At 33.4% G+C, this 62,028-nt stretch overlaps 1 protein-coding gene across 1 annotated transcript; it reads left to right on the top strand.

The window, feature by feature from the left end:
* The first annotated feature begins 26,123 nt into the window (after positions 1 to 26,123).
* Positions 26,124 to 33,191, top strand: LOC148939541 (uncharacterized). Its single transcript, XM_089107145.1, has 2 exons — positions 26,124 to 26,259; positions 32,917 to 33,191. The coding sequence occupies exons 1-2, from the start codon at positions 26,226 to 26,228 to the stop codon at positions 33,117 to 33,119; spliced, it is 237 nt and encodes a 78-aa protein (XP_088963271.1). The 5' UTR covers positions 26,124 to 26,225; the 3' UTR covers positions 33,120 to 33,191.
* The last annotated feature ends 28,837 nt before the right edge of the window (positions 33,192 to 62,028 follow it).

The raw sequence follows: 62,028 nt of genomic DNA, 5'->3' as shown, positions 1-62,028 counted from the left end.
TCTCGCACAACCACCTACATAAGAGTTGAATTTTTTCGCTATTCCAAAGAAATTGAATTCCTTACTGTCATGACAATGCATGCATATATTTCCAATAGTGCTACCACTTGTACTTGTTTCATAGTTTAAATACTTCTCCTTGTCGGCATTCAATTCTACAATAACCTTGTTATGTGAACACACTTTATTAAAATGCTCCATCTTCACTTTTTTTTAGATATGACTTATGTGTTTATCTTTCCACTGCGTAAAAAATACTGATTTAATACATGCAATAGACTAGGTAGTGTCAATAACCGGACATAGAATGCCAATGGGAAAGCCACATCATATCTCTGACCAATCATAGAGTAGAATTGTTAGAGCGTAGGCATATTTTGTCATTTTAAGATACGTACAAAAAATATGATAAAAAATAAATGAAGTTAAATAATTTCGAAGTTTAAAAAAATAGTCTGTTCTTATGGAAAAAATATTGAATTAGAATCATCAGTCCTCATCATTATGAGTATCCAAAACTGGACTTAAGTTTCACATTTGAACTAGAGAATTGTATTTTCCATAATTTTCTTACAAGAAACTAGAGTTTACGGTCAAAAATCCTTATTAGCTCAGATTTTACGGAAATAGTTTTATTTTTTGATCCAAAAATAGACTTAAGTTTCACATTTGAACCATGGGAATTATATTTTCCATAATTTTCTTATAAAAAAACTAGAGTTTACTGGCAAAAACCCTTGTTAGCTCAGATTTTACAGAAATACTTTATTTTTCGATCCATAACTGGACTTAATTCTCACCTATGAGCCAATGAATTGTATTTTCCATAATTTTCTTACAAAAAACTAGAGTTTACGGTCGAAAACCCTATTAACTCAGATCTTTATAGAAATAGTTTTATTTTTCGATCCAAAAATAGACTTAAGTTTCAGATTTGAACCAGAGAATTGTATTTTCCATAATTTTCTTACAAAAAAATAGAGTTTACGGTAAAAAACCCTTTTTAGCTCAGATTTTACTGAAATAGTTTTATTTTTAGATCCAAAAATAGACTTAAGTTTCAGATTTGAACCAGAGATATGTATTTTCAATAATTTTCTTACTAAAAACTAGATTTTACGGTCAAAACACCCTTTCTAGCTCAGATTTCATGGAAATTGTTTTATTTTTAGATCGTAAAATAAACTAGAGTTTCAGATTTAAACCAGGGAATTGTATTTTCCATAATTATCTTACAAAAAAAACTAGAGTTTACGGTCAAAAACCCTTATTAGCTCAGATTTTACTGAAATAGTTTCTTTTTCGATCCAAAAATAGACTAGAGTTTCAGATTTGAACCAGAGAATTGTATTTTCTATAATTTTCTCACAAAAAATTAGAGTTTACGGGCGAAAACCCTTATTAGCTCAGATTTTACAGAAATAGTTTATTTTTCGATCCAAAAATAGACCAGAGTTTCAGATTTGAACCAGAGAATTGTGTTTTCCATAATTTTCTCACAAAAAAAACTAGAGTTTACGGTCAAAAACCCTTATTAGCTCAGATTTTACAGAAATAGTTTATTTATCGATACATAACTTGACTTAATTTTCACCTAGGAGCCAACGAATTGTATTTTCCTTAATTTTATTACAAAAAAAAATAGAGTTAATGGTCAAAAAACCCTATTAGCTCAGATTTTTAAAGAAATGGTTTATTTTTCGATCAAAAAATATACTAAAGTTTCAGATTTCCACCAGAGAATTGTATTATCCATAATTTTCTTACAAAAAACTAGATTTTACTGCAAAAAACCCTTATTAGCTCAGATTTTATAGAAATAGTTTATTTTTCGATCCATAACTGGACTTAATTTTCACCTATAAGCCAACGAATTGTATTTACCATAATTTTCTTACAAAAAAAAACAACTAGAGTTTACGGTCAAAAATCCTTTTTTAGCTCAGATTTTATAGAAATAGTTTTATTTTTTGATCTAAAAATAGACTAAAGTTTCAGATTTGAACCAGAGAATTGTATTTTCCATAATTTTCTTACAAAAAAATAGAGTTTACGGCCAAAACCCCTTATTAGCTCAGATTTTACAGAAATAGTTTATTACCTAGCTCATAAAAGCCAGAAATAGCAAACAACCCACCTCAAATTGTAGGTTTCAGACAACACACACCTATGAGACACTAAGAAACCTAGCTCTGAAAAGCCAGAAATATCAAACTACCCACCTCAAATTGTAGGTTTCAGACAACACACACTGATGAGAGACTAAGAAACCTAGCTCTGAAATGCCCAAATAGCATCCCAAACTATAGGTTTCAGACAATACAAACCTAAAAAAGGCTTTGAAACCTAGTTCAGAAAAGTCAAAAATAGCAAACTACCCACCTCAAATTGTAGGTTTCAGATAACACACACCTATGAGAGACTAAGAAAACTAGCTCTGAAAAGCCCAAATAGCATCCCAAACTATAGGTTTCAGACAACACACACATACAAAAGGCTATGAAACCTAGCGCATAAAAGTCAGAAATAGCAAACTACCCACCCCAAATTGTAGGTTTTAGACAACCCACACCTATGAGAGACTAAGAAACCTAGCTCTGAAAAGCCTGAAATATCAAAATACCCACCTCAAATTGTAGGTTTCAGACAACACACACCTATGATAAACTATGAAACCTAGCTCTGAAAAGCTCAAATAGCATCCCAAACTATTTATACACAATTTTTACTGGTGTCTCATCAACAGGCTCAATATGATTTTCGTCTTTGGTATTATTTGGTTCATTGACTGTTTGATCAATGGCAGTAACGTTTGCTGATGCTTTGTTTTTCATCGATTCATCTTTATATTCCATCGTGATATTTTCTGACAATGCTCTTTTTAGTTTTCTGGCAATTTCACTGTCTATTATCACATTATTTTTACACAGGTAACAGTTTCGGCACGTAGACAAGATATGGTTTACGATATTAGTAGAAGAGTAGGCCTTTCTTTTATTGACCTTCCGTTGAACGCTAATACCCGAAAGCTGACGATTGAATGTATCAGTAGATAATGTGTTACCTGCAACAGTAGCAAGAAGTTGTCCTCTATCATCAACGTTTATTTTTATGTTGGCATTCTCTTTGAGTGCAATCATCTCTGGAGATCTCAATCTCGCACAACCACCTACATAAGAGTTGAATTTTTTCGCTATTCCAAAGAAATTGAATTCCTTACTGTCATGACAATGCATGCATATATTTCCAATAGTGCTACCACTTGTACTTGTTTCATAGTTTAAATACTTCTCCTTGTCGGCATTCAATTCTACAATAACCTTGTTATGTGAACACACTTTATTAAAATACTCCATCTTCACTTTTTTTAAGATATGACTTATGTGTTTATCGTTCCACTGCGTAAAAAATACTGATTTAATACATGCAATAGACTAGGTACTGTCAATAACCGGACATAGAATGCCAATGGGAAAGCCACATCATATCTCTGACCAATCATAGAGTAGAATTGTTAGAGCGTAGGCATATTTTGTCATTTTAAGATACGTACAAAAAATATGATAAAAAATAAATGAAGTTAAATAATTTCGAAGTTTAAAAAAAAAATAGTCTGTTCTTATGGAAAAAATATTGAATTAGAATCATCAGTCCTCATCATTATGAATATCCAAAACTGGACTTAAGTTTCACATTTGAACTTGGTAATTGTATTTTCCATAATTTTATTACAAGAAACTAGATTTTACGGTCAAAAACCCTTATTAGCTCAGATTTTACGGAAATAGTTTTATTTTTTGATCCAAAAATAGACTTAAGTTTCACATTTGAACCATGGGAATTATATTTTCCATAATTTTCTTATAAAAAAACTAGAGTTTACTGGCAAAAACCCTTGTTAGCTCAGATTTTACAGAAATACTTTATTTTTCGATCCATAACTGGACTTAATTTTCACCTATGAGCCAATGAATTGTATTTTCCATAATTTTCTTAAAAAAAACTAGAGTTTACGGTCGAAAACCCTATTAACTCAGATTTTATAGAAATAGTTTTATTTTTTGATCCAAAAATAGACTTAAGTTTCAGATTTGAACCAGAGAATTGTATTTTCCATAATTTTCTTACAAAAAAATAGAGTTTACGGTAAAAAACCCTTTTTAGCTCAGATTTTACTGAAATAGTTTTATTTTTAGATCCAAAAATAGACTTAAGTTTCAGATTTGAACCAGAGATTTGTATTTTCCATAATTTTCTTACTAAAAACTAGAGTTTACGGTCAAAACAACATTTTTAGCTCAGATTTTATAGAAAGTTTTATTTTTCGATCCAAAAATAGACTAGAGTTTCATATTTGAACCAGGGACTTGTATTCTACATAATTATATTACAAAAAACAAGATTTTATGGTCAAAAACCCTTATTAGCTCAGATTTTACTGAAATGTTTTATTTTTTGATCCAAAAAAAGACTAGAGTTTCAGATTTGAACCAGAGAATTGTATTTTCCATAATTTTCTCACAAAAAACTAGAGTTTACGGTCGAAGACCCTTATTAGCTCAGATTTTATAGAAACATTTTCTTTTTTAATGCAAAAATAGACCAGAGTTTCATATTTGAAACATAGAGTCGTGTTTTCCATAATTTTCTCACAAAAAAAACTAGAGTTTATTGTCGAAAACCCTGATTATCACATACTGCACATAAATAGTTTATATATAGATCAATACATGGACTGAATTTTCAACATATGAGTCAACAAATTGTATTTTTAATAATTTTCTTACAAAAAAAACTAGAGATTACGATCAAAAACCCTTATCAGCTCATAGTTTCCACAAATAGTTTATTTTTCGATACAAAAATAGACTAAAGTTTCAGATTTCCACCAGAGAATTGTATGATCCATAATTTTTTTACAAAAAACTAGAGTTTACTGCAAAAAACCCTTATTAGCTTGGATTTTATAGAAATAGTTTATTTTTCGATCCATAACTGGACTTAATTTTCACCTATAAGCCAACGAATTGTATTTACGATAATTTTCTTACAAAAAAAAAACAAAAAAAAACTAGAGTTTACGGTCAAAAATCCTTTTTTAGCTCAGATTTTATAGAAATAGTTTTATTTTTCGATCTATATATAGACTAAAGTTTCAGATTTGAACCAGAGAACTGTATTTTCCATAATTTTCTTACAAAAAACTAGAGGTTACGGCCAAAACCCCTTATTAGCTCAAATTTTGCAGAAATAGTTTATTACCTAGCTCATAAAAGACAGAAATAGCAAACTACCCACCTCAAATTGTAGGTTTCAGACAACAGACACCTATGAGATACTAAGAAACCTAGCTCTGAAAAGCCAGAAATATCAAACTACCAACCTCAAATTGTAGGTTTCAGACAACACACACCGATGAGAGAGTAAGAAACCTAGCTCTGAAAAGCCCAAATAGCATCCCAAACTATAGTTTTCAGACAATACAAACCTACAAAAGGCTTTGAAACCTAGTTCGGAAAAGTCAAAAATAGCAAACTACCCACCTCAAATTGTAGGTTTCAGATAACACACACCTATAAGAGACTAAGAAAACTAGCTCTGAAACGCCCAAATAGCATCCCAAACTATAGGTTTCAGACAACACACACATACAAAAGGCTATGAAACCTAGCGCATAAAAGTCAGAAATAGCAAACTACCCATCCCAAATTGTAGGTTTTAGACAACACACACCTATGAGAGACTAAGAAACCTAGTTCTGAAAAGCCTGAAATATCAAAATACCCACCTCAAATTGTAGGTTTCAGACAACACACACCTATGATAAACTATGAAACCTAGCTCTGAAAAGCTCAAATAGCATCCCAAACTATAGGTTTTAGATAACACACACCTACAAAAGAAGAAATGTCTTCAAAGTCAAGGCTATAAGAAAAAAAGTTCTGGATATTTTTTCAGTTTGTAGTTTACGCACTAATATCAATATCAGTAAGGATTCTATTTGAACTTTCTCCAAGTTGATCAAATTGATCTCTAAAGGGTTCATGATAAAAAAATAGTTTGGGGCAAGAAAAAAAAAACTAAAATAATGTCGTGAAATCATTTTCAACACTCAGAGCAGGGGGACGTTGGGATTGAAACCTAGAGAAACATCGAATTTACTTTTTTTTTTAAATGTGACTCAAAGACGTTTCGTTCTTTTCACTGGCTCGAAACTCCATACAAACGAGCCAATATGTGTTACAATCCTTTTGTTTTCTCAAAATTCGACAAAGCAACGACGGTTTGGTTAGTTTTATTTTGCATGATATTTCTAAAGCCAATTAAGATGAAGAAATGTCTTCAAAGTCAAGGCTATAAGAAAAAAAGTTCTGGATATTTTTTGTCAGTTTGTAGTTTACGCACTAATATCAATATAAGTAACGATTCTATTTGAACTTTCTCCAAGTTGATCAAATTGGTTTTTGGCCGTAAACTTTAGTTTCTTGTAAGAAAATTATGGAAAATACAAAACACTACTGAAATATTCCAACTCTTGTAATACAACGAGACAAATCCAAAATTAGTTAAGAAATTTCATTAACCTGTCGCTTCGTAATATTATACCACGACAAAAAACTATCGAAATATTACAAATTCTGTATTTCACGAATGAAAATTAAATTGATTTTGGCAAAATAGATAGCAGTTAACAGTGATAAAGTAAACCACAAATAAACACTACTGAAATATTCCAACTCTTGAATTTCAACGAAAGAAATTCAAAATGAACTTTGAAAAATCAAGAGAATATAATTTTGACAAGGTAAAGCACAACAAAACACTACTGAAATATTTCAACACTTGCATTTCAACGAAAGAAATTCAAAATAAAACTTCTAAAAGTCAATTGAATGTAACTGTGACAAGGTAAAGCACAACAAAACACTAATAAAATATTCCAAGTCTTGAATTTCAACGAAAGAAATCCAAAATGAAATTTGAAAAATCAAGAGAATGTAACTGTGACAAGGTAAAGCACAACAAGACACTACTGAAATATTTCCAACTATTGCATTTCAACGAAAGATTTTCAAAATGAACTTTGAAAAATCAAGAGTATGTAATTGTGACAAGGTAAACCACGACAGAACACTACTGAATTTAAATTTGTTTCATCTCATTCGAAGACATTTAAAAAAAAGTTGAAAAAAATATATCATGTTAAAAAAAATAAAAAAAAAATGGGGAGAGGGGGGGCCAAAAAGTTGGAGGGAGGGGGTGCCCAACGAGTTTGGGGGTAAAGGACCTTTGGGGAGTTGATGTCTCTGCTGGTTAGTGTCGTTGGTGCTTATGGTCCTTGATGGTTCGTACTCACATACACCTTACTACTTGATTTGCAAGGATTTCTAAGGTTTGTTCTGAATTTCATTATTAAACTTCTTTTCTTCCATCTACATCTCTCTTAGTATCAACTTTTTAGTATACTAAAACGTTAGACCCTATTTTAAATTGACAACACTTTTCAAACATCACTTGTGTATTATACAGTACGCAATCAACCCATCTCCCCAAAAAAATATTTTATTCAGAGATTTCTCGTTAAAAAAATTATCCAATCACTAATTAGAATCAATCACACTCCTATTATTCAAAACAATAATATTCCACCTCAAATACCTCATTCTATCAAATTTTCAACTTGATATGCGTAGCCTACTGGCAGGAACCAATGGGGGAATCCTCGCTCGTAATTGCTAATCAGCTTAACCCTTTTATTCATCGTCAAGTACATGCTCCTAAAATATTTTATTCAGAGATTTCATGTTAAAAAATTGTCCTATCACTAATTACCCCCCTTTTTTATAAATATCAATCAAACGCCAAGGAACGTAATCTCACCGAACACATCAAACTGTTTCCAAGGCAGATTAGCTATTTAAAATGTTCATGCGTAAGTTTAATGTCTCAGGCATGGGTTTTCCTTGCGCAATTCCATGTATTTTTTCATGTACCGTTCAAATCAACAGCAATTCCATGTATTTTTTCATGTATTTTTGAAACTGTGCACACCCTTACTACTAGAAACATAGAAGAGGATCAAGCAATGAGCACTGCTAATAGTGCAGTAGCGATGGTCAAGCATTGTCAGTTACAAATATGCCATAATAAAAAAGCTATGCCACAATAACACCTGTTCACCTTTACCACCGTATACCTGTCTACCACCATCTTGAATACGGAACAAAATACATCTACCACAGAAGATGAAACCGACGGAGAAATGATTGTGGTCAAGTGTTAAAGAGCTACAATATCAAAAAGTGTGTTCGGCTGATTCCTCCCCCCCCCCGCGCAGAGAATTAACCCAGGAAAAATAAGCCAGGTGGTTTCATCAAGATTAATTCTCCTTTTGGGGGTACTTCCCCCTTTTTCAACACCTGGTAAATTTTCTCAGGCTCATAGCTTTTAATGGGTAACTTTAGACTCGAATATTTTTATGTTCTTGCATTCACACTATAAAGCCAAAAACTTTGATGTAAGAATTCAAAACTCTGTTTTATACAGTTCCGGCTGCTATTAAGCCGTGTCGCGCCTCACCTACTACGGTCACTTCAACTCATAAATTTGAACTTTGGTCTAAGTCTGCAGTGGTTTTGTACCTACCGACAATTTGAGCTTGGGATATAATTTCAGTATATTAGTATGTTTAGAATTTATAGAAATAGCCAGCAAAATTAGACTTTCTTTGGTTTACTACCTGTCGATTTTTACATTTAAAATCATCACGAGAGGGGAGGCAAATGAATTTTTTGTGAATACCTAGCCACAAGCAGACAGATTGCCAGCAGCAAGAATAAGACTTGTCTTCAAAGTAACCTGGCATGGGTTTTTTGTTTAATCTGCTTGCTTATAATAGCTAGAACTTAAAGAAAAATTCGCCACCTTAATCAATATCATTTTAACGTAAGGTTAACGTAAAAAAAGTTCGTCATGATGAAACTACGCAAAATGAAAGATTATGAAAAATCATGTTTTACCCCCGTTTTGAAGTATCGCCTTAGTTAAATTTTACAGTTTCAATGAGATTTTTATTTTATTTTTTTCTAGAAAAATGATGTCTAAAAATGAGATTTTTTGGAAAGACTTGAAATTTTGATACTCTGGAATTCTTTTAATACTTTTTCCGCATTCTTGCCTTTTTCGATTTTTATTTCGATTTTTTGAAGAAAAACTATATTGTAATAAACTTTCTAATCTTCTAGTTTGACTAGCAATCACAATCGCCTTCTTTTTTGATATTTCTCCTAAAGCATATGCTTGTGAAACTTACAATTCAAAGTATAGAATGTATAAGCAAGTGGCCTTCTCACCCATTCCTATCCAAAATGAATAGTTTTGGAGGAGATGGCACAAATCATGAAAACCATAAGACTCTTTTCAAAGAACAAAAATTCACTAGATCAACCTTTTTTTTTAGACGCACAAGAACACGAGAAAATAAAGAAAATTCAAAAATTCATGTAATCTTTATTTTTTTTTTTATACATACAAACAAACGAGCATGGGAAAAGAAGTATTCCAGAAAATTTCAGAAATATTCCAGGAGATCCCACTTCTTACAAAAACATCTAAGAAGATAGAAAAAACTTGGAAAATCTCAATCTAAAAATTCGCTTAGTCTTCAAATTCTTCAATGACATAATCTTCTTCTTCTTGAAGCACAGCAACCTCAGAAGCAGCTTCTTCGCCAAAATCAGAAGATATTACGTTCTCAGAGTCGTCAACAATCTCCATTAGATCAACTTCATCGAGACTGTCCACGGAATAACTAAAAGAAAAAGATGGGAAAAGTGTCCACATGGTTGTCAAAGTGTTTTTTTTCTACCTTTTTTTATGAAGGAAGGAAAATGAACCAGCACTGGATAGCGAAAACCTTGTACCTGCATTTTCAAATTCAAATTCAAATTAATTTATTTAGCATAAAAAAATACAAACAAATTTACAGCGGCCATCTACAAAAACCCGAAGGCTGCAAATTCATTATTATAAAGCTCTACATCCACATAAAAACTATCTCTTTACGGGGAAAAATCAGCACTTGAACTAAATCAACATAAAAAACATCTCCTACTCTAAAAGGATTACACTCTAGAAATCGCAAGTGAGAAATATCACATATCATCCTTAAAACATCCACTCAAAAAAAAGAAAAAAAAGAAAAAAAGAGATACATCTAACTAAATCAACTATGACAAAATCAATAAGTATCAGCTGGGCTATAGAGCAGACTCCGTTCGCTTTGGCTGGGTAATTTCGCGAAAATGCGACCATTATCTGTCCAAACAAAATTACTTGGATAAATTTTTTTATAGTCTACCTCAAGATACGTGCTTTGGTCTATGAATTACTATGTTTGCCGTCATAAAAAGTGAAATTGCAAAAAAAGTTCTCATGCATAAGAATATGAGAAAAGAAGTGTTCCTGAAAATTCAAAAAAAAATTCTTGGGAAATTCCATTTACTAAAGTAAAACGATTAGGAAGAGTAGAAACCAATAGGAAATTTAATTTTTAAATACCTCTTAAGATCTAATCATCGGTTAAGGTCTTTAAACTTACTTCAGTCAGAACTTCTTGATATTTAATTTCTGAAAAGGCGCTAAATTAAACAGATTTTAAAATTGTGGTTATTTTCTTTTGATCTTTTCTTTTTGCTGAGTTGGTGGCAACTCTGCTTACAATTGGAGCTCTCTTTGGAAGGAGTCCCTCTCCTCGTTTAAGCAGGCATATTACTCATATCGTACTTTTCAATATTCAATAAAACAAGTTTTTTTCAACTGAAAGTAAGGATTGGCATCAAAACTCAAAACAAACAGAAATTATTCCATGTATGAAGGGGTACCCCCCTCCTCAATATCTTACTCTTCACGCTAAAATTTTTAGTAATTCTAAAAATTCTTCTTATTCTAATTAAACGGTTTCAGGAGTCGTTCTTAAGATAATGGGACAAAGAGTCAAACTTTAGCGTAAGCAGTGAGGTATAAGGAGGTGGCAACCCCTGTATATAGGGAACAATTTCTGTTCTGTTTGAGCTTTAATGTTGCTCCTTACTTTCAGCTGAAACAAAACGTGTCGTTTTTATTTAATTTCTGATGATTTTTCAGATAATGCTGGTAAATCAGGATCCTTTTCACGAAAATATTCCCTCCCCTCACAGAAAATTCCTCCGTAGAAAGTTCCTACCACGTAAAATATCCCACACCCAGAAAAAAATCCCCTAGATAATTCATTCCTTGATGAAAAACAATATGAATAAACAACAGGTAAATTTTGTAATTACAGCTCTTTCACCAGGGACTGTTGGGGGGGGGGGCATATTATCCCTAAAGCCACAGTTATTGTACCTTTGAACTAGGCTGAACCAACTGAATATCTCAAAATTTAAATGAGATGACTTTGGAGAAGAGGGACGTGGGAGGGGCGCTAACTAACCTCCAATCTTTTCGTTCACTTAAAAAGGGCACCAGAACTTTTGATTATAATCAAATAAACCATATCCCAATCTTCTAGGATCATCGGTTCGATACGATCATCCCTGGGGGAAACATACAAAAAATAAATAAATAAACGCGTCTGTGATCAAAAAATGTAAAATTCTACATTTTCTTACATAGGAATTTGAAACCTATTCAATAGGGTTCACTAATATATTGAATCTTATGGTGTGATTTTCACTAAAATCACTTGATGCTTTGGAGGTGTTTTTCCCTTTTTTCAAAATTAAGCCCATTTTCTCAGGCTAGTAGCTTTTGATAGGTAACACTAAACTTAATAAATTTTTTATATTTTGAATCAACACCAAAATTGATTCTTTTGAAATTTTCTTTAAAAATATCTCATAATTTATCCAATGTCACCTACTCTTTTCTTAATAAAAAAAAATTCTTTAAAAAAATTCAATTTATTAATATTATATAAAAATTGAGCATTCCAAAATATACCCGGGAATAAAAATAGAGGTATACGTACTTTTTGTTATGAAGACTGTTTCCTAGAGTTTCGGTTACTATTGAGCCGCGTCGCTCCTTACTTACAGTTCGTTACCACGAACTATTTGATAGTGTCAAAAATGTTGGTAAATCAGCACAGAAATGACAAGGCAATTCAACAAATTCAGGATAAGTACCAAAAAGAATCCCCCCTCCCATACATGGAGAAGAAGTATCGCCCTTTGGTTCCCACTTTGCGGGTATCTATAGTCTAAAGAGTAAGGCGAAGAATATTTCCAGGGCAAAACTGAGAAATATGGGTCTACAAAAGCCTTAATTTTTTTAAAACCCTCTCACAAGAAAAGTTTTCTGCGCCCCCTTCACTACCTAAATTTTACCTTGATATATTTTGGTATGTCAATTAAATGCTATTTTTTTCTTAAAATATAACAGCTTCAAAAACTGACTCTTTGCCAAAATCAGAAGATATAATTCTTTGGGAGCATTCACAAATCTCCTCAATTAGCTCAGTTTTCACCTATAATAACTAAATGAAACTGTTGGAAACATCTACACGGCTATCAAATAAGGTTTATTTTCTGTTCTTTTCTGGGGAATGGAACAGGCAGGGTGAAAATTCAGATTCGTTTCGTGAGTTATGCACACAAGCTTTTACGGGTCTTTTCCTTGATTTGCCAAGTAAATATAGAACTTTCATTTAGCTTTCAATGACAATCACTAAGCACAATCTGTGCATAATCACTGAGCTTTCAGTGATTGCTCATGGATCAATTAGCGGAGTAAATCATTCACTATGCATAGTCAAATTGTACTAATCCGTGTTCGCGGTTTGTTAGAAATGTAAATAAAAAAAGGAAAATCATTTTGCTGTGTGTAAGTTCAGTTTCCCTCAATTACCTAAAGAGCTACCTAGAATCACTCAAATCTTTAAATCACGAGAATCACTGAAAGCTCTATAGTTACCTGCCAAATCAAGAAAAAGACTTTTATGTATTTATGTAAAAGGAAAAAAAGGAATAAAAAAAGGAAAATCGTTTTGCTGTGTATAAGTTCAGTTTCCCTCAATTACCTAAAGAGCTACCTAGAATCACTCAAATCTTTAAATCACGAGAATCACTGAAAGCGCTATAGTTACCAGTCAAATCAAGAAAAAGACTCATATGCATTTATGTAAAAGGAAAAAAAAGGAATAAAAAAAAGGAAATCGTTTTGATGTGTGTAAGTTCAGTTTCCCTCAATTACCTAAAGAGATACCTAGACACACTCAAATCTTTAAATCACGAGAATCACTGAAAGCTCTATAGTTACCAGCCAAATCAAGAAAAAGACTCATATGCATTTATGTAAAAGGAAAAAAAAGGAATAAAAAAAGGTAAATCGTTTTGCTGTGTGTAAGTTCAGTTTCCCTCAATTACCTAAAGAGCTACCTAGAATCACTCAAATATTTAAATCACGAGAACCACTGAAAGCTCAATAGTTACCTGCCAAATCAAGAAAAAGACTCATATGCATTTATGTAAAAGGAAAATAAGGAATAAAAAAGAAAAATAGTTTTGCTGTGTGTAAGTTTAGTTTCCCTCAATTACCTAAAGAGCTACCTAGAATCACTCAAAACTTTAAATCACGAGAATCACTGAAAGCTCTATAGTTACCAGCCAAATCAAGAAAAAGACTCATATGCATATATGTAAATGGAAAAAAGGAATAAAAAAAGGAAAATAGTTTTACTGTGTGTAAGTTCAGTTTCCCTCAATTATCTAAAGAGCTACCTAGAATCACTCAAATCTTCATATCACGAGAATCACTGAAAGCTCTATAGTCACCTGCCAAATCAAGAAAAAGACTCATATGCATATATGTAAAAGGAAAAAAAAGCAATAAAAAAAGGAAAATCATTTTACTGTGTTTAAGTTCAGTTTCCCTCAATTGCCTATAGAGCTACCTAGAATCATTCAAATCTTTAAATCACGAGAATCACTGAAAGCTCTATAGTTACCTGCCAAATCAAGAAAAAGGATCATATGAATTTATGTAAAAGGAAAAAAAGGAATAAAAAAAGAAAAATCGTTTTGCTGTGTGTAAGTTCAGTTTCCCTCAATTACCTAAAGAGCTACCTAGAATCGCTCAAATCTTTAAATCACGAGAATCACTGAAAGCTCTTTAGTTACCTGCCAAATCGAGAAAAAGACTCATATGCATATATGTAAAAGGAAAAAAAGGAATAAAAAAGGAAAATCGTTTTGCTGAGTGTAAGTTCATTTTCCCTCAATTACCTAAAGAGCTACCTAGAATCACTCAAATCTTTAAATCACGAGAATCACTGAAAGCTCTATAGTTACCAGCCAAATCAAGAAAAAGACTCATATGCATTTATGTAAAAGGAAAAAAAGGAATAAAAAAAGGATAATCGTTTTGCTGTGTGTAAGTTCAGTTTCCCTCAATTACCTAAAGAGCTACCTAGAATCACTCAAATATTTAAATCACGAGAATCACTGAAAGCTCTATAGTTACCAGCCAAATCAAGAAAAAGATTCATATGCATTTATGTAAAAGGAAAAAAAGGAATAAAAAAAGAAAAATCGTTTTGCTGTGTGTAAGTTCAGTTTCCCTCAATTACCTAAAGAGCTACCTAGAATCACTCAAATCTTTAAATCACGAGAATCACTGAAAGCTCTATAGTTACCTGCCAAATCAAGAAAAAGACTCATATGCATTTATGTAAAAGGAAAAATAAGGAATAAAAAAAGGAAAATCGTTTTTCTGTGTGTAAGTTCAGTTTCCCTCAATTACCTAAAGAGATACCTAGAATCACTCAAATCTTTAAATCACGAGAATCACTGAAAGCTCTATAGTTACCTGCCAAATCAAGAAAAAGACTCATATGCATTTATGTAAAAGGAAAAAAAGGAATAAAAAAAAGGAAAATCGTTTTGCTGTGTTTAAGTTCAGTTTCCCTCAATTACCTAAAGCGCTAACTAGAATCACTCAAATCTTTAAATCCCGAGAATCACTGAAAGCTCTATAGTTACCTGCCAAATCAAGAAAAAGAATCATATGCATTTATGTAAAAGGAAAAAAAGGAATAAAAAAAGAAAAATCGTTTTGCTGTGTGTAAGTTCAGTTTCCCTCAATTACCTAAAGAGCTACCTAGAATCACTCAAATCTTTAAATCCCGAGAATCACCGAAAGCTCTATAGTTACCTGCCAAATCAAGAAAAAGACTCATATGCATATATGTAAAAGGAAAAAAAGGAATAAAAAAAGGAAAATCATTTTGCTGTGTGTAAGTTCAGTTTCCCTCAATTACTTAAAGAGCTACCTAGAATCACTCAAATCTTTAAATCACGAGAATCACTGAAAGCTCTATAGTTACCTGCCAAATCAAGAAAAAGACTCATATGCATTTATGTAAAAGGAAAAAAAGGAATAAAAAAAAGGAAAATCGTTTTGCTGTGTGTAAGTTTAGTTTCCCTCAATTACCTAAAGAGCTACCTAGAATCACTCAAATCTTTAAATCACGAGAATCACTGAAAGCTCTATAGTTACCAGCCAAATCAAGAAAAAGACTCATATGCATTTATGTAAAAGGAAAAAAAGGAATAAAAAAAGAAAAATCATTTTGTTGTGTGTAAGTTCAGTTTCCCTCAATTACCTAAAGAGCTACTTAGAATCACTCAAATCTTTAAATCACGAGAATCAGTGAAAGCTCTATAGTTACCTGCCAAATCAAGAAAAAGACTCATATGCATTTATGTAAAAGGAAAAAAAGGAATAAAAAAAGGATAATCGTTTTGCTGTGTGTAAGTTCAGTTTCCCTCAATTACCTAAAGAGCTACCTAGAATCACTCAAATCTTTAAATCACAAGAATCACTGAAAGCTCTATAGTTACCTGCCAAATCAAGAAAAGACTCATATGCATTTATGTAAAAGGAAAAAAAGCAATAAAAAAAGGAAAATCGTTTTGCTCTGTGTAAGTTCAGTTTCCCTCAATTACCTAATGAGCTACCTAGAATCACTCGAATCGTTAAATCACGAGAATCACTTAAAGCTCTATAGTTACCTGCCAAATCAAGTAAAAGACTCATATGCATTTATGTAAAAGGAAAAAAAGGAATAAAAAAAGAAAAATCGTTTTGCTGTGTGTAAGTTCAGTTTCCCTCAATTACCTAAAGAGCTACCTAGAATCACTCAAATCTTCAAATCACGAGAATCACTGAAAGCTCTATAGTTACCTGCCAAATCAAGAAAAAGACTCATATGCATTTATGTAAAAGGAAAAAAAGGAATAAAAAAAGGAAAATCGTTTTGCTGTGTGTAAGTTAAGTTTCCCTCAATTATCTAAAGAGCTACCTAGAATCACTCAAATCTTTAAATCACGAGAATCACTGAAAGCTCTATAGTTACCTGCCAAATCAAGAAAAAGACTCATATGCATTTATGTAAAAGGAAAAAAAGGAATAAAAAAAGGAAAATCGTTTTGCTGTGTGTAAGTTCAGTTTCCCTCAATTAACTAAATAGCTACCTAGAATCACTTAAATCTTTAAATCACAAGAAGAACTGAAAGCTCTACAGTTACCTGCCAAATCAAGAAAAAGACTCATATGCATTTATGTAATTCATAATGCTAAAGAATTTTCCAAAAATGTTACTCAAATTAACAGTTGCTATAAGTATACATGATAATACACTAAACTAAAATTAGCAGCAAGAAAAAAACAGCTGTTTTAGACATACAAAATAACCAGATGGCATCTCTGTTCATTTGCACTGTAAACAAGTCTATGAAGTTTGTTTGTGCATTCATCAGTAAGCCTATATATAATCACTGAGCTTTTAGTGATAATCAGTGAGCACAATCTGTTCACAACCATTAGGCTTTCAGTAATTGTGCATCCATCAAAACATACGGAAAAAATAGCTTTCGCCGACTATTCGAATACGTAACCAAACTCTAGAAGGATCGTTCTTAGAGTTTGTTAAAAGCGTATCTTAAATGCAATAGAAGGATTTTATTTTTTGTCATATTTTTAGCAACTTGTAGAACCCCTTGTAGAGCTTGGCTATGTATTAATAGAGTGAATAAAACATAACTTTTTTCTCCATTCATTTATAAGGAGCGTCTCGTGCTAATACTACCCCAAACACTGAAAAAACAGTAAATTAATATACAACAGAATTGTCTTTTTAATTTGGTTTTAATTATGAAAAATTAATTAAGTTAAAGTTACCTACCTAAAGTTGCAACCCTGAAAAAATGTCATAATTTTTGAAAAAGAGAGAAAACACCCGCAGAAAACAGGAGTGACGAAAATCTGGACGGAAATTACGCCATCGAAATCCAAAGACAGGACAGCTCTATTGAAAAATCTTAAATAAGTAAGAGATTTTTTTTCCCGAGAGTTGTGACCACTACTGGGTGTTAATATGCCTGTTTTCTTTTTTCTCGGCCAGGGGTTATCAAAAATATTAACATATTTCCAAATATATTAGCAAACGTATTTCTTTATCTCAATCAGGGGTTGTCAACCCAATAATCATAGAGAATAGAAAAAGAAGTCATTCAAACAGAAATTTAAAGTTCTAGCTCCAGTTTCGAGTAACAAAGTATATTGCCCCCAAAAAGTGGGGTGTTTTCTGGCATTGTGTGGCACAAAACATCAATTTTGGCTCAAAGAAAGCTACACTTTGTGAGCCACAATTCAATTTATGAAAAAAACGATATACTGTGATTTCCTGCTTCAGAGGCCATATAAGTGGCTATCAAAGGTCATATATTACTGTGCAAAGGTGCATTCACTTCTAAAGATACACAATCAGCATAAAATAAGCGATTAGAATAGACAACCATCTTAGAGATTTATTAGGTATTTATTTAAATAATTAAGTTATTTATTTAAATACTTAAATGTTTATTTAAATACTCAAATATTTATTACTGAGTTGTTTCATTTGAGACTTCATATTTTCACTTTTTCAACGAGCATTCAGATAGATATAGAAGGAGTGTTTGAGGTGGGTAGAATTTAGTACCCAGCCTCTCTTTATTTCAAAAAATTATTTTGGACTAAGCCTACAATATAGGTGTTGTGTGCTCCCCTCTTATTGCAGAAACATATTGAACAACCCATAAACGTTGACAAGAAATTTTCAAGGGGGGGGGCGGGTGCAATTGCTACCATGAGCTTTGTTTCTCACCATCAAGAATTAATTGTAGATATTTCCCTTTTTCCTGTTTATAAATTTTTTAACGTCCTTTTGTTTTCTAGGAAGGAGGGGGGGAGAATTAATCAACAATGAGATGTATAATTTTTGCTGATTCAACCTAACCTAACGTTGATTATTTTGACGTTAATCATCAAAAGCTACAAACAACTGAAAATTTACGGATTTTAGAAAAAAATGTTAAATTGCCTCCAAAAAAGGTGCAACCTTGAGGAAAACTACACAATGAAATTCAATATGCACATATATGAATCCTAAAGCGACTATCCACAATTTATATAATTTCTTATTTGTCCAGAGAAGAAGGATCACGCATGCAAGTTTTGATTTTACCAGAGGGGGAGGGGGTCTCATAAAATTAGCAGTCGTAGATTAATATTAGCAGGCCCGTGGCATACCATAAAATTAGCAGGCCCGTGGCATACCATTGATTCCTAAGAATAACCATGGTCAATATGTATGAACCATATAAAGCATGAATGAGAAGGAGGCAGAAAGAGGGACGATACCTAAGAACTCATAAAACTGTTTCGTACTATTTTTTATTTCTATGAAAAGTAGTTCACACTAATTGTTTGGATTAACAGATGATTACGAATGTAACTTCTGAACTCCCGTCATTAGGACATATAGGTTGAGTCTTAGGTCATAGATTGAGATTGAGTCATGAATATAGGTTGAGGTTGAGTCATGAGTATATGTTAAGTCTTGAGTCATAGGTTGAGATTGAGTCATTAATATAGGTTGAATCTTGAGTCATATAGGTTAAGGTTGAGTCATAAACATAGGTTGAGTTTTGAGTCATAGATTAAGGTTAAGTCATGAATTTAGGTTGAGCCTTGAGTCATAGGTTCAGGTTATGTCAATATAAAACGAAAAGAAATTAATAAATAAAAACTTTTGCCACAAAATAAGTTTTCAAAGAAAAGTAAAGAACTCCATTAAACCAAAAATGAGCAATCAAAACCCCTATGCCTTCCTATAAAAGGAAAAACATTTATATTTTTTTAGTAAAGTGCAAATTATGTTCTGGCCTTGGGAAGGCATAGGGGTTTTGCCTTCCCAAGGCTAGAACATATTCTGCTCATGTAAATTTCTGCTCGTTTAAAATTTTATTTTATTTTTGCTCATTGTTGGTTTAATGGAGTTCTTTAGTTTTCTTTGAAAAACATATTTTGTGGAAAAACTTTTTTTAATTAGTTAAAATAAATAGCGGAGTAAAAAAAAGGGAGCAGAAATTAACATGAGCAGGACCCAAAACCACTATGCCTTCGCAAGGCCAGAACATAATTTGCAATTACTGAAAAAAATATAAATGTTTTTACTTTTATAACTTTAATAAATCAAATGATACTAATATTTTGATTAATAAATATAAGTATATGCATATTAAACTGACAATGCATATTCATTTGTAATATTTTTCAGTGAAATGCAAATTATGTTCTGGCCTTGGGAAGGAATAGGGGCTTAGAGCCCTACTCATGTCAATTTCTGCTCGTTTTGACTTTGACTCAGTTATTTATTGTAATTTCTGTTCATTTTGGGTTTCATTTATTTATCAATGATGATTTGTGGTATTTTCAGGCTTGGTAGATTATTTGACTTTATTTTTGCTCATTTTTGATTTAATGGAGTTCTTCACTTTTCTTTGAAAAACTATTTTGTGGAATTTTTTTTTAATTATTTTCTGTTCGTTTTATATTGACATAGTCTTTTCAGGTAAAAAGAAAATAATAATTCAAATCTTTTCGTTTTCTTCAGACTTTACTGTTTGGCCTGCTATTTGTATGCTGGAGAAAATCTTTCAGCGATTTTTAACAACATACTCCCTTTTAAAAATCTGGACACAAATAGAAGTGTTTAATTTAGTTTCATCCCTCCTCTACTTGACCTGAAATAGAAGACTCGATACCATTCGCAAAATAATCTGTTTACTTTCTTTGATAGCTTGGATACACTTACGCTATTCTGATTTGGTTAAATTTTAAGAGCTGAAGTAGCCCTGAAAGTTTTAACATAATACCTTCAGTCGTTCTTGGGATACTGCTGAGATGCCTTATTGGAAATTAGCATTAACATGGTGCATTTTTATTTAATCTTAAGGCAACATTTAGTTTTTAAACATAATGGGCAAATGGGAGGGTGGGCATGGGTGGGGGATTAGTTGCCCTCCAATCACTTTCAACTATTAAAAAGAGTACTAGCCCTTTCTCTTTCCAGTCGAATGAGCCCTTTTTGAGTTTCTGCGTAAACACTTTCTATAAACACTTTATATGCCCCCAGGGCAAAAATTACAACCCTTGCCCTGAGCGCTGTGAGGGGGTTGTCATCCTCAAATACCTAATTTCCAGAAATTTCGACTACGTTGAACAAAAGGGCTATCTCAAAATTTTGATTGTATGGGTTTGGGGAAACAGTGGGCGTGAGAAGGGCGTTAGTTGCTCTCCAATCACTTTCAACTATTAAAAAGGCACTAGCCATTTCAATTACCGAATCGAATGAAGCCTTTTGGAGTTTCTATGACAACGCTTTCTATAAAACCTCATATGCTCCCAGAAAATAACTTACAACCCTTGCTTTGAGGGCTGGGGGGGGGGGGGGATTGCCATCCTCAAAGACCTAATTTCCAGAATTTTCAACTCCGTTGACCAAAATTGCTATCTCAAAATTTTGAGTGGATGTGTTTGGGGAAATGGTGGGGGTCATGGGGGGATAGTTACCCTCCAATTACTTCCGACTATTATAAAGGTCACTAGTCCTTTCAATTTCCAATCAAATGAGCCCTTTTTGAAGTTTCTACGACAACGCATTCTATAAAAACCTTAAATGTCCCCACGGCATAACTTACAACCTTTGACCTGAGGGCTATGAGAGGGGTTGTCATCCTCAAAGACCTAATTTCCAGAACGTTTAACTACGTTGAACAACAAGGCTACCTCAAAATTTTGAATGGATGTTTGGGGAAATGGTGGGCTAAAGGGGGTGAGTTGCCCTCAAATCACTTTCGACTACTGAAAAGGGCACAAACCCTTTCAATTTCCAACTGAATGAGCTCTTTTGAAGTTTCTACGACAGCACTTTCTATAAAAACCTTATATGCCCCCTGGGAAAAACTTACAACTCTTGTCGTGAGGGCTGTGGGGGAGTGTCGTCCTCAACGAATAAATTTACGGACCTTTCAACTACATTGAACAAAATGACTTTCTCAAAATTTTGATTGGATGTGATTGAGGAAATGGTGGGCAGGAAAGGGGAGTTACGTGCCCTCGAATCACTTTTGACTATTAAAAGGGCACCAGCCCTTACGATTTCCAATCGAATGAGCCCTTTTTGAAGTTTCTACGACAACGCTTTCTATAAAATAAAAAAAACATATGCCCCAGGGCATTACTTAAAACCCTTGACCTGAGGGCTGTGAGGGGAGTGTCATCCTCCAAAACATAATTTCCAGACTTTTTAACAACTTTGAACAAAATGGCAATGTCAAAATTTTGACTGGATGTGTTTGGGGGAATTGGGGGTGTGAGAGGGGTGTTAGTTATCATCCAATCAATTTTGACTATCATTCAAATTAGCAATCAAAATTTCAATAAAATTAGCCCTTTTTGAAGTTTCTACAACATCGCTATCTATAAAAACCTTATATGCCCCCAGGGCATAACTTACAAACCTTGTCCTGAGGACTCTGAGAAGGTTATCATCCTCAATGACCAAGTTTCTACAACTTGTAACAACGTCAAATAAAACGGCTATATATAATTTTGATTGGATGGGTTTGGAGAAAAGGTCGGCGTGAGAGGGGGGTTAGTTGCCGTCCAATCATTTTCGACTATTAAAAAGGGCACTAGCCCTTTAAATTTCCAATCGATTGATCCCTTTTTCTAGTTTCTACAAAACTTTCAGTAAAAACCTTATATGCCCCCAGGGCAAAAGTTACAACCCCCTACCATGAGGACTGTGGGGGAGAGTCAAACTCAAAGGTATATTTTTCGGACCTTTCATTTAGTTTGAACAAAATGGCTATATCAAAATTTTGATTGGATGTGTCTGGATAAATGGTGGGCGTGGAAGGGGGTTAGTTGCCTTCCAATCACTTTCGACTATTAAAAAGGGCATTAGCCATTTCAATTTCCAATCAACACAAACATTAGCCATTTAGCCATTTCAACACACACACACACGCACACGCACGCACACACACGCACGCATACGCACACACACGCACGCATATATATATATATATATATATATATATATATATATATATATATATATATATATATATATATATATATATATATATATATATATATATATATATAGTTGATAAAATGTTACAAATAATACTTTTCTTACGTTAAAATTTATTTCCTTTTAACAACTATATTACAATAAATTAAATTCAAATACTTGTGATAAACTGAGGATTGGAAACACAGACTTACCATACTTTTGTTTGTTTCTAATCCTGAAAAGGGTTCCCTAAAACGGAAGTTGATGGAAATGTCTCCATAGTCAGGATTCTTGAATTATTCCTCCTCGATCCTGTTATAGTTACTTCCTCTTCCCCTGTGAAAATTTTGCCTTCCTTCGCTTCTGTTGAAAACTGTAGTTCCTCTGCCTCTGACAAAGAAATTTTATGCATCGGTGGTGTGGGAATCTTCTCTATTATAGCCCAGTCTCTCTCCCTCGTTCTCCCTACCTGAGTTTTTACTATAGCTACTAGCTCTTCCTTTGTTGAATTCTCCATTTCTTCTGCCTCTATCTACGAAATTATTCACTTTGGAATCGTAGGAATCTTGCTTCAGGTCAGTATTACTTTGAGCGTGACTTGCACTACCTCCGTAAATCACATGGCTAGTTCCTCTCCCTCTTCCTCTTTTAAAATATGGCCCTCCACTGCCACTTTTAAAATCATTTCTTTCACTACTTCTACTAAACTCTGACCTTCCTCGGCCTCGGTTAAAGTTTGGTGTTCCTCTGCTTCTGCTAAAGTTAGACCTTCTTCTCTCAAAGTCGGACCTTGCTCCATCTCTATTAAAATCAGGAATTTCTCTGCCTCCTTTATAGTCTGGACCTCCTCTACTTCTACCCCAATCATACGAATTACCTCTATTTCTGTTAGGGGGAATTACCCTTCCTCTGTTAAAATATGACCTTCCACTGCCACTTTTAAAATCTTTTCTTTCATTATTTCTACTAAACTCTGACCTTCCTGGGCCTCGGTTAAAGTTTGGTGTTCCTCTGCTTCTGTTACAGTTAGACGTTCTTCTCTCAAAGTCGGACCTTGCTCCATCTCTATTAAAATCAGGAATTTCTCTGCCTCCTTTATAGTCTGGACCTCCTCTACTTCTACCCCCGTCACACGAACTGCCTCTATTTCTGTTCGGGGGAAATGCCCTTCCTCTATTAAAATATGGCCTTCCACTGCCACTTTTAAAATCTTTTCTTGCGCTACCTCTGCTAAACTCGGACCCTCCTCGGCCTCGGTTAAAATTTGGCGTTCCTCTGCCTATGTTTATGCCACGCAAATACCCCCTCCCATGGTTGTCAATATTTGTTCCCCCTCGGCCTCTGTATGGGCTACTTGTGCGTTCATGATAGTTGCGCTTTCTTTCCGGCGAGCTTTCTAAAACTTTGTGAGGATTTTTCTTTAGCTGATTATCTTGATCCTGTTGATTTTTATCGCTTATGTTCTGATTTGAGACTTGTTTCTGTTCGCTTTCCTCCAATGGATCTGTTCCCTTACCTGAAGTATCATTTGTCTTTTTCTTGTTACATCTACGTTTTTTTCTAAGTTCAGCCTCTTGACCGTCTTTGGTGTTGCTTGTACCTGTCTCATTGGGTGCTTTATCTGTGGTAGAATCAACACAAGTCGGCAAATTCCTCCTTTTCCTTCTACGTCTGCGCCTTTTCCTTCTTTCTGTGTTTTCGCCATCTTTTGCAGCAGACTGGCTTTCGTCGTTGCATTGTTCATCGACATGCTCATAATTTTGTATGATAGTTATTTTTCCTTCACCAAGAGTGTTTTTATCCTGTTCAATGATGAGTGCTCCCATTACGTCTACCGTTTCCATGCGACTAGTGACTTCGCCGTTGACCTCCTTCAACATACAATTGGCTTCATTTTCCATATCTAAACGCTTTATGAGAGAAGAGTTGAGTCTTTAAAATAACAATTTTTAAGTGACGGACAATGATAATGAATTTTAAATCTATTCTTTTTTCTATTCTACAAACCAATATTTTGGACACCAAAATCTGTTCCCCCAAAGTATCAAATTATTTTGCTTTTTTTAACTTTTTGTATTAAAAAGAAATAAAAAGATGGTCATAGAAAAACCTACGTCAAGAAAAACAAAATGACGTAACTTTTAAATTGATGTGGTTAATGACGTTTTATTAAGCATAATGACATCAAGTTTGAAGAGGCTGGTGAAAAAGCACAAAAATAATAACATTAGTAATAATAATAATGATTTAATAATATGAAATATTGTTAAATCAATAAATAATATTGATTATCAATAAAATAATATTATGAAATAATAATAATAATAATAATAATAATGATTTCACATAATTAAGAATGAATTTCACTTAAGACAGGTTCATCCCTGCAATCATATTAGCTTGGATTAAATAAAAACAAAAACAAGCTGTTTCAACTGAAAGCAAGGAGCAACATTAAAACTTCAGACGAACAAAAATTATTACGTATATGAGGGAGTCATCCCCTCCCCAATACCTCACCCTTTACGCTAAAGTTTGAATTTTGTTCAAATTCTTGAAGAATGAAACCTGAATCATAAAGGCCGTTTAATTAGAATAAATAGCTCTTTTGAAAGCTCTAAAAAAACTTTAGCGTTAAGAGCGAGGTATTGTCAAGGGGACAAACCCACTCACATACGTAATGTTTTTTGTTCGTTTTAAGTTTTAATGTTGCTCCTTGCTTTCAGTTGAAAATTTGTTGTTTTTTTTATCGAATTTCTGATCGTTAAATAAAATAATTCTGGGAAATCTGGAACCCCTTTCATAGAAAATTTTCTTCATCCATCAAAAATTCCTCCATGGGAAGATCATCCCATGTAACACCCTCCCCCGACCCCCACACTAAAAATCCTCCCTGAAAACGTCTGTATACTTCGCAAAAAGCAATACTATATATAAACAAAGAGCAAAGTTCACAACTTGTATCCTTTTCCCCGGGGACTGTGGGGGGGTTAAGTCATCCTCAAAGACATATTTATTAGATTTTCGACTATGCCGGACAAAATGGCTATTACAAATTTTTATTGGGTAACTTTGGGAAAAAATGGGCGTGGGAGGGGACTTAGTTGCCCTACAATTTTTTGATTACTTAAAAGGGGTACTGGAACTTTTAATTCCCGTTGGAATGAGCACTCTCACGATATTCTAGGATCACTGGGTCGACATGATCACCCATGGGGCAAAGAACAACAAATAAACACGCATCCGTGATCTTTCTTCTGGCAAAAAAATACAAAATTCCACATTTTTGCAGATAGGACCTTGAAACTTCTACAGCAGGGTTCTCTGATACACTGAATCTGATGATGTGATTTTCATAAAGATTCTTTAATTTTTACGTGATGTTTTTCCCTTTTTTTGAAAATAAGGAAAATTTTCTCAGGCTTGTAACTTTTGTTGGGTAAAACTAAACCTTATAAAACTTATATATTTTAATTTAGCATAAGATCCAATTACTTTGATGTATCTATTGGTATCAAAATTCCGTTTTTTAGAGTTCCTGTTATTATTGAGCCGGGTCGCTCCTTACTTACAGTTTGTTATCACGGACTGTTTGATTACGACTAATTGTTTGATAAATTCTCCTATCTTCTCACAATCCTTACGAATTTTAAATTAGCTTATGACAAGTAATGGGGAACTAAATTGTTTTCTCTTCAAACAAATATTTTTTATTTTTAGCGTCAAGTTTGATTTGTGTTTCATGAACTGAAATATAATAGCTGTGTAACCATTGATGATGGCGAGAAGGTGGGACCAATATAATGATGGTGAGTTGGAATATTTTTTGTTCATTGCAACTAAATACAACAATCGACCACTGAAATTTTCAAGGTTTTCCGTTTTTCCCCGTTCCCGTTCCCAAGGTTCCCGTTTTTATTTCAGAGTTTTTTTTTATACATACATATGGTACAAATCACACCAAAATTTTACAGTATATGCCCTTGAAATGTGAAAGGTTCCATTCAGTGCTTTTAGACAGATCTAAGTCGTTGTCAATTTTGGAATTTCCATCCGATGGGACTTCCACCCAATTTGGGCAGATTTTTAACTTTGTTGCTAAAAATGCCCAAAAACGTAAAATCTGATGTCGTGGTTTTTCTATCATTGCTTTAAAAGGGCACTAGAATTCCAAATATCTGATCGATTGAACTCTCTCTTAATTTCCTCTGACTGACTCTGGTTTAATATGATTCTATCTTTTACTTATTTTAAAATCTCCAGAAACATTCAATAAGTATTTTTAAAATTGTAGTTTTGGTAAATCAATGTCTTTTGTCAGATAATTGGGAATCGAGTTCGACAACCAAGGTAATTTTGTTGCTGCTAGGGGGAGGGGGGCTGTTGTGCCAAATTTGTGATTCGGATTTTACATTTATCCTTTCGGGTTGATATTTTCCTGATTGATTAAAAAAACTTTTTCACAAAACAAATTTTCAAAGAAAAGTAAATAACTCCATTAGACAAAAAATGAGCAACAATAAAATCAAACAATCTAACAAGCATGAAACTACCATAAATCGGCATCGATAGATAAATGAAACCTAAAACGAACAGAGATTACAATAAGTAACAGAGCCAAACTAAAAACGAGCAGAAAGTAAGTTGGATTCAAAACCCACATGCCTTCCGAAGGCCATAACATAATTTGCTCTTTACTGAAAAAATATAAATGTTTTTACTTTTATAACTTTAATAAATCAAATAATATTAACATTTTGATTACTAAATATCAGTATATGTATATTAAATTGACAATGCACATTCATTTGTTTTTTTCTTCAGGAAAATGCAAATTATGTTATGGCCTCGGGAAGGCATAGGGGTTTTGAGCCCAACTTATTTTAATTTCTGCTCGTTTTGGATTTGACTCGGTTATTTATTGTAATTTCTATTCGTTTTGGGTAAAAAGATGGCAACCCTGTTCGTTTGCACTGTAAACAAGTCTATGAAGTTTGATTGTGCATGCATCAGTAAGCTTATGCATAATCGCTGAGCTTTCAGTGATAATCAGTGAAAACAATCTGTTGATTTTATTTTTTTATATTTTTAGCAACATGTAGAACCCCTTGTAGAGCTTGGCTATGTATTAATAGAGTGAATAAAAATAACTTTTTTCTCCATTCTTATATAAATAACTTTTTTCTCCATTCTTTTATAAGGAGCGACTGGTGCTAATAGTACCCAAAACAATAAAAAAAAAACAAATTAGTTTTTAAACTAAACAATAGATTTATTATTTTTAGAACAATAAATTAATATACAACAGAATTGGCTTTTTAATTTGGTTTTATTTAGAGAGAAAAACACCCGCAAAAAGAGGAGTGACGAAAATCTTGACGAAAATTGACGCCATCGAAATCCAAAGATAGGACAGCCCTATTGAAAAATCTTCAATAAGTAAGAGATTTTTTTTTCCGAGACGTGTGACCACTGATGGGTGTTAATATGTCTGTTTTCCTATTTCTCAGCCAGGGGTTATAAAAAAAATTAACATATTTCCAAATATATTAGCAAACGTATTTCCTTTATCTCAACCAGGGCCCGTGTCATACAGGGCCATACATGCCCGTGTCATACCATTGATTCCTAAGCATAACCATGGTCAATAAGAATCAAGCATATAAAGCATGAAGGAGAAGGAGGCAGAAGGAGGGAGGATACCTAAGAACTTATAAAACTGTTTCGTACCATTTTTTATTTCTATGAAAAGTATTTCACATTAATTGTTTGGATTAACAAATGATTACGAATGTAACTTCTGAACTCCCGTTATTAGGACATATAGGTTAAGTCTTGAGTCATAGGTTGAGGCTGAGTCATGAATATAGGTTGAGTCTTAGGTCATAGGTTGAGTCATGAACATGGGTTAAGTCTTGAGTCATAGGTTGAGGTGAGTCATGAATATAGGTTGAGTCTTGAGTCTAAGGTTGAGGTTGAGTCATGAATATAGGCTAAGCCTTGAGTCATAGGTTGAGTTTGAGTCATGAATATAGGTTGAGTATTGAGTCATAGGTTGAGGTTGAGTCATAAATATAGGTTGAGTTTTGAGTCATAGGTTGAGTCATGAATTTCTCAGCTCCATGGAGACCTCCTTGAGCCCTTTGGCATTTCACGTAATCTTATACAATTCGTAAATCGTATTCAATTTTCTTTTGCTCCCTCCGTCAGGTGTGATCCTGTAACGGGGAGTTATATTTTATTGAACATAACGCCGTATCAGCAGCTCGAAGCTAAAGTCACTTGTTTAGCTTCTTCAAAAATATTTAAACCAATTTTTCGCTTTTATTTAAACTTTTGTTTTTGTCTAGGATTGATTGAACTCTATTTCTTTTCTATTCAGTTTTTTTCTTTATTTTTTTAGGTGATTTTATAATCTTCTTTTTTTATCTGTCTCTGAGTTAGTGTTTAAATTACTCATGTGTCTTCCCCATTCTTTACAAGTCAAAAAGTCTTTTCGGGGGTTAGTGCCAAGTATTCATTGTATGTTTAGTTCATTATGAATAAAGTTTTTGTGTTAAAAATTTTAATTCATATTTCTTTACTTTGAATTGACCAAAAATCCAGTTAAAAGACATTAAGACATTTTTTCATTCATCTCTCAGTCTAAACTAGTTACAGGGGCGAAAAAAACGATAAAGGAACCAAATTTTTATCAGCTCTCCCCCCCCCCCTCAGCCCAGTGGCGTAATTTCATCAAAATCTTGGGAGGGGGGGGGGAAGGTTAAAGTTGGAACCAGTTTCCCCAAAAAAATTGAAAATTACAGTGAAAACTGAAAAATGAGCCATGTAATACCAAAATGGTAATAGTACCAAAGAAATACTAAGAAAACTGACCCCTTTCTGTGGATGCTTGAGTTATGCTGGCTTATGGACACGTACTTGTTTGTTAGTTTTTGGAAAGGCATGCCTGCCTATAGTCTCAGGCATGTAGACCAAGAATTTTAAAATTAACATAAGACCGTTAGATTGCCTGTAATGAGAGGCAAACAAGGCACGCCCACTTATGGTCTTAAGAAGGTTGACCAAGAATTTAAAATTGACATAGGACCATTAATTTGCTTGAAATAACAGGCAAACCATTGTTTAAAGCCATCTTTCTCTTTCAAATAGTACCTATTCGTTAAGCTAAGCCCCACATTCTGAGAAAATTTCAATTTTTCACAAATTTTTCAAATTTTTGGGTCAGGTTATCGGAGACTTTGGGCGGACGGCAAAGACTATGTCAATATAAAACGAACAGAAATTAATTAAACAACTTTTTCCACAAAATAAGTTTTTCAAAGAAAAGTAAAGAACTCCATTAAACAAAAATTGAGCAAAACTAAAATCAAATAATCTACCAAGCGTGAAACTTCCACAAACCAGCATTGATAAATAAATGAAACCCAAAACAAACAGAAATTACAATAATTAACCGAGTCAAACTCAAAACGAGCAGAAATTAACATAAGTTGGGCGCAAAACCCCTATGCCTTCCCAAGGCCAGAACAAAATTTGCACTTTACTGAAAAAAATACAACTGAATGTGCATTGTCAGTTTAATATACATATACTGATATTTAGTAATCAAAATAATAATATTATTTGATTTATTAAAATTATAAATGTAAAAACATTTATATTTTTGAGGACCTATTGAAAATAGAGAACCGATTTTCTATATTTTGAAAATTTTACTAGGCCTATTAAAATTCTAGTCATTGAAATTCTACTGATTATAGTAAATGAGTAGCGTCATAGAAGAATTATCAAACCTCTCACCTTGGGATAACGTGTTGGAGAGAGCTATGTTTCCTGGCCAAAGGTTGACGGGTTCGACCCCACTTGTCTCAATGAATTACTCTGAACTGTTGATTGTTTAATTTTTTTTTATGTCCTAATGTCATTCTTTACTTTCATTTGAATAAACTTCTTTTTTATTCTTGTTTGTTTTTAATACCATATTACCGTTTAGCCTAAACGTGAGGAGAGCTACCATCCACTCAACCACGGCTCTTTTAACCGACCTTTAACTTTTACAGAATATTTATATATATATATATATAGAATATTTATATATATATATATATATATATATATATATATATATATATATATATATATATATATATATATATATATATATATATATATATATATATATATATATATATATATAATATATATATATATATATATATATATATATATATATATATATATATATATATATATATATATATATATATATATATATATATATATATATATATATATATATATATATATATATATATATATATATATATATATATATATATATATATATATATATATATATGTATAAACAAGAAAAACAAGAAAAACAAGGGGGAATTCTTTTTGTAAGACAGTGAAGATAATATTCACCGTCTTACGAATGATATGAAAATACAAACTATTTTCACTGTCTTACGAAAAGAATTCCCTATCGTTCTTCTTGATTTTGTTGTTTGTGATGGAAAGGCATTGTGGCCTTCGTCGCTATTTTATTTATATATATATATATATATATATATATATATATATATATATATATATATATATATATATATATATATATATATATATATATATATATGTATAAACAACAAAAACAAGAAAAACAAGGGGGAATTCTTTTCGTAAGACAGTGAAGATAATATTCACCGTCTTACGAATGATATGAAAATATAAACTATTTTCACTGTCTTACGAAAAGAATTCCCTATCGTTCTTCTTGATTTTGTTGTTTGTGATGGAAAGGCATTGTGGCCTTCGTCGCTATTTTTTATATATATATATATATATATATATATATATATATATATATATATATATATATATATATATATATATATATATATATATATATATATATATATATATATATATATATATATATCTAATTCATTTATTAATGATATTAATTAAACAAATTCTTTTCAAAACAGAAGACTTTAATTTCTATTCATTTTCGGTTTAATTTATACATTGATAGTAACGTTTGGTCGTTTATAGTTTGAACTATTATATGACTTCATTTCTACCTGGCATTGGTTCTAATTTGGCTCTTTACTTTTCTCTGAAAAAGTTCTCTTTTGGAAACAGTTCTTTTTTTAATTAATTTCTACTCGGTTTTGATTACCAAAATTTGGTTATTGGTTAATGTTATAATTATGTTTTTTTCAGATTTTCTGCTTAAGAATTAAAAAGTCAGATTCTAATCTAAATGACAACTTGGATGCACATTGTTTCTTTTGATTGAGTTCAACATGCCCCACAACATTTTCTGAAAGTTTCAACTTACTGCCTTTAGCCGTTCCAGATATTTTACAGATCCACCCTTTTGACAATCTGGAGGAACGTAGCGTCTTTTGACTTAGTCTAACATTCCGCTTAATATTCTCTGGCCATTTAAATTGAACATCCCTTAGATGTTCCAGAGATATTGCATATTAACCCCTTTGACAACATGAATGCATACAGAATCTTTTGATTTAGCTCAACATACCCCTAAGCGCTCCCAGAAAGGTTCAACTTAACACTCTAAGCCGTACCGAAGACATCGCAGTTAAATATTTTTGATAACCTGGATGCATTTGTCTTTTGATTTAGTTTATCATCCCACCAACATCCCTTGAAATTTTCAACTTCAAACTCTGTTCCTGATATATTGCAGATACTTCCTTTATAAAATCTGGACGCACATAGTATCTTTTAATTTAGATCAACATTCCCCTAGACATTCCCTGAAAGTTTCAACTTAATGCCTTTAGTCGTTCACTTTCAAAGGGAGTGAGAGGAGTTGGATATGTCAAAAGACATTCGTAGGACACAGTTTAAGCTCTAGAAAAATTCCTGAATGTTTTATCCACTACTTTAATTGAACTTTAATTTAATTAGCTTGAATTGAAGTTATCAAGTATTTTGCAGTGGGTTGCATCAAGACATGGCGAATTGTAGAAAGAGAAAAGCCAAGACAGATAGTCCAATTAATTGAGAGGCAAATGTTTAAATGGCTGGATATTTCGATCCACTTGTACAGTGATCATCATCAGCAGAAATACAGCAGCAGTATTTCTGCTGATTACATTCACTGTACACGTGATCGAAATATCCAGCATATTTTTTGATTATTTTTCCACTGTCTAATAAAAGGACATATCCCTATCTGAAGTGTTGTTTATCGTCATGGAAAGACAGTATGGTGTTCGAAATTACCGAGTTTTTTCTGCTCATCTGTAAAACTTATTTGTCATAACAAAGCTATTTGTGAAGTACTGTTTCCGGACTCATATCGACCTGATGTCCCAGGCATGATTTTTTCGAATTTCAAGACTGTCTCGAATTTAAGTGTAATCACCAAGTAACACAAATCTGTAAAACACATTTTTATTTCTATATTACTTAAGATTCTTTTTTAGATAACTCAGAGGATGACATGGTACTTCGAAAGTGTACCCTTGAGAGCATGGATAACCAGTGCGGGGAATTCCGATTCGAAGATACATTATTTCGAGGCTGTATTTTGACCTGTGATTTTGACGGATGTAATATAGCTTCTACACCAGCAACTGCTTCTTTGTTAAACTTAATTACAATTTTAACTTTTTTAATTCGCCTTTAAAGTGCTTCAAATATGTAAATATTCTATTATTTTTTGATGAAATTTGATTATTTTTTGGTGTAAAATGGTAATATTACGATCCGATATTATTGAGTTAAGCATTCGTAGTAGGAAAAGAGATTGCATATTACAGCCCAAGTTATAAATGTTTAAGCCTATTTAATATGGTAAAACACTCAAAATAATCATGCAATATGATAATCACATCTTCTTCTAATAACCGCGAATATGTTTCAGATAAATGATTCAAGCATACTGTCTGTCTACGTGCATTTTAGGTATAACTTTTAGCTATGTTCCAATTTTTTTTTTTTTTTGAAGTTGAATTTTGCAAGACAAAAAAGAAAACGGAAACAAACGGAATGAAAACCCAGATGTACCGAATTCACTCTTCAGAGTCAATAGATGCAGAAAAAAACAACAAATATACTAACATTAGTAAAAAAAGTCAAACATGTCGAAAAGGTTAAAAATGTTTAAAAGAATAAAAACAATTAAGGATAATTACGAGTAGCCAAACGTGACTTCTTGAGTGCACTTGGACTTTACCTAACTATAGTTAAATATAGTTAGTCACAGTTGAACTGCTGTCATTTTAAAGCGTTTGACCCTCCGTTGTCATAACTACTCTGACCGTATTACCCTTGAACTTTTTGTAATACATTTTTGACTTTTTGTGATACCTTTTTGACTTTTTTTGTGATAACTGTTACTGAGTGGAGCCTTCGCGTAGTCAACCAATGGCATTGGGAATTGCACACATTATTTTTGGATTTTTTTTTTTGCAAAGGTGGTCTTAGAGTGTTTTAAAAAGACTTCTATTAAGTTTTATGTTAATTTACCCCCCCCCCCCCAAGATTTTGTTGAAATTGCGCCACTAGATGGGGGGGGGGAGCTGATAAAAATTTGGCTCCTTTATAGTTTTTTTAGCCCCTGTAACTAGTTTGATCTGAGAGATGAATGAAAAAATGTCTTAATGGCTTTTAACTGGATTTTTGGTCAATTCAAAGTAAAGAAATATGAAATAAAATTTTTAACACAAAAAATTTATTCATAAACATACAATGAATACTTGGCACTAACCCCCGAAAAGACTTTTTGACTTGTAAAGAACGGGGAAGACACATGAGTAATTTAAACACTAACTCAGAGACAGAGAAAAAAAGAAGATTATAAAATCACCTAAAAAAAGAAAGAAAAAAACTGAATAGAAAAGAAATAGAGTTCAATCAATCCTAGACAAAAACAAAAGTGTAAATAAAAGCGAAAAATTGGTTTAAATATTTTTGAAGAAGCTAAACAAGTGACTTTAGCTTCGAGCTGCTGATACGGCGTTATGTTCAATAAAATATAACCCCCCGTTACAGGATCACACCTGACGGAGGGAACAAAAGAAAATTGAATACGATTTACGAATTGAATAAGATTACGTGGAATGCCAAAGGGCTCAAGGAGGTCTCCATGGAGCTGAGAAAAGTGAAAGATATGTAAAAATTGTGTTCGGCTGATTCCTCCCCCCCCCGCGCAGAGAATTAACCCAGGAAAAATATGCCAGGTGGTTTCATAAAGATTACTTCTCCTTTTCGGGGTACTTCCCCCTTTTCAACACCTGGTAAATTTTCTCAGGCTCATAGCTTTTGATAGGTAGCTTTAGACTTGAATATTTTTATGTTCTTGCATTCACACTATAAAGCCAAAAGCTTTGATGTATGAATTAATATCAAAACTCTGTTTTACACAGTTCCGGCTGCTATTAAGCCGTGTCGCGCCTCACCTACTACGGTCACTTCAACTCATAAATTTGAAACTTTGGTCTAAGTCTGCAGTGGTTTTGTACCTACAGACAATTTGAGCTGGGATATAATTTCAGTATATTAGTATGTTTAGAATTTATAGAAATAGCCAGCAAAATTATACTTTCTTTGGTTTACTACCTGTCGATTTTTCCATTTAAAATCATCACGAGAGGGGAGGCAAATGAATTTTTTGTGAATACCTAGCCACAAGCAGACAGATTGCCAGCAGTAAGAATAAGACTTGTCCTCAAAGCAACCTGGCATGGGTTTTTTGTTTAATCTGCTTGCTTATAGTAGCTAGAACTTAAAGAAAAATTCGCCAGCTTAATCAATATCATATTAACGTAAGGTTAACGTAAAAAAGGTTCGTCATGATGGAACTACGCAAAATGAAAGATTATGAAAAATCATGCTTTACCCCCGTTTTGAAGTATCGCCATTTGTTAAATTTTATAGTTTCCATGAGATTTTTATTTTATTTTTTTCTAGAAAAATGATTTCTAAAAATGAGATTTTTTGGAAAGACTAGAAATTTTGATACTTTGGAATTCTTTTAATAGTTTTTCCGCATTCTTGCCTTTTTCGATTTTTTCGATTTTTTTTCGATTTTTTGAAGAAAAACTATATTGTAATAAACTTTCTAATCTTCTAGTTTGACTAGCAATCACAATCGCCTTCTTTTTTGATATTTCTCCTGAAGCATATGCTTGTGAAACTTACAATTCAAAGTATAGATTGTAAGAAGCAAGTGGCCTTCTCACCCATTCCTATCCAAAATGAATAGTTTTGAAGGAGACGGTACAAATCATGAAAACCATAAGACTCTTTTCAAAGAACAAAAATTCACTAGATCAACTTTTTTTTTTTAGACGCACAAGAACACGAGAAAATAAAGAAAATTCAAAAATTCATGTAATCTTCATTTTTTTTATACATACAAACAAACGAGCATGGGAAAAGAAGTATTCCAGAAAATTTCAGAAATATTCCAGGAGATCCCACTTCTTACAAAAACATCTAAGAAGATAGAAAAAACTTGGAAAATCTCAATCTAAAAATTCGCTTAGTCTTCAAATTCTTCAATGACATAATCTTCTTCTTCTTGAAGCACAGCAGCCTCAAAAACAGGTTCTTCGCCAAAATCAGAAGATATTACGTTGTCAGAGTCGTCAACAATCTCCATTAGATCAACTTCATCGAGAGTGTTCGCGGAATAACTAAAAAAAAAGTAGTGAAAAGCGTCTACATGGTTGTCAAAGTGTTTTTTTCTACCTTTTTTTTTATGAAGGAAGGAAAATGAACCAGCACTGGATAGCAAAAACCCTGCACCTGCATTTTCACAAAATTACTTGGATAAATTTTTATTATATTCTACCTCAAGATACGTGCTTTGGTCTATGAATTACTTTGTTTGCCGTCATAAAAAGTGGAATTGCAAAATAAGTTCTCATGCATAAGAATATGAGAAAAGAAGTGTTCCTGAAAATTCAAAAAAAAATTCTTGGGAAATTCCATTTACTAAAGTAAAACGATTAGGAAGAGTAGAAACCAATAGGAAATTTAATTTTTAAATACCTCTTAAGATCTAATCATCGGTTAAGGTCTTTAAACTTACTTCAGTCAGAACTTCTTGATATTTAATTTCTGAAAAGGCGCTAAATTAAACAGATTTTAAAATTGTGGTTATTTTCTTTATATCTTTTCTTTTTGCTGAGTTGGTGGCAACTCTGCTTACAATTGGAGCTCCCTTTGGAAGGAGTCCCTCTCCTCGTTTAAGCAGGCATATTACTCGTATCGTACTTTTCAATATTCAATAAAACAAGTTTTTTTCAACTGAAAGTAAGGATTGGCATCAAAACTCAAAACAAACAGAAATTATTCCATGTATGAAGGGGTACCCCCCTCCTCAATATCTTACTCTTCACGCTAAAGTTTTTAGTAATTCTAAAAATTCTTCTTATTCTAATTAAACGGTTTCAGGAGTCGTTCTTAAGATACTGGGACAAAGAGTCAAACTTTAGCGTAAACAGCGAGGTATAAGGAGGTGGCAACCCCTTTATATACAGAACAATTTCTGTTCTGTTTGAGCTTTAATGTTGCTCCTTACTTTCAGCTGAAACAAAACGTGTCGTTTTTATTTAATTTCTGATGATTTTTCAAATAATGCTGGTAAATCAGGATCCCCTTCAAGAAAATATTTCCTCCCCTCACAGAAAACTCCTCCGTGAAAGTTCATACCACGTAAAATATCCCACACCCAGAAAAAAATCCCCCAGATAATTCATTCCTCGATGAAAAACAATATGAATAAACAATAGGTAAATTTTGTAATTACAGCTCTTTCACCCGGGGCTGTTGGGGGGGGGGGGGCCAATTATCCGTAAAGGCACAATTATTGTACCTTTGAACTAGGCTGAACCAACTGAATATCTCAAAATTTAAATGAGATGACTTTGGAGAAGAAGGACGTGGGAGGGGCGCTAACTAACCTCCAATCTTTTCGTTCACTTAAAAAGGGCACCAGAACTTTTGATTATAATCAAATAAACCATATCCCAATCTTCTAGGATCATCGGTTCGATACGATCATCCCTGGGGGAAACATACAAAAAATAAATAAATAAACGCGTCTGTGATCAAAAAATGTAAAATTCCATATTTTCTTACATAGGAATTTAAAACCTATTCAATAGGGTTCACTAATATATTGAATCTTATGGTGTGATTTTCACTAAAATCACTTGATGCTTTGGAGGTGTTTTTCCCTTTTATTCAAAATTAAGCCCATTTTCTCAGGCTAGTAACTTTTGATAGGTAACACTAAACTTAATAAATTTTTATATTTTGAATCAACACCAAAATTGATTCTTTTGAAATTTTCTTTAAAAATATCTCATAATTTATCCAATGTCACCTACTCTTTTCTTAATAAAAAAAAATTCTTTAAAAAAATTCAATTTGTTAATATTATATAAAAATTGAGCATTCCAAAATATACCAGGGAATAAAAATAGAGGTATACGTACTTTTTGTTATGAAGACTGTTTCTTAGAGTTTTGGTTACTATTGAGCCGCGTCGCTCCTTACTTACAGTTCGTTACCACGAACTATTTGTTAGTGTCAAAAATGTGGGTAAATCAGCACAGAAATGACAAGGCAATTCAACAAATTCAGGATAAGTACCAAAAAGAATCCCCCCTCCTTTTACCTTGATATATTTTGGTATGTCAATTAAATGCTATTTTTTTCTTAAGATATAGCAATTTCAAAAACTGACTCTTTGCCAAAATCAGAAGATATAATTCTTTGGGAAAAAAAGGAATAAAAAAATAAGAATCGTTTTGCTGTGTGTAAGTTCAGTTTCCCTCAATTACCTAAAGAGCTACCTAGAATCACTCAAAATCTTTAAATCACGAGAATCACTAAAAGCTATATAGTTACCTGTCAAATCAAGAAAAAGACTCATATGCATTTATGTAAAAAGAAAAAAAGGAATAAAAAAAAGTAAAATCGTTTTGCTGTGTGTAAGTTCAGTTTCCCTCAATTACCTAAAGAGCTACCTAGAATCACTCAAATCTTTAAATCACGAGAATCACTGAAAGCTCTATAGTTACCAGCCAAATCAAGAAAAAGACTCATATGCATTTATGTAAAAGGAAAAAAGTAATAAAAAAATGAAAATCGTTTTGCTGTGTGTAAGTTCAGTTTCCCTCAATTACCTAAAGAGCTACCTAGAATCACTCAAATATTTAAATCACGAGAATCCCTGAAAGCTCTATAGTTACCAGCCAAATCAAGTAAAAGACTCATATGCATTTATGTAAAAGGAAAAAAAGGAATAAAAAAAGGAAAATCGTTTTGCTGTGTGTAAGTTCAGTTTCCCTCAATTACCTAAAGAGCTACCTAGAATCACTCAAAATCTTTAAATCACGAGAATCACTAAAAGCTCTATAGTTACCTGTCAAATCAAGAAAAAGACTCATATGCATTTATGTAAAAAGAAAAAATGGAATAAAAAAAAGGAAAATCGTTTTGCTGTGTGTAAGTTTAGTTTCCCTCAATTACCTAAAGAGCTACCTAGAATCACTCAAATCTTTAAATCACGAGAATCACTGAAAGCTCTATAGTTACCAGCCAAATCAAGAAAAAGACTCATATGCATTTATGTAAAAGGAAAAAAGGAATAAAAAAAGGTAAATCGTTTTGCTGTGTGTAAGTTCAGTTTCCCTCAATTACCTAAAGAGCTACCTAGAATCACTCAAATATTTAAATCACGAGAATCACTGAAAGCTCTATAGTTACCAGCCAAATCAAGTAAAAGACTCATATGCATTTATGTAAAAGGAAAAAAAGGAATAAAAAAAGGAAAATCGTTTTGCTGTGTGTAAGTTCAGTTTCCCTCAATTACCTAAAGAGCTACCTAGAATCACTCAAATCTTTATATCACGAGAATCACTGAAAGCTCTATAGTTACCTGCCAAATCAAGAAAAAGACTCATATGCATGTATGTAAAAGGAAAAAAAGGAATAAAAAAAGTAAAATCGCTTGCTGTGCGTAAGATCAGTTTCTCTCAATTACCTAAAGAGCTACCTAGAATCACTCAAATCTTGAAATCACAAGAATCACTGAAAGCTCTATAGTTACCTGCCAAATCAAGAAAAAGACTCATATACATTTATGTAAAAGGAAAAAAAAGGAATAAAAAAAGAAAAATCGTTTTGCTGTGTGTAAGTTCAGTTTCCCTCAATTACCTAAAGAGCTACCTAGAATCACTCAAATCTTCATATCACGAGAATCACTGAAAGCTCTATAGTTACCTGCCAAATCAAGAAAAAGACTCATATGCATTTATGTAAAAGGAAAAAAAGGAATAAAAAAAGGAAAATCGTTTGCTGTGCGTAAGATCAGTTTCTCTCAATTACCTAAAGAGCTACCTAGAATCACTCAAATCTTGAAATCACAAGAATCACTGAAAGCTCTACAGTTACCTGCCAAATCAAGAAAAAGACTCATATGCATTTATGTAATTCATAATGCTAAGGTTTTTCCAAAAATGTTACTCAAATTAACAGTTGCTATAAGTATACATGATAATACACTAAACTAAAATTAGCAGCAAGAAAAAAACCGCTGTTTTAGACATACAAAATAACCAGATGGCAATTCTGTTCATTTGCACTGTAAACAAGTCTATGAAGTTTGTTTGCGCATGCATCAGTAAGCCTATATATAATCACTGAGCTTTTAGTGATAATCAGTGAGCACAATCTGTTCACAATCATTGGGCTTTCAGTAATTGTGCATCCATCAACAAATACGGAAAAAATAGCTTTCACCGACTATTCGAATGCGTACACAAACTCTAGAAGGATCCGTTCTTAGAGTTTGTTAAAAGCGTAACTTAAATGCAATAGAAGGATTTTATTTTTTTTTCATATTTTTAGTAACTTTTAGAACCCCTTGTAGAGCTTGGCTATGTATTAATAGATTGAATAAAATATAACTTTTTTCTCCATTCATTTATAAGGAGCGTCTCGTGCTAATACTACCCCAAACACTGAAAAAACAGTAAATTAATATACAACAGAATTGTCTTTTTAATTTGGTTTTAATTATGAAAAATTAATTAAGTTAAAGTTACCTACCTAAAGTTGCAACCCTGAAAAAATGTCATAATTTTTGAAAAAGAGAGAAAACACCCGCAGAAAACAGGAGTGACGAAAATCTGGACGGAAATTACGCCATCGAAATCCAAAGATAGGACAGCCCTATTGAAAAATCTTAAATAAGTAAGAGATTTTTTTTCCCAAGACGTGTGACCACTACTGGGTGTTAATATGCCTGTTTTCTTTTTTCTCAGCCAGGGGTTGTCAAAAATATTAACATATTTCCAAATATATTAGCAAACGTATTTCTTTATCTCAACCAGGGGTTATCAACCCAATAATCATAGAGAATAGAAAAAGGACTCATTCAAACAGAAATTTAAAGTTCTAGCTCCAGTTTCGAGTAACAAAATAAATTGCCCCCAAAAAGAGGGGTGTTTTCTGGCATTGTGTGGCACAAAACATCAATTTTGGCTCAAAGAAAGCTACACTTTGTGAGCCACAATTCAATTTATGAAAAAAACGATATACAGTGATTTCCCGCTTCAGAGGCCATATAAGTGGCTATCAGAGGTCATATATTACTCTGCAACGATGCATTCACTTCTAAAGATACACAATCAGCACAAAAAAGGCGATTAGAATAGACAACCATCTCAGAGATTTATTAGGTATTTATTTAAATACTTAAGTTATTTATTTAAATACTTAAATGTTTATTTAAATACTCAAATATTTATTACTGAGTTGTTTCATTTGAGACTTCATATTTTCAAGCTTTCAACGAGCATTCAGATAGATATAGAAGGAGCGTTTGAGGTGGGTAGAATTTAGTACCCAGCCTCTCTTTATTTTACAAAAATTATTTTGGACTAAGCCTACAATATAGGTGTTGTGTGCTCCCCTCTTATTGCAGAAACATATTGAACAACCCATAAACGTTGCCAAGAAATTTTCAATGGGGGGGGGGGGGAGGGTGCAATTGCTACCATGAGCTTTGTTTCTCACCATCAAGAATTAATTGTAGATATTTCCCTTTTTCCTGTTTTATATATTTTTTAACGTCCTTTTGTTTTCTAGGAAGGGGGGGGGGGAGAATTAATCAAAAACGAGATGTATAATTTTTGCTGATTCTAGATATGTAACGTTGATTATTTTGACGTTAATCATCAAAAGCTACAAACAACTGAAAATTTACAAATTTTAGAAAAAAATGTTAAATTGCCTCCAAAAAAGGTGCAACCTTGAGGAAAACTACACAATGAAATTCAATATGCACATATATGAATCCTAAAGCCACTATCCACAATTTATATAATTTCTTATTTGTCCAGAGAAGAAGGATCACGCATGCAAGAGTTGATTTTCCCATAGGGGGAGGGGGTCTCATCAAATTAGCAGTCGTAGATTAATATTAGCAGGCCCGTGGCATACCATAAAATTAGCAGGCCCGTGGCATACCATTGATTCCTAAGAATAACCATGGTCAATATGTATGAACCATATAAAGCATGAATGAGAAGGAGGCAGAAAGAGGGACGATACCTAAGAACTCATAAAACTGTTTCGTACTATTTTTTATTTCTATGAAAAGTAGTTCACACTAATTGTTTGGATTAACAGATGATTACGAATGTAACTTCTGAACTCCCGTCATAGGTTGAGTCTTAGGTCATAGATTGAGATTGAGTCATGAATATAGGTTGAGGTTGAGTCATGAGTATATGTTAAGTCTTGAGTCATAGGTTGAGATTGAGTCATTAATATAGGTTGAATCTTGAGTCATATAGGTTAAGGTTGAGTCATAAACATAGGTTGAGTTTTGAGTCATAGATTAAGGTTAAGTCATGAATTTAGGTTGAGCCTTGAGTCATGGTTCAGGGTTCATGTCAATATAAAACGAAAAGAAATTAATAAATAAAAACTTTTGCCACAAAATAAGTTTTCAAAGAAAAGTAAAGAACTCCATTAAACCAAAAATGAGCAATCAAAACCCCTATGCCTTCCTATAAAAGGAAAAACATTTATATTTTTTTAGTAAAGTGCAAATTATGTTCTGGCCTTGGGAAGGCATAGGGGTTTTGCCTTCCAAGGCCAGAACATATTCTGCTCATGTAAATTTCTGCTCGTTTAAAATTTTATTTTATTTTTGCTCATTGTTGGTTTAATGGAGTTCTTTAGCTTTCTTTGAAAAACATATTTTGTGGAAAAACTTTTTTTAATTAGTTAAAATAAATAGCGGAGTAAAAAGAGGAGCAGAAATTAACATGAGCAGGACCCAAAACCACTATGCCTTCGCAAGGCCAGAACATAATTTGCAATTACTGAAAAAAATATAAATGTTTTTACTTTTATAACTTTAATAAATCAAATGATACTAATATTTTGATTAATAAATATAAGTATATGCATATTAAACTGACAATGCATATTCATTTGTAATATTTTTCAGTGAAATGCAAATTATGTTCTGGCCTTGGGAAGGAATAGGGGCTTAGAGCCCTACTCATGTCAATTTCTGCTCGTTTTGACTCTTGACTCAGTTATTTATTGTAATTTCTGTTCATTTTGGGTTTCATTTATTTATCAATGATGATTTGTGGTATTTTCAGGCTTGGTAGATTATTTGACTTTATTTTTGCTCATTTTTGATTTAATGGAGTTCTTCACTTTTCTTTGAAAAACTATTTTGTGGAATTTTTTTTAAATTATTTTCTGTTCCTTTTATATTGACATAGTCTTTTCAGGTAAAAAGAAAATAATAATTCAAATCTTTTCGTTTTCTTCAGACTTTACTGTTTGGCCTGCTATTTGTATGCTGGAGAAAATCTTTCAGCGATTTTTAACAACATACTCCCTTTTAAAAATCTGGACACAAATAGAAGTGTTTAATTTAGTTTCATCCCTCCTCTACTTGACCTGAAATAGAAGACTCGATACCATTCGCAAAATAATCTGTTTACTTTCTTTGATAGCTTGGATACACTTACGCTATTCTGATTTGGTTAAATTTTAAGAGCTGAAGTAGCCCTGAAAGTTTTAACATAATACCTCTCAGTCGTTCTGGGATACTGCCGAGATGCCTTGTTGGAAATTAGCATTAACATGGTGCATTTTGATTTAATCTTAAGACAACATTTAGTTTTTAAGCATAATGGGCAAATGGGAGGGTGGGCATGGGAGGGGGATTAGTGGCCCTCCAATCACTTTCGACTATTAAAAAGAGTACTAGCCCTTTCTCTTTCCAGTCGAATGAGCCCTTTTTGAGTTTCTGCGTAAACACTTTCTATAAACACTTTATATGCCCCCAGGGCAAAAATTACAACCCTTGCCCTGAGCGCTGTGAGGGGGTTGTCAATCCTCAAATACCTAATTTCCAGAAATTTCGACTACGTTGAACAAAAGGGCTATCTCAAAATTTTGATTGTATGGGTTTGGGGAAACAGTGGGCGTGAGAAGGGCGTTAGTTGCTCTCCAATCACTTTCAACTATTAAAAAGGCACTAGCCATTTCAATTACCGAATCGAATGAAGCCTTTTGGAGTTTCTATGACAACACTTTCTATAAAACCTCATATGCTCCCAGAAAATAACTTACAACCCTTGCTTTGAGGGCTGGGGGGGGATTGCCATCCTCAAAGACCTAATTTCCAGAATTTTCAACTCCGTTGACCAAAATTGCTATCTCAAAATTTTGAGTGGATGTGTTTGGGGAAATGGTGGGGGTCATGGGGGGATAGTTACCCTCCAATTACTTCCGACTATTATAAAGGTCACTAGTCCTTTCAATTTCCAATCAAATGAGCCCTTTTTGAAGTTTCTACGACAACGCATTCTATAAAAACCTTAAATGTCCCCACGGCATAACTTACAACCTTTGACCTGAGGGCTATGAGAGGGGTTGTCATCCTCAAAGACCTAATTTCCAGAACGTTTAACTACGTTGAACAACAAGGCTACCTCAAAATTTTGAATGGATGTTTGGGAAATGGTGGGCTAAAGGGGGTGAGTTGCCCTCAAATCACTTTCGACTACTGACAAGGGCACAAACCCTTTCAATTTCCAACTGAATGAGCTCTTTTGAAGTTTCTACGACAGCACTTTCTATAAAAACCTTATATGCCCCCTGGGAAAAACTTACAACTCTTGTCGTGAGGGCTGTGGGGGAGTGTCGTCCTCAACGAATAAATTTACGGACCTTTCAACTACATTGAACAAAATGGCTTTCTCAAAATTTTGATTGGATGTGATTGAGGAAATGGTGGGCAGGAAAGGGGAGTTACGTGCCCTCGAATCACTTTTGACTATTAAAAGGGCACCAGCCCTTACGATTTCCAATCGAATGAGCCCTTTTTGAAGTTTCTACGACAACGCTTTCTATAAAATAAAAAAACATATTCCCCAGGGCATTACTTAAAACCCTTGACCTGAGGGCTGTGAGGGGAGTGTCATCCTCCAAAACATAATTTCCAGACTTTTTAACAACTTTGAACAAAATGGCAATGTCAAAATTTTGACTGGATGTGTTTGGGGGAATTGGGGATGTGAGAGGGGTGTTAGTTATCATCCAATCAATTTTGACTATCATTCAAATTAGCAATCAAAATTTCAATCAAATTTTGAAGTTGTCCTTTTTGAAGTTTCTACAACATCGCTATCTATAAAAACCTTATATGCCCCCAGGGCATAACTTACAAACCTTGTCCTGAGGACTCTGAGAAGGTTATCATCCTCAAGGACCAAGTTTCTACAACTTGTAACAACGTCAAATAAAACGGCTATATATAATTTTGATTGGATGGGTTTGGAGAAAAGGTCGGCGTGAGAGGGGGGTTAGTTGCCGTCCAATCATTTTCGACTATTAAAAAGGGCACTAGCCCTTTAAATTTCCAATCGATTGATCCCTTTTTCTAGTTTCTACAAAACTTTCAGTAAAAACCTTATATGCCCCCAGGGCAAAAGTTACAACCCCCTACCATGAGGACTGTGGGGGGAGAGTCAAACTCAAAGGTATATTTTTCGGACCTTTCATTTAGTTTGAACAAAATGGCTATATCAAAATTTTGATTGGATGTGTCTGGATAAATGGTGGGCGTGGAAGGGGGTTAGTTGCCTTCCAATCACTTTCGACTATTAAAAAGGGCATTAGCCATTTCAATTTCCAATCAACACAAACATTAGCCATTTAGCCATTTCAACACACACACACACGCACACGCACGCACACACACGCACGCATACGCACACACACGCACGCATATATATATATATATATATATATATATATATATATATATATATATATATATATATATATATATATATATATATATATATATATATATATATATAGTTGATAAAATTTTACAAATAATACTTTTCTTACGTCAAAATTTATTTCATTTTAACAACTATATTACAATAAATTAAATTCAAATACTTGTGATAAACTGAGGATTGGCAACACAGACTTTTCATACTTTTGTTTGTTTCTAATCCTGAAAAGGTTCCCTAAAACGGAAGTTGATGGAAATGTCTCCATAGTCAGGATTCTTGAATTATTCCTCCTCGATCCTGTTATTGTTGCTTCCTCTTCCCCTGTGAAAATTTTGCCTTCCTTCGCTTCTGTTGAAAACTGTAGTTCCTCTGCCTCTGACAAAGAAATTTTATGCATCGGTGGTGTGGGAATCTTCTCTATTATAGCCCAGTCTCTCTCCCTCGTTCTCCCTACCTGAGTTTTTACTATAGCTACTAGCTCTTCCTTTGTTGAATTCTCCATTTCTTCTGCCTCTATCTACGAAATTATTCGCTTTGGAATCGTAGGAATCTTGCTTCAGGTCAGTATTACTTTGAGCGTGACTTGCACTACCTCCGTAAACCACATCGCTAGTTCCTCTCCCTCTTCCTCTGTTAAAATATGACCTTCCACTGCCACTTTCAAAATCTTTTCTTTCACTACTTGTACTAAACTCTGACCGTCCTCGGCCTCGGTTAAAGTTTGGTGTTCCTCTGCTTCTGTTAAAGTTAGGAGTTCTTCTCTCAAAGTCGGACCTTGCTCCATCTCTATTAAAATCAGGAATTTCTCTGCCTCCTTTATAGTCTGGACCTCCTCTACTTCTACCCCAATCATACGAATTACCTCTATTTCTGTTAGGGGGAATTACCCTTCCTCTGTTAAAATATGACCTTCCACTGCCACTTTTAAAATCTTTTCTTTCACTACTTCTACTAAACTCTGACCTTCCTCGGCCTCGGTTAAAGTTTGGTGTTCCTCTGCTTCTGTTACAGTTAGACGTTCTTCTCTCAAAGTCGGACCTTGCTCCATCTCTATTAAAATCAGGAATTTCTCTGCCTCCTTTATAGTCTGGACCTCCTCTACTTCTACCCCCGTCAAACGGACTGCCTCTATTTCTGTTAGGGGGAAATGCCCTTCCTCTATTAAAATATGGCCTTCCACTGCCACTTTTAAAATCTTTTCTTGCGCTGCCTCTGCTAAACTCGGACCCTCCTCGGCCTCGGTTAAAATTTGGCGTTCCTCTGTCTCTATTTATGCCACGCAAATACCCCCTCCCATGGTTGTCAATATTTGTTCCCCCTCGGCCTCTGTATGGGCTACTTGTGCGTTCATGATAGTTGCGCTTTCTTTCCGGCGAGCTTTCTAAATCTTTGTGAGGATTTTTCTTTAGCTGATTATCTTGATCCTGTTGATTTTTATCGCTTATGTTCTGATTTGAGACATGTTTCTGTTCGCTTTCCTCCAATGGATCTGTTCCCTTACCTGAAGTATCATTTGTCTTTTTCTTGTTACATCTACGTTTTTTTCTAAGTTCAGCCTCTTGACCGTCTTTGGTGTTGCTTGTACCTGTCTCATTGGGTGCTTTATCTGTGGTAGAATCAACACAAGTCGGCAAATTCCTCCTTTTCCTTCTACGTCTGCGCCTTTTCCTTCTTTCTGTGTTTTCGCCATCTTTTGCAGCAGACTGGCTTTCGTCGTTGCATTGTTCATCGACATGCTCATAATTTTGTATGATAGTTATTTTTCCTTCACCAAGAGTGTTTTTATCCTGTTCAATGATGAGTGCTCCCATTACGTCTACCGTTTCCATGCGACTAGTGACTTCGCCGTTGACCTCCTTCAACATACAATTGGCTTCATTTTCCATATCTAAACGCTTTATGAGAGAAGAGTTGAGTCTTTAAAATAACAATTTTTAAGTGACGGACAATGATAATGAATTTTAAATCTATTCTTTTTTCTATTCTACAAACCAATATTTTGGACACCAAAATCTGTTCCCCCAAAGTATCAAATTATTTTGCTTTTTTTAACTTTTTGTATTAAAAAGAAATAAAAAGATGGTCATAGAAAAACCTACGTCAAGAAAAACAAAATGACGTAACTTTTAAATTGATGTGGTTAATGACGTTTTATTAAGCATAATGACATCAAGTTTGAAGAGGCTGGTGAAAAAGCACACAAATGATAACAATAGTAATAATAATAATGATTTAATAATATGAAATATTGTTAAATCAATAAATAATATTGATTATCAATAAAATAATATTATGAAATAATAATAATAATAATAATAATGATTTCACATAATTAAGAATGAATTTCACTTAAGACAGGTTCATCCCTGCAATCATATTAGCTTACATTAAATAAAAAAAAAACAAGCTGTTTCAACTAAAAGTAAGGAGCAACATTAAAACTTCAGACGAACAAAAATTATTACGTACATGAGGGGGTCATTCCCTCCCAATACCTCACCCTTTACGCTAAAGTTTGAATTTTGTTCAAATTCTTGAAGAATGAAACCTGAATCACAAAGGCCGTTTAATTAGAATAAATAGCTCTTTTGAAAGCTCTAAAAAAAACTTTAGCGTTAAGAGCGAGGTATTGTCAAGGGGACAAACCCACTCATATACGTAATGTTTTTTGTTCGTTTTAAGTTTTAATGTTGCTCCTTGCTTTCAGTTGAAAATTTGTTTTTTTTTATCGAATTTCTGATCGTTAAATAAAATAATTCTGGGAAATCCGGCACCCCTTTCATAGAAAATTTTCTTCATCCATCAAAAATTCCTCCATGGGAAGATCATCCCATGTAACACCCTCCCCCGACCCCCACCCGACAAAACCTCCCAGAAAACGTCTGTATACTTCGCAAAAACCTATATTATATGTAAACAAAGGGCAAAGTTCACAACTTGTATCCGTTTCCCCGGGGACTGTGGGGGGGTTAAGTCATCCTCAAAGACATATTTATTAGATTTTCGACTATGCCGGACAAAATGGCTATTACAAATTTTTATTGGGTAACTTTGGGAAAAAATGGGCGTGGGAGGGGACCTAGTTGCCCTACAATTTTTTGATTACTTAAAAGGGATACTGGAACTTTTAATTCCCGTTGGAATGAGCACTCTCATGATATTCTAGGATCACTGGGTCGACATGATCACCCATGGGGAAAAGAACTACAAATAAACACGCATCCGCGATCTTTCTTTTGGCAAAAAATACTAAATTCCACATTTTTGCAGATAGGACCTTGAAACTTATACAGTAGAGTTCTCTGATGCACTGAATCTGATGATGTGATTTTCATAGAGATTCTTTAATTTTTACGTGATGTTTTCCCCTTTATTTGAAAATACGGCAAATTTTCTCAGGCTTGTAACTTTTGTTGGGTAAAACTAAACCTTATAAAACTTATATATTTTAATTTAGCATAAGATCCAATTACTTTGATGTATCTATTGGTATCAAAATTCCGTTTTTTAGAGTTCCTGTTATTATTGAGCCGGGTCGCTCCTTACTTACAGTTTGTTATCACGGACTGTTTGATTACGACTAATTGTTTGATAAATTCTCCTATCTTCTCACCATCCTTACGAATTTTAAATTAGCTTATGACAAGTAATGGGGAACTAAATTGTTTTCTCTTCAAACAAATATTTTTTATTTTTAGCGTCAAGTTTGATTTGTGTTTCATGAACTGAAATATAATAGCTGTGTAACCATTGATGATGGCGAGAAGGTGGGACCAATATAATGATAGTGAGTTGGAATATTTTATATTCATTGCAACTAAATACAACAATCGACCACTGAAATTTTCAAGGTTTTCCGTTTTTCCCCGTTCCCGTTCCCAAGGTTCCCGTTTTAGTTTCAGAGTTTTTTTTTTATACATACATATGGTACAAATCACACCAAAATTTTACGGTATATGCCCTTGAAATGTGAAAGGTTCCATTCAGTGCTTTTAGACAGATCTAAGTCGTTGTCAATTTTGGAATTTCCATCCGATGGGACTTCCACCCAATTTGGGCAGATTTTTAACTTTGTTGCTAAAAATGCCCAAAAACGTAAATTCTGATGTCGTGGTTTTTCTATCATTGCTTTAAAAGGGCACTAGAATTCCAAATATCTGATCGATTGAACTCTCTCTTAATTTCCTCTGACTGACTCTGGTTTAATATGATTCTATCTTTTACTTATTTTAAAATCTCCAGAAACATTCAATAAGTATTTTTAAAATTGTATTTTTGGTAAATCAATGTCTTTTGTCAGATAATTGGGAATCGAGTTCGACAACCAAGGTAATTTTGTTGCTGCTAGGGGGAGGGGGGCTGTTGTGCCAAATTTGTGATTCGGATTTTACATTTATCCTTTCGGGTTGATATTTTCCTGATTGATTAAAAAAACTTTTTCACAAAACAAATTTTCAAAGAAAAGTAAAGAAATTACAATAAATAACCGAGTCAAACCCAAAACGAGCAGAAATTAACATAAGTTGGGCTCAAAACCTATATGCCTTCCCAAGGCCATAACATAATTTGCACTTTACTGAAAAAATATAATTTTTTTTTTCTTTTATAACTTTAATAAATCAAATAATATTAACATTTTGATTACTAAACATCAGTATATGTATATTAAACTGACAATGCACATTCATTTGTTTTTTTTTCTTCAGTAAAATGCAAATTATGTTATGGCCTCGGGAAGGCATAGGGGTTTTGAGCCCAACTTATTTTAATTTCTGCTCGTTTTGGATTTGACTCGGTTATTTATTGTAATTTCTGTTCGTTTTGGGTAACCAGATGGCAACCCTGTTCGTTGGCACTGTAAACAAGTCTATGAAGTTTGATTGTGCATGCATCAGTAAGCTTATGCATAATCGCTGAGCTTTCAGTGGTAATCAGTGAAAACAATCTGTTGATTTTATTGTTTTTTATTTTTAGCAACATGTAGAACCCCTTGTAGAGCTTGGCTATGTATTAATAGAGTGAATAAAAAATAACTTTTTTCTCCATTCTTTTATAAGGAGCGACTGGTGCTAATAGTACCCAAAACAATAAAAAAAAACAAATTTGTTTTTAAACTAAACAATAGATTTATTATTTTTAGAACAATAAATTAATATACAACAGAATTGGCTTTTTAATTTGGTTTTATTTAGAGAGAAAAACACCCGCAAAAAGAGGAGTGACGAAAATCTTGACGAAAATTGACGCCATCGAAATCCAAAGATAGGACAGCCCTATTGAAAAATCTTCAATAAGTAAGAGATTTTTTTTCCGAGACGTGTGACCACTGATGGGTGTTAATATGTCTGTTTTCCTATTTCTCAGCCAGGGGTTATAAAAAAAATTAACATATTTCCAAATATATTAGCAAACGTATTTCCTTTATCTCAACCAGGGGTTATCAACCCAATAATCATAGAGAATCGAAAAAGGACTGATTCAAACAGAAATTTAAAGCTCTAGCCGCCGTTTTGAGTAACAAAATAGATTGCCCCAAAAAAGAGGGGTGTTTTCTGGCATTATGTGGCACAAAACATCAATTTCGGCTCAAAGATTGCCAAACTTTGTGAATCACAATTCGATTTGTAAAAAAACAATATACCGAGTTTCCCTGTTTCAGAGGCCCTATTAGAGGCTATTAGAGGCAACATAATACTCTGCAACGGTGCATCCACTTCTAAAGATGCACACAATCGACACAAAACGAGCGATTAGAATAGACAACCATCTTAGAGATTTATTACGTATTTATTTAAATAATTAAATTATTTATTTAAATGTTTATTTAAATACTTAAATATTTATTAACTGAGTGGTTTCATTTGAGACTTCGTATTTTCGAGCTTTCAACGAGCATTCAGATAGATATAGAATGAGTGGTGGAGGTGAGTAGAATTTAGTACCCAGCCTCTCCTTGTTTCAAAGAATTGTTTTGGACTGAGCCTGCAATATAGGTGTTGTGTGCTCCCCTCTTATTGCAGAAATATATTGAAAAACCCATAAACGTTGCCAAAAAATTTTCAAAGAGGGGGGAGGGTGCAATTGCTACAATGAGCTTTGTTTCTCACCATCAAGAATTAAATGTAGATATTTCCCATTTTTCCTGTTTTATACATTTTTTAACGTCCTTTTGTTTTCTAGGAAAAGGGGGGGGGGGAATTAATCAACAACGAGATGTATAATTTTTGCTGATTCTAGATATGTAACGTTGATTATTTTGACGTTAATCATCAAAAGCTCTAACAACTGAAAATTTAAAAATTTTTAAAAAAAATGTGGAAATTGCCTCCGAAAAAGGAGGAAAATTACACAATGAAATTCAACATGCACCTATATGAACCCAGAAGCCACTGTCCATAAAATATAAAATTTCTTATTTGTCCAGAGAAGAAGGATCACGCATGCAAGTTTTGATTTTCCCAGAGGGGGAGGGGGTCTCATCAAATTAGCAGTCGTAGATTTTCAAAAAGGGCTCATTCAAATGAAAATTGAAAAATGAAAATTGAAAATTAACTAATAAAGAGATCACCCGATAGAAAAAAGAAAATAAAGTTCTAGCATTACGGCCCATAATGCAGCGATTCCGGCCCCAACAGGGCTCAAATGTTATAAAAAAAACACAAGAAGAACTGGCTAAAATGATAATTATATAACATCCCAGTCGCAGAGGCCATACAGGCCCGTGGCATACCATTGATTCCTAAACATAACCATGGTCAATAAGAATCAACCATATAAAGCATGAATGAGAAGGAGGCAGAAAGAGGGACGATACCTAAGAACTCATAAAACTGTTTCGTACCATTTTTTATTTCTATGAAAAGTATTTCACACTAATTGTTTGGATTAACAAATGAATACGAATGTAACTTCTGAACTCCCGTTATTAGGACATATAGGTTAAGTCTTGAGTCAAAGGTTGAGTCATGAATATAGGTTGAGTCTTAGGTCATAGATTGAGTCATAAACATAGGTTAAGTCTTGAGTCATAGGTTTAGGTGAGTCATGAATATGGATTGAATCTTGAGTCTAAGGTTGAGGTTGAGTCATGAATATAGGCTAAGCCTTGAGTCATAGGTTGAGTTTGAGTCATGAATATAGGTTGAGCATTGAGTCACAAGTTGAGGTTGAGTCATGAATATAATTTGAGTCTTGTAGTACAGGTACTAAGGGGACAAAGTTCCTTTCTCATGCAGAGAAGATGGATTATTCTTTGTTTGAAATGGATTATTCAAAGTTTTGAAATTTTGCTCCTAATGCCTTAAGAACGATTGCTCGTACAAGAAAAATGTGAGTTTGATAAAAAATATTTTCATAATACCTCAAGAGAGCTTATTGATGCATGTGTCCCTTAAAGAATAAAATTCCCTGTTCAAACGTTTTAAAAGGCAATTCTATAAGTAAAATATTTGTAATTACCCATTAACTACATTTGTTGAGCTCATAAATGTTTTCACTGAAGGATTATAAAACTTTTCCATGCTAAAAAAAAAATCCTCATATGCAGACTAATTTCTCTATAATAGGCCTAATATCATGTGAATAAAAACTAGTTTTAAAAATTTAGGGGGGAAGGGCAATTTTGTTGTTTCTTTTGTTTTTCTTTCAATGGAAAAATAAAATAGTCATTTTTCACTGAGGATACTCCCAAAAGCGATATTTTCCAAAATCTAAGGGGAAGGGGCAAAATAGTATTGGGTGTTAAATTACTGCCCCACCCCTCAATTGATTGTCATGCGCATCTGTATAGCTAACTTCGAGCTACGTGCGGTGATCAAAGAATGACTTTGGTTGCCATCATAAATAGTGGAATTGTGGTAAATATCCACATGACTATTAAGCAAGTAGTATCTATATTTTTTTTCTAATAATAGAACATGTGTCAGAAGTAGGGTTGACACCACGGTCAGTTCCTAAAGTGCTACAATTGCCCAAATGTGCGTGCAACACAGCGATTTTCGCTGCTACTGTCAAAAATTTGACTGTAATAGTTCTAAAACAGTGCTAAAATAGTACTTTTGTGCTACGGGTGGCACCCTAAGCACGTGCTACAGTGCTACACATAATGAAATAGTGCTAAATAGCACTTTCCTGCAACAATTAGCAATCTTGGTCAAAAGGCGACAGTGAAAATAATAGTATCTACTTTTTTTGGTAATAACATTTGCTTGCAGTTCAATGGTCAATGAACTACTGTGTTGACAATCACAAGCCATAAGCTATTGAACCCTTAAAATCCGTGAAGGTTTTTTCTAAGACTGTATTTTCATCATTTAAATTCTTTTTTTACCACTTTCATCAACATTTACATGAATTTTTATCAATCTTCACCAGTCATCTATATTATAACAAAAGTAATAAAAAAGAATTTTAACCAGTTTGTTGGTGTCCATTTGTTGTGTAGTTTTCACCACTTTTATGAATATTGATGAATCTTCACCGCTCGTATAGATTATAATAAAACTGAAAATTATAAAAAGAAAAACACTTAGATTGTCGGTGCCCATTTGCTGTGCAATTCTTCCCACTTTTCTGAATGTTCACGTTAAGTTTTATGAACCACCGTTTATCTAGATTATTATAATAATAACAGTAGTAGGCTACAAAGAAAAACAATCAGATTGTCGTTGTCCATTTTCTGTTTACTTTTCACCACTCTAAGTTTTATGAGCCTTCACCACTCATCTATTTAATAATAACAATTACAAACAGAAAAACAATCAGATTGTCGTTGTCCATTTTCTGTTTACTTTTCACCACTCTAAGTTTTATGAGCCTTCACCACTCATCTATTTAATAATAACAATTACAAACAGAAAAACAATCAGATTGTCGTTGTCCATTTTCTGTTTACTTTTCACCACTCTAAGTTTTATGAGCCTTCACCACTCATCTATTTAATAATAACAATTACAAACAGAAAAACAATCAGATTGTCGTTGTCCATTTTCTGTTTACTTTTCACCACTCTAAGTTTTATGAGCCTTCACCACTCATCTATTTAATAATAACAATTACAAACAGAAAAACAATCAGATTGTCGTTGTCCATTTTCTGTTTACTTTTCACCACTCTAAGTTTTATGAGCCTTCACCACTCATCTATTTAATAATAACAATTACAAACAGAAAAACAATCAGATTGTCGTGACCCATTTACTGTACAGTTTTCACCACTGTTATGAACATTTATGTTAAGTTTTTTAATCTTAACCGCTTATCCGGATTATAATAATAACAACAATAGTATAAAGAAAAACAATCAGATTTTTGGTGCGCATTTGCTGTTTAGTTTTCACCACTTTAAGTTTTATGAATCTTCACCGCTCATCTGTTTTATAATAGCAATAACAACTACAAAACATAACAACTAAAAATTCGTGGTACCCATTTACTGTGCAGTTTTCACCACCGGTATGAACATTTAGTCTAAGTTTTATGAATCTTCACCGTTTATCCAGATTTTAATAATAAGAATTATAAACAGAAAAACAATCAGATTGTCGGTACCTATTTACTGTGCAGTTTTCACCACTGTTATGAACATTTATGATAAGTTTTATGAATCTTCACCTCTTATCCAGATTATAATAACAATAATAATAGTACAAAGAAAAACAATCAGATTGGTGGTGCTCATTTGATGTGACTTTTCACCCCTTTAAACTTTACGAATCGTCACCGCTCATCTGTTTTATAATAGCAATAACAACTCTAAAAACAAAAACAATCAAATTTTCGGTACCCATTTACTGTGAAGTTTTCACCACTTTTAAGCATATTTATATTAATATTTATGAATCTTCACTAATTATCCGCAGTATAATAACAGATAATAATAAACAAAAAACACTCAGATTGTCACTGTCTATTTGCTATGTAGTACATAGTGTTTTTTGTCGTCTTGACAATTCCAAATATCTAAAAAAAATCAATTAACAAGTATCTTTTTATTATCAATTAGCAGAGAGGATGTGGAACGTATATTTGAAAAAGAAACTCATTACAGAGCTTCAACAAGGGAATCCAGGTAATGAAAGAGATAAGGAGTCGTGGTCACTGTTGCTCAGGAGTCTGTGATTCATGTTTTTAAGAACTGTAAGCCCAGCAAATTACATTCTTAGTAGAATATAATTCCCACATTAGCTGATGTTTTTGATCCGCATTATTGTTTTATTATATATTATTATTATGTATTAGATTGTATTATATATTCGATTTTATTTGCGTTTTATTTTTTATTATTTTCCAATTTTTTATTATTTGAAATTTTTTGCATAATTTCAACTTCAACAAGGAATCTGAGAAATCCAGGGAATGGGGAATCTTGTTCACTGTTGATCAGTGATCATCATTTTTTTTCATTCAAAATGAGAAGAGGTCTTTTTTCCATAGAAGTAGCCTTGTGGACTGAAGCATATGGTTATTTTGGTATCACCGTTTATCATTTTTATCAGCCTTGTTTTCCTAGTTCTTGTTTTGATAATCCGCTCCTTATAACATGTGTTTACAGTTGGTACGTCATTCACCCAATTATTATTCGCCTTCTTCTCAAATAAAGATAATCTGGTCCAGTGTAAACCAGAAACCACATCTGTTTTTTGATTAAGGCCTTTCGACTCCATCGATTTCGGATTCAATTAATGTAAACGGATTTGGGAGGAAGCGAGTCTACTGGGATAGAATGGCTCCGTCACAATTAATTACACTTTTGACGGATTGAGCCCCCTTCAGTTGCTGCCAATAGAAATTGGAAAGTGTTTTAAGCTTGTTCATGCTTGTCAATAACTAATTTATCACAAGGGGCGGATTTACATTAGCTTTCTCATTATTTGATCACGCCAGCAGACTGATCTACGCATTTGGTAAATATTTAGAGGTAAATATCGATTGCAAGGGAGTCAAACTCCATCTTTACTTGAATTAATTCCATTGGCGGTTTACAATTTACCAAAACTCTTAGGTTACTTTTCTTTTTTTTCCCCCATTTTTTTATTTTTTTCTCAAGACCACACTGCCTTTCTATGACAAACAAATAAATGTTTAAATGGGAAAAGTCCATTTGTCAGACAGAAAAAACATACAAAAGTCTGGGTATTTCGACCACAGATACAACGATCGTCATCAGCAAAAATACTAAGACATCAACACTAAAAATAACATATTTATACAGAACAAAATAGTAACTTCCAGTTCATTCCCTAGATTTGCCTGACAAAGTTCAATACCTGGCTCATCCAATAAATGGTTCCTTTTGCAATTAGAAGACAAAGAAGATTTTGCCATCTTCACTAGAAATTCAACTTACTTTAGGCAATATTCAAGAAGAAAAGTTACAACTCAACACTGGATGAACCAGTTACTGAACTCTCTCAGGCAAATCTAGTAAATGATCAGGAAGTTATTATTTTGTTCTGAATAAATATGTTTACATTAATTTTAATATTTTAGTATTTCTACTGATGGCGATCACTGCATATGCGGTCAAAATATCCAAACTTTTGCATCTGTTTTCACTGTCCAATATATACTTATCCCCATTTGAACGTTTATTTGTTGGCCCTTAGGCTACGCAGCAAAAGTGCTGAACGGAATGTAAGTCAGACATCAAATCCAGGCGGTATTAGACCTACCCACTTTCAAAATTCATGTACACTAAGTAGCAGGTGCCATACGTGGCGGAAGTTTGCCATGCACGCCATGAAGAGGAAACCGTGGCCTAGAGTAGGCATCCCTCGGATAGCGACGGATAAAAGAAATAATCCTGAAATGGTTTTATTGTTATAGAGCGATGTATATCTTATATAACACTATATAAAACTACCTATATCACTTTCAATTTACCACTCTTTTTCATTCCTTTTCTGGATCTTTGTCCATGAGACTTTTTAATTGTTATATGTTTTATGATAATATACGCGCAATTATCTAAAAGCTATTGCTTGGAACTTGACACTGTTTATTTTATTTCTATTTTTTTCTGGAGTGTTTGTGCTACCTCAAGTCTTCATTCTGATTATCGTATGTTTCGATTTTTTTTATACAGTTAACCCTCAATTCAGGACGGCGAGGTAACTGCAGATAAGCAAATTCCACAAAAAAATTAAAATTGAACTAAATAGGCAAATACTTAGTACAAAAGGCTTTTAACATGTTTTACTTGCATTAAGTTATTACATTATTATATGTTACGTTAGTACATTGCATTATATAAAGTTATTACTTTATTATCTGCGGATAATTAATCCGCGGATAATAAGTCCACGGATAACTGTAATAGAGACATTAATATCTAAACAAGATTTGTTCTTCTCTTTTTCTTTTTTTTTGCTTTTTATTTATCTCTAACTTATTGCTGTTAATTTTTTTTTCAGCAACTGAGATTTTATCTATCAATTCTGGCATTATCATAATATATTTTATATTCTACTAATTCTTTTAATACATTCTATCAATTAGAATAAATTTTATAACTTATCGTCTATTCCATTAATTAGATAATGTTTTTATTTATTATATAACCATCTTATATTATTGTAGTACAATTACATTATTTTAATTTTAATGCGTAAAAGAAATTGTTATGATATCAATTAAAACATTATTATAGTATATTAACATCAAATACTTATCAATTAATACATAAATTGTCACGATATTAATTATCAGGTAATATTTAGAAATATTAAACATAAAAAAGCAGAACTTACGTTACTTCAAATGGGTTCTGCGTATTGAAAGACGTGAGCTCTGAAACTATCTGGTCTGTGGCTGAAATGTAAAATAAACAGTATTATAATTTCTAATCATGATTTTTGGGATGGATCAACCTAAAATAAATAAAATCAACAAAACAATTTTTTTGCTTCAAAAGTGATAAAAGCTATAAATTTAGCCGTGGAAATTCAACTTTGGTACTGACTGAGCAGCAAAAGCTTGCACTAATCAGTTTTAAGAGTTGGTTGGTATAAGATAGCGCAGCCATATAGTAAAAATACGTCAAAGCCAAGGGCGTATCCAGGGGGGGAAGGGGGGGGGGGTACCCGGTTTGAACCCCCCCCCCCACCGAAATGTTTTTTTGACTCTTAAAAACATAAAAAAAATGGACATAAACAAATTTTGTATGCGTTTTTTGAGATTTTTTGCGTAACCCCCTCCCTAAAAAAAAAAAAAATAGTGACCCCCCCCCCCCCGAACAAAAATCTTGGATGCGCTTCTGGTCAAAGCCATCATTTTTCGACCAGTTTAAAAAAAATAGATTTAGGAAAGTCTCAGAATGGTAACCAAAGGGTGAGAGTAAGCCCTTTCAGACAACATTAGTACTAATTTAATTACTAAACCGATAAAAATAAGGTGAAACACTTAATAAAATAGTTTTCACGTGGAATAATGCGTAGAAGACATAAATAGTGAAGGACAAATGGTGAAATTGTCCAATGGCAAAAAATAATAGATAAATGAAGGGCACGGGACAAATGTTAAAATTCGCGGGGGGTTTTCTCAAGCATTAGTGCAGTGGTTCGTAACTAGGTTGGGAAAAGTGCTGGATCGGATTAGGGCTAGTTATAGAACTTGGGTATTATACCTTGGGAAAACTCAGACACACACAAGAAAGACAAAATGATGTAACCAGTGAAATTGTCAAACTAGTTTTAGCTCAAAACGGTTTTTCTTTGTTATTTATGTAATAGACGATATTATTAAGTAAACAGAGGAATTTATTATCATTTATTTAATGTTATTTGATTATTAACATAAGTAGTTGACACACTTGCATCTACGCCCCAACGCCCAATCTCCAAGTTTCACTCTAGTCTAACCCTCAGCCAAGGTCTCCTGTTTTCGCCCAAAACGATCTCCTGTTTTCACCACAGTTTTAAATTTCTTAAACAAACTTCCTTACTTTCTGTTGACTAGTTGGTCACTAAGTCGAGGTCTCCTGTTTCCTTTTCCACCCAAAACGATGTGATGTTTTCACCCTGCTCTTATAAATTTCTCAAACCAACTACCTTACTTTCTACTCACTTTAACTGAGACCTGCCCTTTAAGAGAGGGAACACGGGAGACCTAGGAAAAATTAGTAAAATCACAACGAGCAGACAAATGAAGAAACTGCAAATATCTAGGTAGAGACCTCCGGTCACCGTCATCGTTGAGAAATAAGAAAACAAAATATATGCTGTATAAGCAAGACCACATGAGGTAGAGACCTACCTCGTGTAGAATGTACTACACGTGTACACGTATACCTCGTGTACGGTACGAGGTACACTACCTCGTGTATCGCGTGTAGAGAAATATCCACGTAGAGACCGGCGGTCAGCGTTCTCGTTAAGAAATAAGAAAACAAAATATATGCTGTATGCATAAGTCCACACAACACTATAAGAAAGACACACCTTAAAAAACTAAAACTAAAACAAGTAGCTATGATTAACCGTGTGAATTATTTTCTTCCTCCTGACATCCTAGTTACCCTCTATTATTCCTTTATTTTTCCTTACCTTTCTTATTGCGGATCAGTTTGGGGAAATACAAACCGGTCCTTCACTAAAAAACTCAAATTTGTCCAAAACCGTTCCATCAATGCAATTTTTCGGCTTCCTCGTGTATATCCAACCCGTGATTTATACTCAGATTTTGGCATAGCTCCACTCATCAAATCAAACAAAAACTAAACTTATCGCTTGCTTACTTTGCTTTCCACAATAATCTTCCTCCTCAACTACTAACCTATTATAATATTAATAATTCGGAAGCCCAATGTCTCCGTTCATCCAATAGAGCCTTTATAATTGAAAAATTAAACGAAAACTTACCAAGTTTGAAGTTTGATTGTAATTCTACTCCAAAGAAGGAGCGCCAGCGTAGCTGAGAGTTCAACTGAGAGATAGACCTTTGCAATCGCCTCGATTGACCAAAACAACACCAGTATTTTAAAGTCATTATAATATGCGGTGGTTAAGCTCATGATGAAACGCTGAGAGTTCAACGGGAAGGGAAATCGGGAGGGCAGTTGAACTCTCAGCTACGCTGGCACTCCTTCTTTGGAGTAGAATTACAATCAAACTTCAAACTTGGTAAAGTTTTCGTTTAATTTCTCAATTCTACTCCAAGTGTAGCGCCTTAGCTGCGCTTCGAGTTAAACTGAGATTTTAAAGTTCATTAGTAGCTAAACCAGCGCGAATTATCAATAATAGCCTACGTAAAAAGAGGCTTCTGTACAAAAATTAATTTATATTAAGATAATTCAAATATAACAAAATAAAATTATTAATTTCAAAAAAAAATAAATGTTGTCCACTTTCAATTGGTTTATCGTTGAACCTTGCTAACTTTTTCGCATTTGGCCAGCCTACTTATCTTACAATTTGATCCACATCAACAACTCTTGCGTTAAGGTGGGACGTTGAGCCACACCTGGTGCTATGAGCACCATTCTGAGATCTATGAGCGCAACACTGAGATCTATTCCTGCAAGAAATAACACTTCTTTGATTATTCTAGAAAAGGATTACTTAGACGCAGCAGTATGAGGCTTACGGTATGTAAGAAAAAATGCGTCGTCTCTATTCAAATATGATGTCATTCTAATATAACTAGCTAGATGCGTCAGCAGACACAGGGAAGACTCTTCGAAAGGCATGTTAACGATTAATTTGTGGTTTCACGTTTCGTTGTTTTTAACAACACAAGGATTTAAAAAGCAAAAAAAACTTCCATCGTCATTGTCTATCATATTGTTAATTGATGAATTAGCCAGAAAACTAAACTCTTTCAAAAGCCGATAAAACCAATAATATTGCTAATTTTGGTGCTTGTGTCTTTGGTTGAAGAATTTCGATATACAAAGCTGGTAATGTAAGGAGATTTATGTGCTTTACATCCCGTATACTAGAAAGCTTGGGAAGAGCAGGCCTTCTATTAAAGACACCGCTCATGAACTTCTTGTGATTTGAATACTGCCCAACTGAAGGCTTGGTAAAATTGCCGATAAAGTACTGCTTGTAGTATTAATAGCGCTGTATCCGACACCTGAGAAAAAAGGGTCCATAAAAAAGATCAAGATCTCCAGTAGAGTTACCTCCAGGGGCTGGATCCCGTTTCTTCCACACAAATCGATCCCTTTTTAATGTGAACCCCGTTCTTAGTCGAATCCTACCATCAATCGATGATGATTTCGAAGATGGAA

Source organism: Artemia sp. Qi Xiang Cuo, chromosome 21 (genome assembly GCF_049724085.1).
Source record: "Artemia sp. Qi Xiang Cuo chromosome 21, ASM4972408v1, whole genome shotgun sequence".
NCBI lineage: Eukaryota > Metazoa > Arthropoda > Branchiopoda > Anostraca > Artemiidae > Artemia > Artemia sp. Qi Xiang Cuo.
The sequence above is the reverse complement of the archived record's forward strand: the minus strand, read 5'-3'. Positions and strand labels throughout refer to the sequence as shown.

What these genes read in the sequence shown, in the direction of transcription:
- LOC148939541 (XM_089107145.1), top strand. Translation starts at nt 26,226, where the DNA reads ATGATGGCGAGAAGGTGGGACCAATATAATGATG. An exon ending in GTGGGACCAATATAATGATG is followed by an intron (nt 26,260 to 32,916) that starts GTGAGTTGGAAT and finishes ATTCTTTTTTAG; the next exon opens with ATAACTCAGAGGATGACATG.